A 70,324-nucleotide genomic window follows, 5' to 3' on the forward strand; every position below is an offset into this window, starting at 1 on the left:
TTGGTCTTCAGAAAAACCCCGGAGCCAATGTCAGCCCCACCTGATGCGAACTGCCACCTCAGGGGACAGGACCTCGGTCTCCACCCGCAGGAAGGAGTCGCGGGTCACGGTGGCCGTGTGCTCGTACTGCGGCCTCGCCTGGTTGTGCAGGTGGTAGCTCTTGGGCACCTCGCCCCCGTGGTTGATCTGTGGGTGAGGCCGGGTGAGCAAGCACCAGACCACGGCCGTCTCCCCTTCCTCTCCACCCCTGGGCACCCTGTACCTTGCTCGGGCACTTGGGGTTGCCATCGGGGTCAGTCATGGTCCCCCCAAACTCCACGGGCAGCTGGTCGGGGCTGATAAACTTTGTCAGCTCCTGCTTCCAGTTGCCTGTGGAAGCAAGAAGGGCTCCACGGGGGCTCAGGGAGGCTCGGCAGAGGGGCCAAGCCCAGGGCTGTCCTGTGGCCTGGGGTTCGTCCTTTCTGGGCTGCTCGTGGTGCCCCCAGGGAGGGAAGCCAAGTGGCTCTAGGTCTAGGCCTGGGACTCAGCATATGTTCCTGTGTTGACCAGTTCCTGCCCTCAGGGCTGTGCCTCCAGGCCCAGTACCCTGCCCCCGTCTGTCCAGGTGTTGGCCATCAGCCATCTTTGTAGGGACTCAGACCACCACCTCCTGGAGACCAAGGCTGAAGACAGGCTGACTCTGACCTGGGCTTCCCTTTCCCTTGGAGACCAACCTCAGCCTTCTAGTCAGCCCCTGCCCTCAGCTTCTACAGCTCCAACACCCTCAGAATTGGGGGCAAGCTTGTGTCAGTTCCCCCACAAGCTGCTCTGAGATAGCTAAGGGTGGTCCACACACAAAGGGACATTGTGGAACAAAGTAGAAGAAAGCAGAGGTGAACGTCCAACATACCTTAGGATAGGGTATGTTAAGCATAAAAGCAATGGAGAAATCAAAGGAAAAGCCCCCAAATGTGACAACATAACACTAAGTCAAAAGTCAAAGACAACAGGCAAACTACAAACTGAGGAAAATGTTTGCCACAAATATGACAGAAAAGGTCAATGTGCTTAATATGTAAAGAGCACTTATAAATCAATAAGAAAAATACTTTTCTAGAAAATGAGCAAGAGATACCAGGAGGCAGTAAATGAACAAAAAATTAAAATAGCCCATTAGCATTAAAAAATTCTAACCTCACCAGTGATAAAAGAAATCCAGTGTAAAACAATAATAAATATCATTTTCCATTAAAAAAATGGCAAGAGTCTTTTAAGTTATTAATGCCCAATGCTGGCAAGAGTGTGGGGAAAAGGGCACATTCATACACAGCTGATGAAGTTAAATTCTGATCTATGTGGAGCATTACACTGTGAAAGGTATCAGAAGTCCTAACACATGCATTCTCCTTTGGGAAAAAAGCTTCCATTTCTAGGATTTTATTCTAAGGAAAAAATTGTGGATATGTACAAGGATTTATCTATAAGGATCTTCACTACTGACTTTTTCCTAATGGTAAAAATATTACAAACAACCTAAATTTAGAACTTTACCAAAGTGAGAAAATGTTTATCACATAATAAGTGAATAAGGTAGGTTGCAAAAAGGCGTATATATATATGGTATAAACCCATTTTTATTTGTTTTTTAGTGTATTTCTCTGCAGAGACAGTAAATGTTAACAGTAGTTCTCTGGGTGACAGGATTTCCTCCTGCTTATACATGTCTATATTTTCCAAATTTCCAAACTGTATCAGTTGTACAATTTGGAAAATCTGGATCTTATTCTTCCCATTTTACAGATGAAGGAACTGAGACCCAGGGCAATTGGCTCAGCCCACATGTGGCTAATAATTGGCAAAGCCAACCCTCTTGAAAGCCATGGGGAACATCTTGGGGGCTGAAACAGGCTCAGAGCTGCTGAGGGAGCAGGGTCTCCTGGGGTCAGAGATCCCACCCTGTCACCTCCACATCCCCACGTACATATCCTGGGCTGGTTCCCTCACCTCTCACAATTAAATTCGCAAAATCTCAGAGGAATTTGCCCTGAGTGCTGTGAGAAACTATGCAGCCAAGCTCAGGTCAATGCACAAGCTACAGGTGTCTAAATACTGCCCCCTGTGCCCCCTCCTTCCTCACCCTCAAGGCCCCCAGGCGCAGAACCCTGGCCTCTGCTGCCAGCCATCCAAGACATCAATGCAGGAGGCACCCCAGACACCCAGAGCCCATCCAGGTGAAAGCAGCCGCCATCTTCCAGTTTGCTGAGTCCTGGTCACAGATCTTCCTTGAAGCAACTAGTGCAGATTCTTGGTGCAGGAGGATGACCTCACCCACTGCAGGTCAGAAAAATCCCATTCAGGACTCTGGAAGTTTCCCCTCCAAGTGGCTTAGACAATAGTTCAACTTCAAGAATGAGGCCAACTTTCTTTTAGCAAAATAAAGATTTGAAGTTGCACAGTGTGGCTTTTTTAAAAAATTGAGATATAGTTTACATAGCATAAATTTCACCTTTTCAAAGTGTAGAGTTGAGTGGTTTGAAGGATGTTCACAAAGTTGTGCAACCATCACCACTATCTAGTTCCAGAACACTTTCATCACCCCAAAAGGAAACCCTGTACCCATTAGCTGTCACTCCCCGTCCCCTCCCCCTCCAGCCCCTGGCAACCACGAATCTGCTTTCTGTCACTGCAGATTTGCTTATTCTGGACATCTCAGGTCAATGGAATCACACCATATGAGGCCTTTTGTGTCCAGTTTCTTTAATTTAGTATGATGTTTTTGTGGCCGTTCTTAAAATTTTTTAATTTTTAGGTTCTTTGCTATCTTAGGTTGAGCATAAAGAAAGGAAAAGGTAGGCTGGCTGCCCCTGGGGCCCAGGACTTGTCAGGGCCTCCCTCCCCTCCTCAGAGCCCCAGAGCTGACTTGCTCCCAGCCCCCTCCCAGAGGAAACAGGAAGGGGGGGAGGGGCTTGAGGCCAAGGGCAGGTACCGAGGGGGAGGGGAGGATCAGAGGGTAGGTTGGAGATGGGCAGTATGAGAGGGGAGGGACATCCACAGGGACCCTGCAGGCCTGGGAAAAAGGTCCTGTTGTGACCCGCTGGGCATGGGATGGTGACATCGGGGTGCCAAGTCCAACTTGGCACAGACCTGAGAGACTGTGGGTTTGAAAACATCCCTGCAAACGGGAAGTAGGCAGCTGCAAACAGGGCCTGGGGGTGAGGAGAGAGGACCCCACCCCCACCCCACATCAACAAGTGAGGGGCAGAGGCCCTGGTGTGTGGACCACCCTGCGCCTCCTGGTGGGGTTACCTCACCTCCTGGGCAAACTCCACTCTCGGCTTCCACAGGTGCCTCAGGCTCAGCCCCTCAAAGTCAAAAACGGCCGTGATTTTCTCCACCTTCTTCCCCAGCTGCAAGGGATGGAGGTGAGACCCCATGAGGGTCAGTGTCCCCCACACCCCACCCCAGGGCACTGACCTGGCTTATCCCAGCTCTGCCTGGCACGGAGGTTTCATGCCAGGAAGCCAGGTGCCAGAAGGGGCCATCCCAAGGGGCTCCCTCCCCGTGTCTGTCTTCAGGAGGGCAAGTCGCTGTGCCTCAGTTTCCTCCTCTGTGCAGTGGGGCTGAAATACCTGACTCCCCCCATGAAGTGAGGCCATAGAGGGCAGCGTGGCCCAGTGGGTTGAGCAAGGCTTCGGGTTGAGCAGGGCCAGTCAAGGGGGGAGTGTGTTGGGGTAACGGCCTCTCTGAGCCTGCGTTCACTCCACCGCGCTACAAGGAGCAAAGGAGCTCAGGGAGGCGGTTCCGGGTGTGATGCTCAGGGGAGTGCCTAGCGCCAGAGGGCAGCTTGGAGGGTGCTGGGCTGCGGCTGCCCAGGGTGGCGGGCTGGGAGGGGCCCCGGGTACCCTCACCTCCTGGCTCTGCTGCTCACACTCCCGCAGAAGCAGCTCGCAGCTCCAGAACTTGTCCCTGAGCAGCTCCTGTCTGGAGATGGAGAGAAGGAAGCCCTTGAGGGCCAGGCCTGTGATAACGTGGTACCAGACAGGGCTGCCCTCAGATGCTGTTGGTGGTTTACAGCCTGACCACCTGAATGCACAAGGGAGAGGGGCTGGGGAGCAGGGGCAGGTTTGAGGGGGGAGCCAGGGTCCCAAAGGAGGGGCCAGTGGGGACCAAGGGGCTCACCTCTGGGGGCTGCCATGCAAGGGTGTTGTCCAGGTCCTATTGCTTTCAAAACTCCACGTGCTGCAGAGACAGCAGGAGCTGAAGACCCCGCCTGAGCCAAAGGCCTCTGCAGGGACCTGAGGACACCAGGCCAGGCCCCTCTGCCCACAACCACTGAGGGCGTGCCAGAGCATCCTGGGCTCCGCTGACATAGAACTGGGGTTGGGGACAGGAGGGGGATGGAGGGAGACATGGGTCTGACATGGATGAGGAGGGAGAGACTCAGAAAGGGACAGGTAAGGGCTGCACTCAACCTAAATGTCCACCCTCATGGGCTGGTTAAATAAACACTGGCCCCTCCATGCCATGAAATGCTATGTAACCATTAAAAAAGCCAGATGGATTAAAACATCCTCAAATAGACAGATCTCCAAGACACACATATTGTCTAGTGAAAAGAGTGAGTTGCAGAATAATACTTATAATATATTATCATGTATTCTAGGTGTTTCTATTTTATTGTATTGTTTATATTATATATAATATATAATATTTTATATATATATTTCTGCATGTATACATGGAAATGCATTGAGAAAAGTCTGCATGATACACACAAACTGGTGACAATGGTTATTTTGGGGGCTCAGGCTTCAATGTTATTAGTTAAGTTTGGATTTTTTACAATGAGAATATGTTCAGATGTTCCTTGTATAATTAAACTTTTTAAAAAATAACATATCAATAGAGCTCTTCACCACTGCCAGCCACTCTTCAGTCCTCAGATCTATAATTCAACTGGTCCACGGAGCAGATGGGACCAGCTGTGTCCAACTGAGAAAGGGCTGCCAGAGGAGGGCATTTAAATCAACCACATAGAGTCACCCCTCTGGAATATTCCACAGCCTTCCAACTACACTAGAGAAGAAGAAATTTTTTAATGACGTGGAGAAATGGTCCTGAAATTATCACTGAACAAAACAGTATATAGTGTATATGCTTGATTACATTAAAAAATTATATGTAAAGTTCCCTCGTGGTGGTGGTGGGATTACGGGGGATCTGTGTAACTCTTTGTGCTTTGCTTTTTCTATACTTTCCAGATACTTTATGATAGATGTGCCCTGATATTATCATCAGAAACACCCACTGGATGTTATCAATGAACTGGACTCAGGTCCTACTGAGCTGTCCCTGCAGGCTGTTAACACAGTCCTTTGCTCCAAGGCCGGCCCTGGCTGCCCGGTCGTTCCCTGGCTCTCCCAGAGCCGGCAGTGTTCCTCTTGGCTCACCCCTGAACTACTTCAGCAGCACTTCTGCTAAGTGCCCCTGGCTAGCGAGAACTGAGCGGTTTCCTTTGATCCCCAAGACTGGTCCCCACTGACTTCATTTGGGCTCAGGACAACCCGGAAAGGTTGATGGGGGAGAGAGTCTAGTGCCCCATAAACAGATGAGAAAACTGAGGCCCAATAGTCAGGGTTCACCAGCTAGTAAGAGGCACAGGTGTGGTTAGACCCAGGTCTCTGGGACCCCGGTCGGATTCTTTTCTGATTTGATGGCAGTTTGAAGGGCATTCTGTGTGGAGGGAAGTGCCTGAACGAAGACTTTGAGCTGGGAAAGTGTTACAACGTATAAACTACACACCATGCTCAGAGGCAACTTGCCCTCACAGGTTTACAAAGGCTGTTGCTTGCATATGAAGTATTCTGGGCTTTCTGTACATTCAGGGAAGTACACTCTTGTGTACTCTGCAGTAGGTGGGGTAGGTGTATAATCAACATGGTTTTATAGTGGTTTCCTCACAGCAGCCAAAATCAATTCCAGCCTTAGCCTGTCAGGAAGGAGTCTGAGTGTGGGAATTCCAGCCACATTCTCAGGGACACGGAGAAAGGGTCTCCTGTCTGTGCACTCAAATTCTGTGATTCCAACATTTATTGTAAGAGCAACCCTCTTCCCTATCCTTGTCCCCAAACTCTGTCTGAAAAGATGTTAAACAATTGGCCTCTAAAGTCAGACTAACCGGGCTTTGCCACTTGTTCGCTGAGCAACTTCAGTCAAGTGGTTTAACCTCTCTGAGCCACAGTTTGCTCCAATACAAAATGGGGCTGATAATAGGACCTACCTCACTGGATTGTTGTTCAAAAAAAAAGAGAGACAATAATAAACAAAAATTGCTTTACTCAGTCCCAGCACAGAATAAGTGCTCAAAAGATAGTAGTAATTATTGTTACTCCTTGTGGTAGCCACCTCCAAGATGCCTCCAAGATCCTCACCTCCTGGTATTCACACCCTCACTTAGTCCCCTCAACACTGAGCAGGGCTGACCTGTGTAACCAATAGGATGTTGCGGAAATGATGGGATATGACTTACAAGGCTTGGTCATAAAGACATTGCCACTTCCTCCTTGCTCTCTTGGACCACTTGCTCTGGGGAAGCCAGCCGCCGTGTTGTAAGGATGCTCAAGCCATCCTCTAGAAAGGTCCCTGAGGAGGAACTGAGACCTCCTGCCAACAGCCAGCACTGGCTTGCCAGACACATCAGACATCTGGGGAGCAGACCCTCCAGCCCCAGTCAAGCCTTCAGATGAGTGCAGCCCTGGCTGATGTCTTGACTGTAACCTCATGAGAGACCCTGAGCCAGAACCAGCCAGCTAAGCCATGCCATAATTCCTGACCACAGAAACTGGGAGATAATAAATGTTTATGGTTGTTTTATATGGTTATGTTTTGGAATAATTTGTTACACAGCAGTAGATACCTAACACACTCCTCTTTTTTGCCCTTGCCCTTCATCTCACTCTGCCCTCTATCCTCACTTTGGGGCCAGTGTAGGAGGAAGTAGTCATCGGGGCTGGGCAGGACAGATAGGACATCTTGGATGTTCTCCCAGAACTAAGGACAGAACTAGTGCCCCTGCCATCAGGGGATTGGCCAGCCACCCTCGGGCCTGAAGATCTCGCCTGCCCTTAGGAAAGGGGGTGTCTGAGTAGAGAGGGCCCCCCGGTGCTGAGGAAGCTGGGGCCTGGGTCAAGTCGTGGCAGTTCCCTTTCTCCCTCTGGGAAATGGGACAATAATGAGCCAGCTGTCAAATCTTCAGAGAGGATGAAATGTGGAGTAAATGAGGAGAAGGTTTATGAGCCTGATTCTTCCCTCAGGCCTGTGGGGGCGTGGAGGGGCTTTCTTCAGAACCTGGATATCCATCCCCAGGGAGCCTCCAGGCCAGTTCAGGTGGGAGAGTAAGCGACATGGAGTCTGAGGCTCAGAGAGGTTAAGCAATTTGCCCAGCATCACACAGTCAGCGAGTGGCAGAGCTGGGAGGCAAATTACACATCTGGTCCAGAGCCCATCGTCCAGGCCTGAGTGAGGGGTGGCTTGGCCCAGTCTTGGGGAGCATCCTCCACAGACAGGCCCCAGGAGCTGATCGGGGCAATTCAGCTGGCTTCCGGCCCACCCTGGAGGGACTGAGGGCTGAGGGTGCCACTTCTGCGTGGATGTCACTGACTGTGGACCAAAGCCAGACTTCAATACTGATGAATCTAGTAGAGGAAAGAGCACTGGACAAGGAGTCAGCAGTCCCAGCATGGCCTTGCATGAGTCACTTCCCCTCTCTGTATGTCTCTCAGTCTCCTCAGCCTCCAAACAGGGGCTCCAAGGACTGGCTCAGGTTCCGCCCAAAACAAGCTGATAACTTTTGTCCTTAGGAACAAGAGAGAGTGTTTGACTCTGGGCTAACCATTAACTCAGTCCTGACACGATATTGCTGTTACACCCATTTCCCAGGTGAGGAAACTGAGGCTTAAACTGGTGACATGACTTGCTCAGCTGACATCTGAACCCAATTCTTGACCCCAGTTGTCTTGTAAGAGGACTTACTCCTGGCCTGGGTGAAATATGCAGAACCCTTTGATGGCAGGAATCGGGGCCTCCATTGGGGGCTTCCACGCTCATGGAAGTGGGTGAATCTCCCTGGAGCCCACGCTTGCCGTGTGCAATCACCAGGGAAAGACCCTTAGGACCCCATAAGGCACTCGCCACAGGCTGGAGAGGAAAACCCAGGCCTGCCCCTTTCTCCCCTGGATGAGGACGTGGTCTGCTACGCCACCCTCCCCCACTGGGCCAGCAGCCCTCACCCACGCTGTCCAACACGGTAGCCACTAGTGCTTGAAACGTGGCTAGTCCAAATTGAGATCTGCTGTAGGTACGAAATACACACAGGATTCCAAGGACTTAATACAAAAAAAAATCTCAGTAATAATTTTTATATTGATTACATGTTAAAATGATAATACTTTGGCTATATCAGGTTAAATAAAATATATTATTAAATTTGGTTTCCCTCGTTTCTTTTTACCTTTTTTTTTTTCTTTTTTTCGGTGAGGAAGATTAGCCCTGAGCTAACATCTGTTGCCAATCCTCCTCTTTTTTCTGAGGAAGACTGGCCCTGGGCTAACATCCGTGCCCATCTTACTCTACTTTACATGGGACGCCTGCCACAGCATGGCTTGATAAGTGGTGCGTCGGTGCCCGCCTGGGATCCAAACCTGCGAACCCCGGGCTGCTGAAGTGGAGCGAGAGAACTTACCACTACGCCACCAGGCCGGCCCCTCTTTTCACTTTTTTAAGGTGGCTACTCGAAAATTTGAAATTTTCCTACGTATGTGGCTTGCATTTGTGGTTTGTGTTATATTTCCATTGTGTAGAACTTGTGTAGCCTCGGGCCACTAAGACCCTCAGAGTCAGGAAAAGACTCAGAGCTGCAGAGCTCCGAGGGACCTCAGTGTCCTTGGGTGCTGCCTCTCTGGGGCAGAAGGAGAAACTGAGGCCAGTGTAGGGTTCTCTCCCTCGACTCACCTGGGCCAACGTCTTCTCCTGCGATGGGCTCAGGTCACCCGCTTGTCCGCTTGTGCTGCCCATGGTGGTAGGGGTGAGGTCCAACTTGCTGTTCCTGGTCCAGGTCCAGCTCTGTGGCTCCTTCCAGGCTGCCTGCCTTTAGCCCAGCTGGCAGCTGCTCCCACCCCCACCTCTGCCCAGAAGCCCTACCCCCTCCTCCTCAGGGTGAGTGGTGGGGCCCATTCCTTGCTAGGTGCCTGAGGCACTGGCCTCTGGACTGACTATCCTGGGTTCAAATCCTCATTTGTAAACTGAGGACAGTGATGCTTGCCCCACAGCGTTGAAAGTGTTGTTGAAAGTGACACCACATGTTGTCACACACACATGCACGCACACGCCTGCACGGGGCTGTTCTCCACCCTGTCTCTCAGTCCTCCACCCTCTACTCCATCAGATGCCTCCTGGAGCCAGGCAGCCCACCACTCACCCCTAACAGAGGCCTGGAACCCACTGTCATCGTGTCCCAACATGTCCAGGCTCCATCTGCCACCAGATGTGTCTGGAGCAACCGCCCATGATTCACCCCAGCCCTTAGGGCACGTGGCTTCAGGATGAGGAGAGACTTCCCAGGGCCAGACCCAGCAGGTGGATGGCACCCCTGAGGGCCACACCTGGCCCGTGGTTAGGAGTGATGGGGGACTCCTGGCTACAGTCTACCCCACCTCCCGTCCCCTGGATAAGCAGCAAGGCAGAGGCCAAGACAAGGACACGTGAGATCATGCTGTGTGCACGGGCCTGGCGCACAGCAGGCACTTGTCTTAGCCTCGTTCACCCAGAGGCAGGCTCTGGTCCCAAGACTCCAGGGCAAGGAGTTTATGCTGGAGGTGATCCCGGGAAACACAAGCAGGGGAGTGGGGATGTGAGGCAGAGGATGGGAGGCAACTGTGCAGGGAGGGTAATCAAGGAAGAAAAGAAGGGCTCCATTCCAGCGGGACTAATGGAAGACCGTGTGGAACACGCACCTCAGGGTCCCCGACTGCACGGTGAGGGAGCTGGGGTATTTATACACCAGCTCTGCACAGTCTTTGGTTGAGGGCTGCTCCAAATTCTGCTGGCTCTCTGGCCTGCTGTTCACCGCTCTGGAGGCTGGAGGAAGGCCTCAGTCAGAGCAAGGCAGGTGCTGCAGCTGGGAAGTGGTGAGGTGGAGGGCATACAGGCAGGGCACCAGTAGTTTCAGCTGGGTTCTAGGCCAAAGGCATCACGTGCTCTGTGAGCTGCAGACTGTTCCTTTCCCATCTGACAGAGCCTGGAAGAGGCGAGTGGAGTTCCCGAGGCCGTGCAGCAGTTGAGTGACTATCAGGCCTGTCTGAACCCGGCGCTGACTCAGGACACTGTAACCCATGTGCCCGGCACCAGGCAGAGCACACACCTGAGTGGCCTTACTGAGCCCCGTGATGGTCCCTCCTTGGCCTTGCACGGGGTTAACTGGAGTGGATCTGCCTCTCCTGTAGGACGGGGCCTCCCCAGCTCCCCACAGACCCACAGGCTACAGCTTTAGCCACAAGGGGCACACGCAGGCCACCCTCTCCCGCTCCTTTCCTGGCCCAAGCCCCTGACCCCTCCCCCTGGTTCCCCGCCCCCAGCACCTCTGGCCCATCTTCTTGAGGTCCACCTCTGAGTACCTCCTGCCCTGCTCCAAAGCCTCCCATGGCTCCTTGCTGCCCTCGGAGAAACTGCAGACCCCTTAGCCTGGAGTGCAAGGCCCTGGGGTCCTTCCTGAGCTGATTTCCCCTGCTCTCCTCCTTATTCCAGGCCCCTTGCCTCTCCACCGTTTCCTGTCCTGCTTTTCCTTTTGCTGTTCCCTCTCTCTCGAATGCCCTTCCCTGCAACACCCTGCATCCAATCCCTGTCTTCCTCAGGCCTACTTCAAATGCCTCCTCTTCTGCAAGGTCCTTCCTGATTTGTCTTATTTGCTGGCAAGTGAGTCTCCCCTTCCTGAAATCCTACACCCCACTGTCAGCTTCTATCTGCCCAGCTATTTTAGCGGGGACCCCCTTGGGCTTCTTGAGGGCCTGGTTCATCTTTGTACATTGCCACCCCAGCACCCACTGTTGCGCATAGCACACAGCAGGTGCTCAATAAGAGTTTACCAAAGACGTGATGGCAAGGGGAGCTGGGAAAGGCCACCTCTCCTTTTTCAGTTTCTCTGCCGCTCTCTGGTGCCCCTGGGTTGTTCTCAGCCTGCCGGGGCCTGTCCACTCTCTAGAATGGCCTCTACCCAGCCCTGTCAAAAATCCCTGAGCTGTGTCCCCCCAGCGTCGCACGAGCTCTCACCTAATGCACTCATTCATGCACTCGTGTGCGTCGGCTAATGTATTACCCCTCCCGGGGGTACGGGGCCCTGGCCACATAGGCAAGTGTGCTCTGAAGGCCTTCAGTGGGGGACTGTCTCTCTCTCTCCTGCCCTGTTTTCACTCTCCCTTTTCTGCTGCCTCCCTTCCTTCTTTCTTCTCTTCCTTCCTTCTTTTCTCTCTCCCTGTTTCATTTCTTTCTTTCCACTGTCTTTCAACATTTATTAAGAACCGACTGTGTGCCAGGCACTATCCTGGGCACTAGAGGCCGATTGTGTCAATAAGACTCACTCTCCATCCTGGAGGAGCCCACCATCAGGGCCTCGCAGACAAGCAAATCCACAGTTTGGGCCCTGGGTGAGCACCGCTGAGATGGGGGAGCCCAGAGGCCCTAAACTAGCCTGGGCTGTCGGGGAAGGATGCCCAGAGGATGCGGCAGAGCTTGCCTTGAAAACATGTGGCAATGTTAGGCCTGCAAAGGGAACAGCATGGACAGTAGAGGGAACAGCATGGACGAAGCCACAGAGGTGTACAGCGTCCCCCCAAGAGCGATGGAGACCATGGAGGGCTCGGAACAGAGGACAGCCTCCAGCTGCAGGTGGAGGGCGGCTGGTAGGGGCGAGCCTGGGAGAGGAAGGTGAGGAGGGGGTCCAGGTGAAAGGCAGAGGCCTGACCAAGGGCAGGGACAGGGCGTGGAGAGTAAGTGTCTTGGGGCTGCTGTAACAAAGCACCACAAACCGGGTGGCTTAAAACAACAGAAATTTATTCTTTCACAGTCTGTAGGCTAGAAGTCTGAGATCAAGACGTCAGCAGGGCCATGTTCCCTCCGAGACTCTGGGTAGACTCCGTCATCGCCTCTTCCCAGCTTCTGGAGGTGGCCGTCGGCTCCTGGCGGTCCTTGGCGTGCAGCTGCGTCACACGGTTCTCTGCCTGGCTCCACACGGCATTCCACGTCTTATAAGGACACTAGCCATGTTGGATTAGGGCCCACCCTGATGACCACATCTTAACTGGATTACATGTACAAAGACCCTATTTCCAAATAAGGTCAGTCATCGGGAACTGAGGGTTAGGATTTCACATATTTTTTAGGGGATACAAGTCAACCCGTAACAGAGAGGAACAGTGCCTCCACTGACTTTCCCCCCGGGGCAGCCATGACCCACCCTGGCTTTCACATGCCAGGTTTACAGGCGCCTGGGGTCGTGGGTGCCCCCAGCCCCCACCGGCCGGGAATATCAGGAGTGGCCAAGACCAACTTGGCACCATGGCGCCCTCTGCTGCTCAGATGTAGCAAGAGCAATCTGGCTCCCGCAGGCTACAAGCTTGGAGACCACATACATTTTCAGCCGTGGAAGAGACCTCAGCCCTGAGGCTGAGGTGGCCAACTGGAATGGCGCTGAAGGTCTGGAGGCCACGAGCATCATCCTGGGCATCTGACTGACCTGGGTTTGCATCCTGTCTCTATGGCTGCCTGGCTGGGTGACCCTGGGCTGGTTGCTCAGCCTCTCTGTGTCTGGGTCGCCTCCTCAAGGGAGCAAAGGGAATTGTGCACGTCCCACATGGCACAGAGCTGAGCAACAGAGTGGTTGTTCAGTACCTAGCAACTACTTATTAGTAAAATATTAATTATGTTAATAAATGAGTCAATACAACACTCTTAAAACAAACCAGGCCAATCGTAAATGCTAATAAGATAATTTATATTCTTGGCATCTACTATCTGCCAGATTTGTTCTCCTTGGATCCCTAAGGGCCTAGAAGTACCAATATTAATAATAATAAATAATGTAATAATATATAATATTACTATTGGCATTTCTAGGCCCTTAAGTGTCCAAGGAAATATACTTACGGGGTTCCACAAACCCCGGACATTATCATATTGCACTAAGTCACGTGTATCTTTGATTAATAAAAGGAGAGCGGATTATCTTATGAATTTGAGGTCAGTAACATCTTTTCCTGTGAATAGTCAGCTATTGTCAGTTTTATTTACTTATTTATTTTTGCCTAGTTCTCTCCACATGAATTAAATAAAGGCTTCAAGGGTGTGCCTATTTCTTGCTTCAAAGAACATTATGAGGGTGCAGGCAGTGGCTCCAGCCGGCTGGCGGGGTCAAACCTCTCCCAGGCTGATCAACCTTCCTGGTTGCCAGGGACGGAGGAGTTTCCTGGGATGTGGGAACCTTCAGAGCTAAAACCAGGACAGTCCCAGGAAGCTGAGACAGTTGGTCACCCTAACCCCTTTCCACTGTGCTTGGACAAGAAGCTCATTCCCAGGAGGAAGATTGACTCAAGTCCAGTAAGGGTTAAATGCTGACTGATCAGGCTTTGAATTCTGGCTCCGGTACTAATTAGCTGTGTGACCTTGGGTAGGTCACTTAACCTCTCTGAACTTTAGTTTATAAAGCTGAGATGATGTAGATATTCAGATAAGGTGTGCAAGCACTTGGCTTGGAGCCTGGCACAAACAGGTCTCCAATAAACAATCACTTGGCTGTGGTTTCTGCCTTTCGCGTCTGGCTCCTGGTTACAGACCAGAGTCCTGTGCCCCAGAAAGGTCCCCCATCCCCTGGGGAGGCTGAGGGAGGCAGGTGGTTAGAGCTGCTGCATTCCCATCCTGGTTGGTCATACCCAACCTGCCTTGGTTGCTTGGCCGCCATCTTCCTCCCTGGACATGAGCTCCAGCAGGGCCTCGGCTGACTTGCTGGCTGCTGGCTGCTCGGGGCCAGCTCAGGGCTGGAGGGCACAACAGATACCTGATGAATACCAAATATTTTTTGGATTAATTAAACTGAATCGCGGGGTGGAAGGGGGAAACCCAGGGCCTGGGTAGGGCTGGACCACAAGCAGTGAGGCAGCCTGGAGTGGTCAGTGGGGAAAGGGGGCAGGCAGGGAGGGGGTGAACAGGCACTGGAGATGGAAGGGGTTTGGGGTCCCAGGGAGATGGTTTAGTTCTGGGTCTGATACGTCCCGCAATGTGACCTCGGACAAGTCCCTTCCACTCTCAGAATGTCAATTCGCACATCTGTAACGTGGGACGGTAATTGTGCCTACCTCAGAGAGTTATCGCGAGGATTAATGAGATTGCACAAGGAACTCTTAGCCTGGGCCGAGGCTGCTCAACGCTCCACTGAGAGCTCTCCATCTCCCTGTCACACACACACACACACACACACACACACACACACACTTGGACTCTATCTGGATCCGGCCATACACTCCACCCTCCCCAGCCCTTGCTCCAGTCCTACCACTTATTTCCTGTGTGACTTTGGCTAAGTGACTTTCCCTCTCTGAGCTCCCTTCCTCATCTCTAGCACGAGATTATAACAGTCCCCACATTGCTGAGTTTTGATGAAGATGAACTGAGATAACACCCACAAAGTACTTAGTCTAGTGCCAGGCACATAACCAGAGTTCAACTGGAATAAGCGACTAGTATAGCCCCCGGATGACCACACAAACATACACACACAGGCTCTTCCGGGTCTTGGTAGCTCATGGGGTCCTTCAACCACACTGGGCTTCAGCATGTGACAGGTGCACACCAAACCCTGCCACACCCCTGGGCTCTGTCCCACAGACACACTCACACAGGTGCCCACGGTGCTCTCCTGGGGTCCCCCAGTCTGCACCAGTCACCACCCACCCGGGCCCGGCCAGTCAGCACCACTGAGGCTGATTAACAAAAACACAACATCAAATTCCTTTACTTCCGAAGTCTCCCCTTTAAGGGGAGGCAGGAAATAGAACATTCTTTTTTGGAGGGAAGGGGATTTAATAAAAACTATAATTAATCAAATACTGATCTCAGGCCCGGTGTGCTGTGGGCCCAGTCCTGGCCTGCCGCGTCCCTGCAGGAGCCCCACCTCACCCCGGGGCGGGGGTGGCACCAGGAGGGGCTTGGGGAGGCCAGCGGGCCCTGCCTGGCCCCTCCTCAGCGAGAGAGCAGGCAGGGGGGCCTCCGGGCAGGCGGGATGTCACCACTGCAGAAAGTCCCGAACGAACTTCCAGAGCTTGGTGACCCACAGGTTGACGCCGAGGTCCATCAGGTACTGGATCTCGGGCGTGAGCATGCGGCGACAGAGCTGCTCGTGCCGCTGCCCGATGCTCTTCTTGAGGTTGTAGCCCAGGATGGACTTGGCGCCCAGCGGCTGCCAGGGCTGCATGGCCGCGTCCTGGATGGCGGCGGCGTCCACGGCGCGGCCCCCGTCGATGCAGATGCGCCGCATGCGCTCGTTGGCGCGCCGCAGGGCGGCCACCTCGCGGGCCATGCGCTCGCGCCCGAACGCCTCCACCTTGCGCCAGAAGCTGGCGTTGAAGTGGCGGTAGAGGCGCGCGTCCAGCACGTTCCAGGCGGTGGCGCGCCGGTACAGCTCGCCCGAGAGGCGCGGCACGGCGGGGTCGCGGCGCGCATTGAGCTTGAAGTAGAGCACGTCCTCCAGCTCCCAGCACAGCAGGTCCTTGAGCAGCACCAGCGACTCGTCGAAGTACTCCTGCAGGAGCACCAGGTGGAAGCGGCGCTCCACCTCCAGGATGTGCTCCTGCACCTGCGGGCTGCCCGGGTCCAGGCCGCTGTCGTAGCCCAGGTCGAAGAAGAGCAGGTTGCGGAGGTAGTGGGCGTTGTAGCCGTTGGGGTCATAGTAGCGATCCGGGTCCTGCAGGAACTCGGCCAGCTTGTCCTGGCTCGAGAGCTTCCACGTGAAGGGCACCACCGAGCCGAAGTAGTGGAAGGAGGACTCGAAGAGGCGGGCGGGGTCGCGGAGCACGGTGATGAAGGTGGCGTTGGGCGGCACGAGGCCCCGCACCTCGTCGTAGTGGAAGCGCATGTGGTTGCAGATGATGTTGAAGCAGGCGCCGGGCCGGTAGTCCTGCACCAGGCTGCGCGCGAAGAAGGCCGGGTAGTCGAAGTCGTTGCGCCCGTTGGGGAAGGCGAACTTGAGCCCGTGCTTCTGGCCGAAGCGGAAGAGGATGTTGAGCAGCGTGCTGCTGGCCGTCTTGTGCGTCTTCATGAACACGATGTCCCGCCGCGGCTGGCACCCTCCCGCCGAGCCATTGGCCGGGGTCCCCGTCTCTGGGTCACTTGGGGCGGGGGAGCAGGGTGCTGTGCCCTCCGGGGTCCTGCTGGGGATGGAGAGGTGGGGAGAGCTGCAAGGGGCTGCCCGGGCCCTGGGGACTAGACAGCAGGGTTGTTGGGGACAGTGGTGGCAGGGGAGCCGGGACGGGGGACCAGCCTGGCGTGGTTTGGCCTCTCTGGCCTCACTTTCCTCCTCTGTGAAATGGGGAAAACAACAGGCCCTATCGGTGGTGGTGGTGTGAGGTCAAAGGGACGAGCATGCATGTTCTTGTCTCCTTCATGGCCACCGCATCTACATTTATCAGGAATTAGCTTCAGGTTGCACCACAGGAAATTTTTTAAACCCCAAATGGTCAATTATCAGCAATTTCTTCTAGTTCAATTTATTACCACCAACTAAGGGCCCAGGCTGTGCCAGGCCTGGGCTGAGCAGCCCAGTGGGGAGGTGGGATGGCCTCAGGGTTAGGAGCCAGGCTTAGAGGCAGACCCCAGTTTAAATCCAAACCTTGTGCCCGCTGAGTGCTCGTGGACAAGTCACTCCCACCTTCCAGCCCAGTTGGAGCCTCAGTGATGATGATCCGAGCCTTGTACACAAACGTTATTATTTGATTCTCATGCTCCATGAGGCAGGCTCTGTTATTATGCCCATTTCACAGATGAGGACGCTGAGGCCCAGGGTTACACAGTGACTTCTGCCTGGCACAGCATGGTGCAGGGTGCCCCTCACCCCCACCCCTCAGCCGCCCAGGAGGGCCACTCACGTGGAGGCCAGGCCAGCATGCAGTGGGGGGACAGCGTAGGAGTAGAGCAGCAGCAGGAAGCTGGTGAAGAGTGCTCCCAGCACCAGCCCCTTGGCCATGGACTCCCAGCGCTTCTTCTGCGGCAGCGGCATCTCAGACACCTGTGGCGGGCACAGAGCAGGGCAAGCATCAGGAGGCCGGCCCCAGGGAGCCTCCACTGCTGCCCCAGGCCTGGATGGGCTGAGGGGCAGCCTTCGACATTGGGACTTGCCTTCGCCAGCTCTGTGGCCCCCCAGCAAGATCCAGACAGGGACAGAGAGACAAACACATGGGGAGACACAGCCGTGGGGCTGCAGACAGAGCCGGTGGGTGAAGCCAACACAGAGAGAGGTTGGGGACTGGGTCAGGAGAAGGTTCTACTGCCTGGTTCAGTTTTAATTTTTAAGCTGAGTGGCGGGGCGGATACACGGGCATTCATTAGTTTATATTTTATACCTCATAATGAAACCATTTCCTAGGAATGAAAAGAAGACCCTCTCCCAGTGCCCTGTCTCCCCAGGCCTGGGGTCAGGGCAGTCTACAGGGAGGGCCCAGGGGCTCCCCAGAGCCTGAATCCCTCACCTTTCAGAAGGCCCAGCCAGTCCCACCCGTCCCCTGTGCCACCCTTCCCAGCTGCCCAGGGAGGGGCCAGGGCTCCTCATCTCTCTTCACTGGCCCTGTGCCCCTGGGTCTGTAGGGAAGTCAGGTGGAGAAACTGGGGCTCCGAGTGAGGAAGGAGAAGGCTCAGGTCACACAGCTAGCCAGGCCTCTGCCCACACACCCACCTCCTCTCCATTGCTAGCAGGCGGAGCTGCCCAGGTAAATCTGAATTTCAGATAAACAACAAATAAATTGGGTTTTTTAAGTATAAGTAAATCCCAAATACTGTATGGGACATACTTATACTAAAAATTATTCAATGTTTACCTGGAAATCAAATTTAACGGGGTATCCTGGTTTTTTGGTTGTTTTTGGTTTAGGGGGAGTTTTTTGGTCTAACTGTGACACCCTATCAGCAGGGACTGAGGATGAGCTGAAATGGGGGCAGTTCATGCTGAGGGACGGGGTCCAGGGGAGGGCTGGGGCTCAGGGGGCCTTCCCAGCTCCCCTTAGCTACAAGGCCAAGGCACAAAACTTTCCACTCCTGTTCCGGTGCATGCTGCACAGGGCCCTGAGGCCACGAGAGGTCACGCGTGCTGCCCCGTGACCACATGCACAGCACATCACCACACGCACGGCACCTCACCACTATCCCTGGGGGCAGAGGCCAAACAGCCCGCCTGGAGGAGGACCCCACACACTTCCCCCTGGAAAAGTTATTCAAGGCACCCACAAACCCTTCCCAGAGAAGGGTTCCTCCAGGCCCATGCCACCAGCCAGCGCCAGTCCCTGAGTCCTCTGCTCATCATCCAGAAATTTCCCCTCACAGGACGGGACATGAAGAAGCAATTTGCTGAGGAAGAAACTATACAAGAGGGAACTTGGCCTCCCTCGTGAAATGACATATCCCCGTTCACTCTTAGGTGGGCAAGGTGAACAGGATCAAGGGTGGATGAGAATGTGGAAGTTTCCAGAGGGCAGTTCTATCAAAGGAGGAAGGTACAAGCTCTCTGAATTCCAACTAGTCTACGGAAACTCTTGGACAAAGTCACACATGCAAGGGTGTCATGGCAGCTTGGTCAGAAATAGAAAAAAATGAGAAACAATCTCAGCGACCATCAGCGGGAGATCGTCACACAAACCAAGGCCCGTTCCCAGATGGAGTCACCTGTACTTGTTCAAAAAAACAAGGTGGAGCCAAGTGGACCGGCTCAAAAACACACCATAATCTATTAATATGAAAAAAGAAAGTTCCAGAACACTATGCCTCCCAAATCCCCATATATGTATATAGGTAAATACACATGTAGGCCCCAAAAAACCAACTGGAGAACAGTATTCTGGATTTTAACAGTGGTCTCCTCCCATAGCTGGGGGAGGGGTATATAGGGAATATTTTCCATATTATGCATTTCTGTAATGGTTGCATTTTTTTAAAGGAGTATGAATTACTTTTTTAATCAGAAAAAGGCAATAAAATGAATTTGATATATTTAAATAATTGATCATAAAGCTTGGAATGTGGGGTAGGCCTGCCAGGCGAGGTCTGGCCATGGAGGGGCCCCAGGTGGGGGAGGTGCCCAGCTCAGGCTCTGGAAGCCCCAGGCCTTGTATCAAACACAAGAACCCCTTGGGGCCTCAGTTTCTCATCTGTAAAACGGGGAAGCTGGTACCCCCCCCTCGCTGGCTCTTCCTGAGACGGCTGACAAAACGACTAGCACATAATTTTCGCTCAAAGAGTGTTAGCGGCTCCCCTCCTGAGCCTCCAGGGACCTGCTCCGGGCCTCTGTCTTTGTCACCCTCAGGGTGGGCCCCCCTGAACAAGGAGTGGCTGCAGGGCCCCCCACCAAGCACAAACGGCCCCATCAGCCTCCTGCTCCCCAGGGACCCGGCGGAAAACAGGGCAGAGCCCTGGGCCAGGCGAGAGCCTCAGACTCGGGGCCAAACCCTGAGGGGGGCCCTGGGCCTCAGTTTCTCTGACTTTAAAATGGGGGGGGTTAGGATTCCTGCCCTCCCCAAATCCCCAGGGCCCACCCCCACCCCAGCAGCCCCACTCACCAGGGAACTTTCTGGAACTCTGAGGGCTGAGGGCACAGGCTCTGAGGAGGAGGCCAAGCAGCAGGGGGCAGATCGGCCTCCCAGAACCACCAATCAGGCACCACCTGGCCCCGCCCAGGACGCCCCCTCCCCCGCATCACTGCTTCATTCATTCATTCATTCATTCATTCTCTCACTCAGGCTTCCTCAGACCGTGCCAGGCCCTGCCAGCTGCCAGGCCCTGGGCTGTCTCACCCCTCTGGCTTCTCTTTTGAGCCCCTGCTATGAGCCAGGCCCTAGAGGAGGGCTTCTCCAGAACATCTCATTGACTCCGCTCAGCTATCCCAGGAGGCAGACCCCACTGTCACCCCCATTTTGCAGAGGGGGAACCTGAGGCTCTGAGAGGTAACGTGACTTGCCCAAGGTCACTCAGCAAGGCAGGGGCAGAGCTGGGATTTGAGCCCAGGTCTGTCGGCCTCCAAACAGCAGCTTTCAGCTTTGTCCATGGCAGCCCTGCCTGGCGTGTTCAGGCCCAGCCCTGAGCCCGAGAGAAGGAGGGCGTGTGCACCGGGGGGTTCCATCACAGAAGGCCGAGGCACGGCTGGGGGCTCTGTCCCAGGAGCACAACAGGGTCTGGCCTCTGTGGGCTGGGCAGCCAGGATGAGGGCAGGGAAGCAGAGGGGATCTGCTGGCTGGTGCCTCCTGTGCTGGCAGCCTGGGGCATCCAAGGCTGGCAGTTCCCTTCCTGCCTGGTCTCTGTGAACTTGGGCATGTCGCTCACCCTCTCTGAGCCTCCGTCTCCACACGTGCACGATGGATACGCAACAGTAAGATGGGGGCAGACAGGGCCCTTCGTGGTCATAGGCAGAGCCCCTGGATAGATGGAGGCCGAGAGAGGGGCTGGCTGGCAGCCAGGAGGCTGGCTAGAGGGAAAGTAGCCATGAGGCTGTGAGATTTGAATGAGAGAACACATGTACACCGGCAGAGATCAATATATATTAATTATTATTATCACTATTGACCAGGGCCCAGTCCTAGTTCATGGGACTGGGCATGTGGGAGGAGGGATCCCTTCCGTGCCCAGCTGCAGGCCAGCCTTGTCGTGACTCATCCCTGAGCGCTCCAAGCCTGGCACCTGGTGAATGTTTGATGAATGACCCCCGTGACCCTCAGGGCAGAACGTGGGCAGGGCTGATAATGTGCGAGAGCTACATGTGTGAGTCACACATGTGAGAGCCACATGGGGCCAGCACCTTGGGACCAGAGTCCTGGGTTTGAATCCCAGTTCTGCTGCTTCCTTGCTGTGTGCCCTAGGCAAAGCTGTGCCCTCTCTGGGCCTCAATTTCTCCTCCAAAATGATGATACCAACTTTCCTTCCATCACAGGGTACTGTGTGAATCCTCTGCATCCCACAAGGAAAGTGCCCAGCAAGAGGCTGGCACAGAGCAGACACTCACTGAGAATGGGCTGCCACTACTGTTACTATTATCATTACCATTACCGTCCCAGGGTCCCAGTCGTGGCCTCTTTGAGATGTGTGCCCACTGGCCCATGATGGAGGCTTCCAGGCAGCTGACAGCCCCAGGTCCAAGGCCATGGGATACCAAGGATAATCTCAGCGTGGCCTGAGCCTCGCAGTCTCCAGTCTGGAAGATGGCACAGCAGGGAGGCTCAGAGAGCGCAGGGCCACGCTCAAGGTCACACAGCACAGCAGCATCAGAGACAGGACTAGAACCTGGGTCTCCTTCCTCTGCCTACAGTGCTGACAGTCCCAGGCACTCAGGGCAGATGGTCTCCCCTCCATAGCCCACCCCATCTATTCTTGCCCTTCTGGGTTACCCCAGCCACATCACCTCCATCTGTGCCGATGGCTGGCTCCATGGCAGGCCCAGCAATCCTCCTGCTTGGCTAGACCAGCACCCTCCAGGCAACGAAGGAGAAACAGGACTCATCCCCCACAGTGTGCACACAGGGAAACCAAGACCAGGATGGTAAACCTTCTGGCCTAGAGCATCATCACCAGGCAGATCTCAGTCCCAAGATGTCCTGCTCCCCCAGCGACCCCTGTGCAGGGATGGAGGAAGCACACTCACCTCGGGTCCTGGCTGGCTGCCCTTTCCTTCTCCCCACCTGAGCCACCTCTGACTGCCAGGTTGCCTCTGCGGTCACTGGGAAACAGGAACGCTCCAATGACACCCAGCAGTGTGCTGGCTCCCTCAGCTCCCGCGGGTGTGAATATTCATGAGTTCTTTCTCTGGGGACAGCAGGTGGCATGTCTCTGTACCCTGCAGGTGCTGTCCTGGCCCTCTGCCCCCTGAGTGGCCCCCGACCCTCTCTGGACCCCAGCAGTGGGGCAGCTCCTTCATCCAGGGGCTCAGCAAGGTCCCGGGTGTCCTTGGGCCAAGGACACAAGCAGCCGCAGAGCCCTGCAGAGAGCCAGAGACAGGCTCAAAGGCCACGGGAGGGGCGGGGAGGCTAACTGGCTCCAAGTCCACGGAGTGGGGGATGGGGACGGGGAGGCAGGTGCGTCTGGGTGGCTAATTGCTCCTTAAGTCACATCTCATTTAAGTCTCAGGCTGCCCTGTGCATCAAGCAACACCATTAGCCTACTCCCCAAGTGAAGAAACCAAGGCTCGGAGAGGTGAACTCACCTGTCCAAGGTCACACAGTTAGCAGAGGGCAGACAGAGCCAGACAGAGTCCAAACTCGGACTTGCCAAACTCCAGGACTTAAAGATGCTGAGACACAACCAGAGACCAAGGTTTGTCTAAAATCTGTGGGAGCCCAGAGAGCGAGCAAGGCAGCCTGGAAGGCCTCCTGGAGGTGCAGCATCTGACCAGGGCTGGAGAATGAGTCTGATGAGATTTCACCTCTCCGAGCTCCAAGTCTTTCATCAAGGAGATAGAGTACGAGATTTTCCTGTCCAGCCTCCACCCCCGTGACGCTGCTCCTTCCCAAGGTCTCGGCAGGAAGAGGCAGTTCTAGGGGCTCTGGCCCCAACCCCCTGGGGCCTTCCAGCTCAGCCCAGGCACTGGGGTCTCTGGCACCCCGCTCTTAACTGGGTTCAGGTCTGTCCTCTCTCAGCCTTGCCCGTGAACGGAGGGCGCCTAGAAAAGCAGCCCCTCATCCTTCCTTCAGCACTGATGCCCAGGGCCCCCACTGTGGCTGAGGCACAGGGCTCTAGGGATCCCGGTGTCACCATCAATTAATAATAGTCATTATTGTGGCCGTCGTTTATCCAACACTGAGCACTTTCATAGGTTGAACAGCTGCCAACCCCTCCCAGGGAGCAGCAAGCATCCGACACTTTGCTCTGAGCGCCCTTTCCCCCAAAGCCCTGCTCAGCCTGGGAGCAGCCCCACGCATCGATGAGATACCAGAGCTTAAACAGCTCCAGGGGGGCCGGAGTTCGGATCTGTCTGAGTGCCAGATCGGCTTCAGGGCATGGGAGAGAGTTATTTTATCTTTTCTGGGCTGAGATAGCTTGAGGACAGATGTATGGGCGTGAGTCAGGGCAGAGCTGGCATCAAAGAGCAGGGATGGTGGTTTATGAGCGTGGACTCTGGACCAGAGTTCGGCCTCATGCTCAGGACTTCCCATGCATCACGTACCCTCAAAATCCTCTCGGGGAGCCCCTGTTATCACCCCTACATTACAGAGGAGCGAGCTGAGGCTCAAGGGAAGAAATGACAAGCCCAATATCACAGCGGGGTAAGAACCTTGTCCAGGTGGGAATGGAGGTCAGGCTCTTGAGCACGAGGTGAGATCATGGGTGGGGTGGGAAGGCGAGTAAAGAGCCACATGAAGCAAAGCTTTCCAGAGTAGAGTGTGGATGGCGGAACCTGCTCCTCCAGCCCTGCGAGAGGAGTCTCTTCCCAGAGTATCAGTGACATCAACTCTGGCTTGTTCTCCCCCCACCGAAAAACAAATTTTTTCAAATTATAAAAGCAGTACATGCTCACTGAAAAAAAATTCAGACAATTACAAAAAAATGCAAAGAAGACGATGAAAAGAGCCTCATCCCCAGAGGTTACCACCCTTAAAGCTTTAGCACAAGCCTCCTCACATGTTTTCCTGTCTATATATCCTTATAGATGGTGGAAGGGGTCTCTTTTGGGGAGCACATTTTGTTTTTAACTTTTTCTTTTCACATATCAATAGATGGTGGACGGACATCTTTGTGTGACCACAGTGAGTTTTAGATTGATCTGTTCCACAGGTGTTTACTGAGCGCCTGCACTGTGGCCAGCGCCGGGGTTCCTGACGCCAGGTGCTCCGAGCTCGGGGCTCGCAGTCCTGGGGATGAGAGAAAGGAGCAGATAGCTGCAGGTGCTGTGATGGAGGACACATTGGCCAGGCTTGCTGGAGCATAGAGAAAACATCTGATCCAGCCCGGGAGGCGGGAGGGGCGTGGTCAGGGAAGCTTCCTGGGGTAGGGGGCTCCAGTGGCAGAAGCTGCTGTGTATTTCCCGATTTCCAAAGGCACTTTGTTCCCTTTTCTCCCTGGACACACAGCTAAACTACATTTCCCATCCTCCCTTGCAGCTCAGTGTCCTCATGTGACTGAATTCTGGCCAATGGGATGTGAGCAGAATGGCAGCTGAGGAGGTTAAGTGGGCGGACCTTCTCTGGGGTCTCCTTTTCCCATCTGCTGGATGAATGGAGCGGTCTCTAAGGATCTGGAGGTGGGCATGGCCATGAGATGGGAGGAGCCTGGGTCTCTGCATAACAGCTCACTGAACACCCAATTGGATTTCATGAAATGCCAACTAAACTGTCATTGTGTTACGACATTCAGAATTTGGGGCTTATCTGTTACAGCAGCTAGCATTGACTAATGCACCTGTTACCCTAGAATGAGCCAGGCAGAGAGAAAAGCATGTGCAAAGGCCCAGGGCAATTGAGAAACTAATAAATGTTCAGCCTGGCTGGAGTGTCCAGTATTTGTGCATGTCAGAGGTTGGGTGGGCAGGGAAGACAAGAAACACAGCCAGAAAGGGGGCAGGGGCAGGTGGGACATGCAGGGCTTAGGGAAACATGCTAAGGAATCTGTCCTGGATCCTGCGGGCAATGGGGAGCCCTGGGAGGGTCTACTGAAGAGGAATGAAGAGGTAGGATTCCATCTGACTGCAGGATGAACTGTAGGGGTGAAGAAGGAGTGGGAGAAGCAGGCAGACCTCTATGGTGGTTGTTACAGCTGCCCAGGTGTGAGATGACCCGGACCAGGAGAAGGCCGGGGGATGGACTGGAGCTACCTGTAGGCCATGGCATGGACAGCATCTGGTGGGTGACTGGGTGTGGAGGAGGGGCAGAAAGAAGCCCTGTAGGAGTGACTGGGTGGCTGGGTGTGGAGCTAGTCCTTGAGTGCGGAAGGCTAAGAGAGGGGCGAGTTTAGTGTTGGGGTCGGGTGGGTGATGTCAGGTTCAGTTTAGGACACGTTGAGTTTGGGAGAGGTGTGAGATGCTCATAGAATGTCCAAAGGGCAGTAGGATCCCCTGCCTGGAGCACAAGAGGGAGATCTTGGGGGAGAGAGGTTGGGTCCCATGGGCACAGAGATGGGAGTTGAGGCCAGAGGTGTAAATGGAGTCACCAGGGAAAGAGTGAGGAAGGAGAAGAACCCTGCACTTATGGGAGCAGGGAGGGGAAGAGCCCTCCACAGAGATAAAGATAAAGGGCCTCCAAAGCCATTGGCTGCAGAACATTCTGTGGAACCACCGATCCCCATGAACCATTCCCTGTCTGATGGGCATCTGTGCTGTTTGCTCAGTGTGCACACATAGGAACAGGGCTCTGGGAGAGAAGGTGGTGGGTGAGGGTGTCCTAGGCTGTTTCTTGTAGCTGGAAAAGAATCTCATGGGGACACTGGAGGAGACTTTTAAGAGTGGAGCAAAAGGACTCTCCCTACAGTGCTCAGAGTGTGTATTTGACAGCAACTATTACAGTTTTAAAAGAGCCCATCCTCAGATCTAGCAATTCCATCTGTGGGAATTTGTTCAAGGAAGATAATTTAACAAGAGATCTGAGATGGGGCACAAAGATGTTCATCGCAGTATTATTTATCAAAGGGAAAATAGAAACAACCTAAATGTCCAACAATAGGGGATGGTTAAAAATATTATGTGACATTCACGGTCTATTATGTACTCAAAATGATGTCCACAATACACAATGAAGTGAAAAATATACACACACACACACACACATATATACGTACAGACATATAATTTTGTTTTACAGAGAGTCTGTATTACTTTGGAAAAAAAAATAAAAAATGAAGATCTTTCCATTTTGAAAAATTGCAGTCTGGCTGGAGAAGGAGAGAAAAGCAGCTAGTCTGAACCAGGCCCCACCTCGCTGTGTGACCATGGCAGGCACGTTGCCCTCTCTGAACCTCAGTGTCTTGAGTGGGGAAAAGGCAGCAGGGGCCTGGGACAGAGAAGAAGCTGGGAAGTGTGGGCTGCACAGTTGAAGGTGCAGATGGGAGAGCTTGGCTCTTGGTCCAGGAGTGCTGGGGCAATGACTTGCATGGATCCAGAAGCTTCCTCACTTTGAGTCCCTCTGAAGCAGGGTGCTAGAGTAAAGATGGGGAGGATCACCTCGAGGGGCATTGCAGCTGGACCCTAACCTGCTGGCTTGCAGGACCACCTCCAAACTGTCAGCCCTGACATCTTGCTCCTGCTGCCCCCTTGACTGGGGAGTGGCTGCCTACTGGGTACCAGGCCTGGCAGCTGACTGAGAATAGGGCAATGTTCTTTGCTGATTCAGAAAGCACTTTTCAATCCTGCAGGGTTATCTATCTCTACTGTTTCAAAGGGCAACCACACCTTCGACCTCAACAGAACCTCCCAGTGTCACCTCCTAACCCAGGTGACAGGTGGGGAAACTGAGGCTCAGAAACTTGTGGAGGGGCTAAAGGCAAAGTCAGAACTAGGAGCAGGCCCATAGCTCTTGCTGCTACACTGCCTTGTCTGGGCAAAACCACCACCCCTCCTGATGGCAGATCTGAGTCGCCTCAGAGCAGCTCTAACTGGGGAGTGGCGAAACACAGGATAACCAAGAAGTCAGTCACTTCTTCACGAGCTCCAAAATTACTGAGAACCCCGGGGGTGAGTATGTGGGAGTTGGCAATATCATTCTCTGTATCTTCTGGCATGACTGAAATGTTTTTTAAAGGAATGTCACCTACTTATTTGTATAAAAATATTAACCATTTACAGTCATGTGCCACAAAACAATGTTTTGGTCAATGATGGACCGTATATACGACGATGGTCCCGTAAGATTAGTACCATATAGCCTCAGTGTGTAGTAGGCTATACCATCTAGGTATGTGTAAGTACCGTAGGGGAGGAAGCAATTTTCCTCTACCCTTTTAGGTTCTTCTGGCTGGTCTAAGAATTAAATCAAATGAGACAAATTAACAGGAGAAAAACAAACAAAAGTTTAATAACATGTATACATGGGAGAAACCCAGGAAAACCAAGTAACTCACCAAGATGGCCAAAGCCCTCACCTTAAATACCACCCTCAGCTAAAGACAAAAGATGTTGGGGGTGGGGAGAGTCAGGGACTTCAAAGGGAAGGAAATTCACAGGTGAAAAGGAGCAAAATTGGAAAACAAGTGTTTGGCCACACAGAAACAGAAGAACAGAGGGGAGCCCAACAAACAGGCTTTTCTAGGCTCCTCCCTGTCTGCCACCTAGTTCACGTGATGCTAAGGTGAGAGCCCTTCCTGAGACAGATTTTTTTATCTGAATGCTTTTAGGCAGTTAAAGGAGAAGTAACAAGACAAATTTTCTGAGTCTTTTGTTTCTTAAAAATCATCAGCCTAAAATAATCCTCATGTTAAAGAGACACATTTTGGGGTGGCAAATTTTGTTCCCTCTCAGTACACTCTTATGATGTCCACACAACAACGAAATCACCTAATGATGCATTTCTTAGAATCTATCCCCATTGTTAAGCGACCCACGACTGTAAAGGTTTTAAAAAGGTGCAGAGCACTCGCTATGCACAATGCCCTGGATCTGCTCACCCGCCTCTCCACTCCTGGAGAGGCTGAGATGCTCTGGCTACGAATTCTGGCTCCACCACTCCCCAGCTGGGCAGCCTTGGGCAAGTGACTTCCCCTCTCTGAGCCTCAGTTTCCAAAAAATGGGGAAAATTGACCATCTCAGGGGTTTGCTGTAAGGACCAAACGAGATGAGGCAAGCAGAGCCCTCTGCACACACCTCCAATTACTATCATAACCTTTCTAGACCCACCTGGCAAGAGAAGCAGGGCCCACCAGTGCAGACTCCTGAAAGGCCACCCTCCCCATCCAAGCACCCATATGCCCCATGCTCCAGACCCAATTCCCTAACCCCCAGATTTCACACCTGAGGAAACTGAGGGACAAATAGGGAAGGACTTACCTAAGGTCCCATGACAAGTTAGGGCACTGCTGAGACCAGGTCTGGGGGTGCCCAAGCCACACCTCATCTCTCCCCCGGAACTGGCAGGTGGAATAGAAGGTACCCCACTTCCTCCCAACCATCACTCCTGACCTGGCAATTCCCCCAGCCCTCCGGCCCACCAACCCCATGGGCACCTCAGCTCCATCCTGCCCTCCCTGTCTGGAGCAGGCCAGGCCTCCTAAAAGGGGCTGTCCATATTCCTCACCCAGTCAAAGCGAAGCAAGGAGCCCTTCACAAGCCCGCTGCCATGCCTGGAATTCCACCATCTGGGCATTAGTCTCCTAGGTTAATCACTGCCTCTTTCACTGGGCTGGCACTCAGTCCCTTCAAGCCCAGAGGAAGGGACCTGAGGGAACACACTCCTCCCTTAGTGGGTTACAGAGCATCAGACCCATGCCCATCGGATAAGGGGATGCGCGGGAAGCAGGTGGGCTCCTTTGTCCACAGGGAGCTTCCTTCAGGCGGGGCTCTGCCTGAGTGAGAAGCCGGGGATGAAGCAGCCCGAGGTGGCAGCTGGGAACAGGGCTCCGTTGTCTCCGCTCCCAGGGTAGCAGCCTGCCCACCCCCCGAGTGTCAGGCAGAGCTGGGATCCAGGGAGGCAAGGGGGAGGGGTCCTGAGCTAGGGGTTTGGGGCAGCTCAGGCAGATCTAAGGGGCTAGGACCTCAGAGGATCAGACAGGTCTTGGGCAGGGGTGGGGTCCTGAGACACGGGCCGGGGCAAGACTCCTATGATTTGAAGTCAACTCAGCCACCTTTGAACTATATGACCTTGGACAAGTCACGGAATCTCCCTGAGCCTCAGTTTCCCCCTCCGGATAGTGGGGATAGAAGCAATGCCTCCTTCAAAGGACAGGTACAGGACAGCAGCATTGGGGCTGTTCTGGCTCAGGTCTGCCCACAGCCTTACCCTGTCCAGACCTCAGTAAAAGAAGAGGTCAGATTCTCCCAACAGGACGGTCCTCCCGAGGATTTCCATGGCACCTGTCACCCTGGCAACCCAGATGATCAGATGTCAGGGCTGCCGCTCTCTCCCCCCGACTCGCTCCCACTGGTGTGGGTTACAGCAACCAGATGTGCGCCCATCACCTCTCCTGCTGTAGGCAGGTGCGGAAGGGGCCCCACGGGGAAGGGACCACAGTCTTGCCCTGTGCTGTTTGGCACCAAGGGGGCAGATCAAGCTGGACTCCCTTCCTGTGCACTGGTCCAGGAAACAGGGGAACTCTTGGATTTCCTGTGGGACCCCTCCTGGATACCAGGGTTTGTCCTACTCCCACAAGCCTCTCCTTGGTGGCCTTGCCCTCTCTATGGTACAGTGCAGGGCCTTCCTCAAGCAGAGGGGATTGTCCCTTACCCTGGCCCCCAGCCCCTGCTCAGACCACAGGTTCTGGGGAAGGCTGGTGGGAAGAGGGGAGATCCCTGCCCCTCCTCCCCCAAGGCTCAGGCCTTGTGTCCAAGATTAATCATTAATGGGCTCCCAGCTCCAGCCCCACCCACTGCATGGCCAGGGACTGGGAAAACCCTGAAAATGGGGGCCATGGGGAAAAAACCAAGGGCAGGGAGAGCACCAACCTGCGCCCTCCCTGGCCTGAGCCTGCCCACCCTCCGGCAGCCGCCAGGGGCACCCGGACCCCTGGAGCAGTAGTGTAGCACTCCCTACCACTCAGCTCTGAGGGTCTGACGCCCGCAGTCCCAGTTTGGAGCTTGCAGCAGCGAAAGCCGGGACCCCAGGGGGTAGACTGAGGCAGGGAGCAAGCTGGTGGTGGGTGCTGGGCCCCCAGGACGTACCTTGTCCCCGTCCTTCTCGTGCTTAGCGTGCTGGCTCGGCCCCGGGCCGCGCCGCCCGGGCGCTTACTAAGCGGCGGGCCGTCCCCGCCGGGCCTGGACCATGCCCCCGCCCCCACCGCCGCCGGCGCCGCACCCGCTCCGGCCAGGTGCGGCCGCCAGCCTGGCCCGGCCCCCGGCGCCGCGGCCAATGGGCGCCCCGGGTCCCGGGCCCCTCCTGGCCCCTCCGTGCCCGCCCAGGACGCACAGAAGCCGCATTCAGCGCGCCGGGGCGCAGCGCCGCGCCCCCCGCCGCCGGCCCAACAAGGCGCGTTTGTCTCCGACGCGCCAACAGGGCCATTGTCCCGCTGCCGGACTCGGAGGCTCGGCCGAGCTTCCAGCCTGGGAGGGATTCGAGGGTGCCTGGGAAACGAGGTGGCGTGGTAATGGTGATGGGGGTGGTAGTGAGGGCAGTCCAGCTCTGGGGAAAAGGAGGCGGCTAGACTAGTTGCTGAATTTTTATTGGGGCTTCTGGAGCCCTGGGGATCCAACGGAAGGTATGGCCTCTTGCTTGAGAGTCCTTGCAAGCTGGAGACACACATTCTTGGTATTCGAAATGTGGATGAGAGGGGTGGGGCATGGTGCCAGAATCCTGAGGGAAGCTCAGGCAAGGGACGGATCTCCAACTGGTCACGCCCCTTGAAGGGCACCCGTCAGGGCTGAGCACAGCACCATCAGCAGGTGCCCCATCAGGACGCACCTTTTCTACTCTGGGGTTTCCCTCCAGAGGAAACTGGTCCTTCCCAGAGAAGCAGGGCCAATGACAGGGACTAATGCCCACCTGGAGCCGGGAATGCTCAGCTCCAGCTGTGGGCAGTGCAAAACCAGTTGGCCACCCAGTGCAGCATGGGCCACATCAGAGCCCCACTGCCCCCGCCATTGCAGGGTGACTCCGGAATGGGGAAAATTCCACATCAGCATGGCTGCCAGGGACTTTTCCATTATCTCATGGGCTTCCTCTCCAGCCTTGCCCTGGCAACCCTGCCAAGGCCCTGGGATGCACATGCACTCAGGCAGGCCCAAGTCGTCCCCTAGGGCAGCAGGCTTTGACTTCAGAGGCCCTGACCCTGTCCCTTGCTTCTGGAAGCACCTCTGCAACGCCACCAGCATGCCAGAGCGGAACAAGGCCCTCTCCTATACCCACAGTGAGGCCCAGCCCTGGGTTCTCTGCTCCCTCAGCCAGAGCCCGCCCAAGCTCTTGCCTTCCCCCTACACAGGTTGGGCCTGTAGCCACTGCCCAAAAACCTCTACAGAGCCTGGGCAGTGAGGGCCAGAGGGCCAAGCCCCTCAGGTGCCTAGATCTGAGGAAGGTAGAGCCCAGTTCCAAATCCACACTTCCCCACCCTGGGCTCTGCTGACAGCACTCAGCCACCGGGGCACCCTGGGGAGGCTACCGAGAAACTCCTTGCCTGACCTGGGAAGGGCTGGGTGACCATCCCAAGCCCCCGATTCTGGCCCTGGCTCTCCCATGAGGCACTAGCAGTCCTGGGCAAGGGCATGTCCCCCTAGGCCTCAGCAAAGGCACTGCGAGGGTCGGGTGGGAAGCTGTAGGGATGGCCCAGCAAGGGTCACAAGTCGGGCTGCTGGCATACTCGGTGGTTCTGCTCATGAGCCCACAAGGTAAAGCTAGGTCCCCTCAACTCAGAGAGATCCCCACAGATCCTTCAAGCACTGGCTTCTACCTTCTGGGCTGACTCCAGCAGGAGGTGATGACAATCATGGCTGGTGTTTACTTTCTTACCAGACACCTGACACCAGAGTCTGCATAACATCATCACTGAACCCTCCGCATGCCCCTGGGAGGGAGGCTCCAGAATGTCTACCCCTAATCGACACATGAGGAAGCAGGTTCAAAGGACAGGTACCTGGGCTGGAGTGTGAACCAAGGCAGACTGACTTCAGAGCTCAAGCCCACAACCTCTGCACCTACCTTCTGGCATCTCTGGACCCAAAGGCGTGCCTGGACATCCAGAGAGCTCTGAGCAGTGATGGGACCCCTCTCCGTAAATACCCAGGGCTGGCCCAGCCTGGAGCACAGGGCACCAGGTGGCCCGTCTCAACCCCAGGAAGGCTCATGAACACGGAATTCAATTGGCTGCAAAACTCCAGCTGTTTAATAACAAAACTTCCCCATCCTCACCCCATCACCGCACTGGGAGAGTCATGGCTCCGACCATGTGTGAATGTGTGTGTGTGGGGGGCTGCGGAAAGCCAAGGTGAATGGGAGCAGTCAGTGAGGGGCTGGTTGGGCCCTCGCCCCCCATGTCGTTGACTACTGGGAGCATCGAGTCAGGCTGGGCACAGAGGCCTCTCCTCCGCCCAGCCAGGAGCAGGGAGCTCTATCTGAGAGAGGCTGGGGCTGCCCACAGGCCCAGCCAGGGAGTATGACAGGAGGCCAGGGCCAGCAGGGGGAGGAGGGGGATGAAAACAGAAGAGACTCTGGTCTGTCACCGAGCCTAGGTCCCCTGGCCTGCCCGTGCCAAGTCCAACACCGGGAGCTGGCCTCACCCATGGAGAGGCTGCCACCACTCACAACGGCCTTGCCTTCTTGGCCTTCTTCTCAGACCTCACAGCCTCATCGTGGGCTTTCCGCTTCTCCGCCAGTTTGTTGGCCTGTAAGGAGGAAAAAGAGGGATGAAGCTGTGATTCAGGAGGGTGGGGGGTGGCGGGGAGGGGAACTTCCCCTTCTGCTACTCGTCTTAAAAGCACAGCTTCCAGAAAAGCTAACAGGCAAATTACCATGAGTCAAACCTATTTGAATAAACTCAGGTGAAGAAACACACCTTCCCCTTTGCCTTTATGACTATTATTTTATGCACCCTCAGCAAGTTAGGAGGATCCCAGAGCTGGAAGCAAGTGCCCCATTTACTGCCCCTACTTGGGAGAGCTGGGTGCCATTCAAACCTGCACCAGGAGCTGCTGGGGAGGGGCCAACCTGGAACAGTCTTTCCCCTGGGGCCACTGGGCAATATCTATTACAAAACAGGCCTCTCAACCTGGCAATTATACTCCTTCAATTTTACCCTCCAGAGACATTCGAAGCTGGCATGGACATGCTCAAGAGTGTTCTCTAAGAATGACTAAAAATGGAAAACAATCTTACCCTACCAGCAAGGAACAGGCCATGTATTGTGTGATGTCGTGGAAAGAAATTCATGCTATGGTTAAATAATAAACACCGCAATACAACCTAGATGTAGCACGATGCCCCCAAACCACATCTGTGTTATTACACACACAAAAGAACCTGGGGGCTATTACTAGAGATGACCCCAAGGGCAGGACTGCGAGCTGCTTCCACGCCATCCACTACCAAGTTCATGTGCACACAAAACTTTAATTTTTTTTTTTACTATGAGCATATGTGGAACATATATTGTAAACAAGAGGAAACAAAATAGAGAAAAGCTTAACAAAACCTCGCACGGTCCCTCTCACTTCATGCACTCCTGTTGAGCGGTCCTTCCTAATGCAGGCCCTGAGCCTGGCGGGACAGCTCTGTTCCCAGACCCCGGCAGACTCAGCAACAGTGGGGGCAGGAAGGAGACTGAAGCCCTGAAGAAAGCCACGCGAGAGCTGCTGACACCAAGATGCCCACACAGGCCTGGGTGGGGGTCCCAGAGGCCGCGCTGGGCCAGGCCAGCAACCTCTGAAAAAGGCCAGGAGAGGGCCTGGAGTCAGCCCAGGCGAGAGCCAGCCAGCCTCGAAGCTCACCTGTGCGGCCACATCTGGTGGCCACACCTAGAGCCTCAGGCAGGCAGCAGGGACTCACCTCGCGGATTTTGCGCCTCTTGCCAAACATGATCTTGTTGTAAAGGTACTTCTCGCGCTTCTTCATCATCATGATGGCCAGGCGCTTGGCCTCGCTCTCCTCCTCCTGGGCCAGCCGCTGCTTATCCTCCAGCTTCACGGTGCCTGCCGTCACCCTGGGCTTCTAGGGACACAGGGTGGACGCTTGTGGATACAGGTTCCTCCCCCACCAGTCCCCTGGCTCCTGCCCTTCTGGGCCAGGGCTGGCGCCGAGACGGCCAGTGGGGCTGCTTCCCTGGTACCTTCCCCTCCATCCTCTGCTCCTCCAGGGATGTCAGTTGGGCCTCTTCCTCCTTTTCCGAACCAGCCTCCACATCTTCCTCCTCCTCCTCTTCATTTTCTCCCCCTTCATCAGCATCACCCTCATTGTCTTCCTCATCCTCCTCATCCTCTTCTTCAGATTCATTCAAATTTCCTATAAACAGCCAATGACTTCTGAATGCTGTGGGAGCCTGCTCTTACCCTCGCAGGGGAGAACTGGCACCAGGCACCACCCTCTTCGGCCACGGGGACGTTCCACAAGCAGGGCAGGACTGTCCCAAACATGGCCCCCTCTGGCACCTCTCCCCACAGCCCCAGCTGCCTTCAGAGGAAACTCCAGGCCCTCCACCCCTGAGCTCTGCCGCCTCCTGTATAAACATCAATGACAACTTCCAGACCATTCTTCCGCCCAGTTTCTCTGAACATCAAGTAACACCTGATCGTGGGACACAATGTGTTCCCTTTTCCTAAGCCTTACTCCAAAGGGGGGTTTAAAGGGCCTTGTGTCCCTGATGCCCTGTTCTCTGGAGCCGCCACCTTTGCAGCCAAGAAGGGAAACAGCCAGCCAGAGTGCCCTCCCACTCACCTGGGTGCTCTCCCCGCTGCAAGGCCAGCAGCTTCAGTTTCTCAGGAGGAATGTAATCTCCTTCCTTCTCCGACACGAAAGGCGAGAGGTGAGGGGGCAGCTGCACCCCAGGGAAGTAGTCTGCCACAGGGAGGAGGACCCGGGCATTCACAGAGTCAAACACCCACTGGGGCTGCACGTAGTACCTGGTGCAGAGCAGTAGGAGAGACAGGTCACAGGGGCCACTCGAGGCCCAACTGCATCCGCGGGGGCCTTGAGACAGACCTCCGCACCCAGAACCCCAAACAGGTGGAGGAAGATGAGGGCTTAGGGGCCTACCTGCCAATGATGGAGGTCTGCTGCCCAGGCCGGTCGACAATCTGGTGGGTGATGCAGGAGTCTGTGACATCATAGGTGGCCCCGATGCACAGAGACTTGTCCCATGACACGTCCCCCCCAAAACTCCTACAGGAACAGGAAGAGCCCACAAGAGACCTCAGGCATGAGGTGCCTGCCCTGGGACCCACTGGCCCACAAGCTTGCCCTCCTAGGACTCACCTGTCCCGTCCCCACCCCAGGATGCCCTCGTCTGTCCGACACCTCCGGTGCCGGCCCCCGACCTTCTGTTCTAAGCTGGTGAGAAAGTGAGGCCAGCTGCCCTCTGATGAGAGCGTCCCGTGTGCTCAGGGCACGCTGAGCGCTCTCCACAAACTGCTCTGTTGAATCCTCACAACAGCCCTGAGAAGTGGATACTGACACCATCCTGATGTCACTAATGGGCATCCAGCGCAGGACCCGGCCCAGAGCCAGTGCTGCAGGCCTCCTCACCTGACGACGAAAGCCAAGGCCTCGCGGGGGACCTCGCGGTTCAGGAAGAACTTCAGGCCCTCGAAGAGCTTCTTGTGCTTCTCCTGTGCCTCCAGCTCCTTCCTGCGGTCCTCTTCCTGCGCCGCCATCTCCTGCCGCGAAAGGGGCCAGGCCTCACTCCGTCAGGCCCACCCAAACCCCCACTGGAGGGCAGGGGTTGGAGATGATCAGCTCTCCAGCTTCCTTTTAGATCCTTCGGTCCCAACCACCTCACCCCCCATCCCCCCAACCCTTCTTGAAGGCAGCACAGTCCTCACCCCATCAGCAGGAAATTCATCCACCTCGGCCTCCTCCTCCACAGGCACCACCACGCGGGCCAGACTGGCACTGAGAGCTGCCAGTTTCTGCAGGAAAGAAACAGGGCTGCAAGGCTGAGGCTTGCCGGTGGGCGGCCTCGTCTGGGGCCGTGGCCGGGGTGGGGAGGGGTAGCAGCAACAGTTCTGGGACATCAGTGAGTTTGGGTTCCAAGGGCAAGCCCCAAGACCACCCATTTAGCCATGAACACCCCCAACCCTAGGCCAGGGACCACCCTTCTGGGAGATGCCGGGCCAGTGCTCTGGAAGCCTCTCTCACCTCCAAAGAGCTCTCGGAGTCCAATGCATAGGTGTCCTCCCTGGCCTTCAATTCTGTGTGGGCCTGACCCTCGAGCTAGGAGGCAGGGGAAAGGTCAGAGGAAGAAGACACCCACAGCCCCCGCCTCCACGTGGGGAGAGAAGGCCGTGTCCCCTGTGGGGTGAGGAGGAGGTGCTGGGGTGGGCTGGGGCCCTACCTTGGGAGGGTAGTGCAGGTTGAGAGACTGGTAGAGGCGGAAGTTGACGAAGCCCAACAGGGTGGTGTAGAACTCGGTGAAGGTGGCCATGACCCTGTAGTCCACGTCTGTCGGGTGCTGGGGGGCACAGGAGGCGCATCAGCAGTGTGGGTGCAAAGACGGCACTGATGACCCACACAGGCCGGGGGGGTCTGGCCTGCCCAAGGACCACAAACTCCTCCAGGGCAGCCCTGCCTTCAGAGCTCTGCCCCACAAGAAGGGGCTCTGTGGTGTGTTCCCACCCAGGAGCATTCTGGCACCAGCGAGGCTCTAGACAGAGGTCCCAAGGGTTAGGGATGTCCTGGAGGCCCATGCCAGTTCCCCAAGCCATAAAGAGGGAGCTAGGAGTAAGAAAAGGGAAGACTTTGTCACAAGAGGGGCCCTCCCTCTCCCCCACCCCAGCATTCCCCCTCATCCTCCAAGTCTCGGCTCAGACTTTCATCCTCGCAGAGGTCGCCTTCCCCAACCAGTCTGGTCAGAGCTCATGCCTTCTCTGTGCCCATCCCACAACCTTCGTTCAATGCCTTCTCCGAGCACCCGGGGCAGTGTTCCCGGAGCCCAGCCCCATGGCTGGCCCAGCTCGGAGAGGCAGCCCTGGAGTAATCTGTCTGCCCAGGTGGGACAATGGGTAGACAGCCCTCGGTGCCTACAAGCCCTGGCAGGAGCCCTGGGACGGACACTCAGAATTCGGTGACCCCACCTCAGGCCCAAGCCAGAGACAAAAGCACAACCCGGGAGGACCTGGGATAGGCTGGGGCAGCTGGCCGGCTCAGCCCCAGGGAGCTCTTGAGAAATGGCGGGCAGAAAGCTGCCTGCTTGGCGCAGACGCACAGAGCCACCATCTCGAGCTGCCGACCCAGCGAGCAGGGGACAGGGAAGAGCTCATCTTGGCCCCCGAGGAGCTGATAAAGCAAAACAGGGCACGGATCTGAGCCACATCAAAGCACCTCGACTCTGGAGCAGCACTGTCCCCCCCCAACCAGGGAGGCTAGTCCAGCCCTGCCGACCCCTGGGACCTGGATGGGAGGATTGCCGAGCGATGCCAAAATCAATAGTGATCACAACGTCCCTTTTGTGCTGGGCAGGCCCGTGACTCTGAGCTGTTTCTCCACTCTGCCATCAGGCAGTGACCTGGGCTGTGGGGGTACAGCGGCCAAGAGGTACCCACCTGGCCCCCCACTCACACTTTCATCTTCCCAAGAGCATCTGCCAGGGCCCTTGATGGGCCTGGCGAGTAACTGAGCACCAACTCCACTTTCCCCAGCACAGCGCTGAGGAGGGGCCCCCACCCTGCCAACTGGCCCCACTACCTGCCTGGGTCCCACTGTGGGGAGCCCAGCACTGGCTGCTCAGGGGAAGTGGGCACATCAAGGCTCAAGGCTCAGGGCCCCGTCCCCCATCCTCCTGCTGAGAGGAAGTAGCGCAGGACCCAGGACCCCGTCCCCCATCCTCCTGCTGAGAGGAAGTAGCGGCAGTGAGCTGGTGGGGAGGAAGGAGGAATGGGCGGACGTTCCCTTCCCCCAGAGCCAGCTGTGTGGAGGCTGGCCTCCACAGGGGCCTATTCACCACTCGGGAGGACACACAAAGACTAGTCTGAGCAGCAAGGGGGTGGGACATCAAAGAGAAGGAAGGAGACGGGGACCAGAGAGGAAGGAGGGAAGGCCAGTCAGAGAAGGCAGGAAGGGAGGAGGAGGAGAGGATGGACGGAGCGGGGAACAGGGAAGGCCGAGGCTCTGGCACACACGCCTGCCCCAGGGAGTGGCAACAGGGACTGCTGAGGGCCACGCCCGCCACTCACCCACAGGCAGACTGCAGCCTGCCACCAAACATCACCACTGCTCCATAGCAGAGCAGGTTCCGGCCCTCGAACTCCCGCCAGCCCAAGGTAAAGGAGAAGGGCCTGGACCCCCGGCTCACCCTGGAGCACTGGACAACCTGGTCAGCAAACCCCCTGCCCAGCCAGGCTGGCGCATTTGCTCTCCACTGAAGGCGCCAGCTCCCGCACAATGCACAAGCAGGAAGCTGGGCTGCATGCAGGCCCACACAACGGTAAGTCAGGCGGAGGGCCTGGTCGAGACCCTTTGGGGGCCTAGAAGCTAATGATGCCCCCTAAGGAGGCAAACCTAGGATTTCTCTCCATGGGTCCCTGCCAAAATCCGCCAGTCTGAAAAAAATAAATAAGTAGCAGGACCACCTGGTGCTTGTGCTCACCCTCCCCAATCTCACCCAGTCCCCAGCCCTGCGAGGGAAGCTGAGGCGTTCAGGAAAGCAGCTTGGCCAAGGTCTGACAGAGGGTAGGCCTGGGCCGGGCCACTGTGCAGGCCTCAGCAGCCGCTCACTGTTCATTCAGCAACCCCAAAGGGCCAAGCACCAGGCACTCTGAAGGATTTTCTTTCTTAAATCTTCACAACAAGGTTCAGAAAGTGGAAGCCCACCATTAACTGAGGCACATAGGTGAAGGAACGTGTCCAAAGTCACCAGCTAGGGGGTACCAGAGCCAGGCTGGCTCCAGCTCTGACCACGATGTTGTGCAGCACATCCCCCACCCCACTCTCCGCCCCAGCCCCGGCCAACACTCAGGAACCCAGCGCTGGATGCTGCAGGGCAGCAGAACCAACCCTTCACCCAGACCCTTGTCTCTGTCTAGGAGCCCGAGAGGGAGCAACAACTGAGCACGAGCCCCTCCCCGTAGGCACACTCACGTCGTGGGAGAAGGCATAGGGCGTGATCCACACGATGGGCTGTCCCAGCACCTCGGCCTGGTAGTAAATGCCTTTAATGGACAGGAAGACCTGTGGGTGGAGAGGGGACAGCACAGTGAAAACCACGGGGCGGGAAGGGAGGGAGCGAGGGGGGCGCCCTGCCAGGCGGCCCTGGGCTCACCTTGCGCAGGGCACGTGCGGCGATGATGTAGTGCAGGAACTCCACAGCAAGCCGGCGGCACAGCTGAATGGTCTGCACGTGGCACTTGCCAGTCCGTGGGAAGGTGGAAAAGAGGAAGCACATGGAGAGGGCATCATCCAGGTCCCGCAGAGCGTCTATGAACGTGGGGTACCTGTTGGCCAAGAGGGCAGTGCTCACAGGCTACGTCAGCTGGGGCCTCCTGACCTCCCTACCCCAACCCCATCGGCCACCCCAAACTTGCCCTTCCCCAAGCCAAGCCTTGCCACTGCCACCTCCTGACCAGAAAGTCAGGCAATGCCCAGAGGCCTGGCAGCACCAGCTCCCCCACAGCCTTGGAACCACGTAACCAGGACATGCCCACTTAGCTCTGAGGATCAGAGAAATCCTGACAGGGGTGCTCAGGACACCCAATGCTCACCAGGGACTCAGCCTTGACCCACTTCCATGTGTTGTGGGTAGACCGAACCAGTGGCTCTCTAACTCTTTTCCAAGGTGGAAACTTCAGTTCAAAAGGAAATCTATCTGGAGATCCAAGACAGAAATCAGAAACACGTGCTGCTGACCTAGTGTGCCAGGGTGGAGGGTGGCAGCCTGCCTGTCCTCAGCAGCACTTGTGTCTTGGCCTGGCCACAGGTCACCAGAGTGGGTTATGTCTTGTCTCTCATCATCCAGACCTCTGTCTAGTTTATAGAACCAGTTAGAACCAGGCAGTAAAAATGCTGGAACTGGGTCCTGGGCCAGAAAGAGCCAGAGCAACAAAGCCACAGCCAGGAATCCTGTGGCAAATTGGGAAGCCGACGAGAATGAGCCACCTTTGGCAGGATCCACTACTGTGCGGCTGCCCCACTGAGGGACGGAGGCGTGGGTCATGGAAAGGACACTGCAGTATGAGTAATGATACCTGGAATCCAGCCCCAGCTGTGACCCAGAGTGGATCACTTTGCCTTGTATGACCCCAGTGGTTTCATTTGGAAAATGACATTGTTGGACCAGACTGTTGGTTTAAAACTGGGATCTGGCAGCTCCCTGGCAACGCCTGGAGACAAAACAGGGCTTCAAGTTTCCCTCCCCTGGCCAGAGCAGCTGTCAGAGCCTCTGGCATCCAAACTCCTTCCAGGAAGCTTCCTTTTGCAGAAAGTGTCCTGCTACTTCAGAAAAGAGCTCGGTGAAAGCCCCGGGACCAGAGCGAGCCAGGGACCTTCCAGCCCGAGGTGGCATCACTCACTGCAACGAGTCAGGAGGGGCCTGCCAGGTCTTCAGACCCAGACCAAGACGGAAGAAAGGCTGCAGGGATCTCCCACAAGACAACAGGAGGAGAGGCATCCGGTCTCCTGGTGCAGAGGCGGGAGCCTCCATCGGCCCCCTCTAGTGCCTCCAAGCTTCCTTACTCTCCACAGACAAAACCAGCACCCCGAGCCCTGTGTAGAAACAGCACCAGCCATTTCTGAGCCACCTGCTTCTCCCTCTTAAGCAATGGCTAAGGAGATGGGGTGATGAGGAATGGGAACACCACAACCACACCGCCACTTGGAGCATGCGTGAATCCACATACTCGCTTTTTTCTTGTGCCTTTTTTTCATTTGTTCCACACAACAGCTGTGTGGCACAGGCAGAACAGGACTATCACCATCTCTCTGTTAGAGGAAGACCTGCTCGGAGCAGGAACGGTTCTCAGGCCGCCTATCTCGCGGGCTGTGGGGCAGGGGTGAGAACACCAGCTGTCGAGCTCCTAGGCCTGGGCTCTTCCTGTGCTAGCCCACTGCTGCCTGACTCAATGAAGCCAAGTCCATGCAGCCTGGAGCTATGTGTTCCCAGGCCATCAGCCCCAAAGAGAAGTTGGACATTCACTTAGCCCCGGGCTTCTGACCCTTACTACTAACGACATTTCGGACCAGGTTGTTCTGTGCACTTGTAGGGTGTTTAGCAGCATCCCTGGCCTCTACCCCTTAAATACCAGTAGATACCCCCCATCCAAGTCACGAGAACCAAGTGTCTCCAGACATTCCCAAATGTCCCCCAGGGGGCAAAATTGCCCCTGTTTAAGGCCACTAACTTAGCCAAGAGACTGCTGAGAAGGCTAGGTAAGGAAGTTAACATCAGAGGGGTCCAGTCATGTCTTCCGGGTCTGCCCATGCATCTGGTCTGTACTCCCAGAACTCTGGCGCTCCTTCTCACCACAGGGCCTTTGCACTTGCTGTTTCCTCTGCTCAGACCATGCTTCCCCTGGCTGGCTCAAATGTCTTCCCTCAGAGAGACCTCTGACAAGCCTGTAGCTAATGTATGTCCCCCAGTTCCCTTCAGGCGGTTAGCATCCCTCACGGCACTGACTGTGACTTGCAATCATTATAGAAATCTGTCAGTTTGTTTTTCGGTCTGCCTCCTCCAAAACGATGCCCGCAACTTGAGCAGGGTCTTGGTCTTGTTCCTCACTGTATCCTCACTGCTAGGACTGAGCCCAAACTCACCGCTCCTTGACAATGTGGTCAAGCTTGTAGTTGGGCTTGTTGTCCTTCAGACGCTCCACGGTGTTCCATTCACTCTTCCCATAGGCCTTCCGGAGCTTCCGGACGAACACCTGGAAGAGAGGAGACCACTGATGCTGGGGCCAAGGGCTCCCGGAGACCCCTCTTCCATGGAGGGACACGAGGGGCGGGAGGACTCTCAAGGTCTCCTGAAGCTGACGACAGCTGCCTGACTGTGCCATCCACCCCCTCAGCCCAGGATCTGCAAAACAACCAACTCCAAGGAACATCAAAACTGACCCACACTGACAAGCAGCCAGCCCGCTGTGGCCCTGTGATGGATGAACAAGGACAAGCACTCACAGATGTGCTGACTCCACAAGTTTAGGTGAAAACGTACCACTTTCAGCCCTACTGTCCAACTGAGGAGAGGCCAAGTGACCTGCTAGTGAGGCAGATCAGGGCCGGGAGGGCCAGCCTTCGTTCTCAATGTCAGTGTGGAAATGAAACAAGCCACAGGTCCATGTGTGGGGCTGGGTCATGCAGGAAAATGCAAGTGAAGCCAGCAGTGGGCCCAGAAGGTCCTCCAAACCAACCAACTTCCCTCCAAGTACTTCTAGTCAGGGCTACCCCCACTCCTCTTCAGAGGCTCAAAGGCCGCCTCTGTTGAGGTCATGAACGGCACCTCCAAGACAGCCATTTCCCACAACAGGCTCGCTTCCCATGGAGTGATGTTAAGTAGTTGCAAAACCCAGTAGCAAAACAGGGCCAGCCACCTACCCTGATGGACTGGGGCAGGAGGGCCAGCAGCAGCTGCCGGCCAGTCTCTAGTGGCCACCAGGTGGCGCCTACCCCTCCCAGCCAAGGGCCTCTGCCCCGCCCTGCCATCCAGCAACGGCTTTAGCAACAGCAGTCTACTTCCAACTATTTGCATTTGGTATAAACAGGCTTCTACTTTCCCTGTGGTATTTAAGCATTTAATGGTTTCTATTTGTGGAATGAAAAGCTTGGTCTCCTGGGAGCAATTCCAGAAAGGATCTGAATAGGAGCAGTTTCTTTGGGCAAAGAACATACCACAGAGCCCCTTAAATAGCACCATCTTTGCCTCAGAGGCAATAAATTTACTCTATTTCCATAAGAACCAGGGTAAAGATATGACAGGTGAAGCATTAATCATATGCTGGGTTCTGTGCAAACGATTTCCACGTGTGCCCTTAGTCAATCACCACGACACTCTTCCAAGGTGGAAGTACCTCACCCTTTGTACAGTCTTGCTCGGTGAGGCTGAACAATCTGTCCAAGGTAACAGTTAGCAGGTCAGAGAGCTGCGCTGGGCCCCATCCAGACCCCAGAGCCCGGGCCTCACCTTGTACTCCCGGAATTTGTTGACGATGGGTTCATGGAGGAGGAACCTGATGTCTTTGATAAGGTAGAAAGTTCGGGCTGCCGTGGAGCCCTTGTTCACCTTCTTCTTGTGTTTCGGTTCATGGGGATAAATGCCCTTTAGGATGCATAGCCGCCTGGAAGACAAAGGCCATTCCTTCTGTCAGTAAATGTGCAGAGCACCGCCCACGCCAGGCCTGGGAAACAGCAGTGAATGGGGAACACAGGGGCTCTGCCCTTGGAGAACTCATATCCTAGTATAGGAGTCCGAGAACCACAAGTTCCCCGAAAATCACATCATGCAGACTGTCACAGGCACCAGAAAGGAAACAATGAGGATGTTAACAGGGGCCAGCTGGCAGCCAACCCTTTTACCAAGGGGAGCCAGGAAAGATCATGCTGAGAAATTGACAAGGTAGCCATATAAAAGGTAGAAGGAAGAGCGTCCTAAGAAGAAGGATGAGGGCTGGAAGGGTGGAAAGCGCTGAGCACACTTGAAGGACTAAAAGTGGGCCAGGTGGCAGGGCCCACAGGCCATGGAGAGTTTGGATTTGACTCTACAAGGAGTTGAGAACTCCGAGCTACAGGATCAGGGGTCTCTCCTACCAGAAGAGAGGGAACGGGTGACAAGACTCAGGCAGAGACCAGCAGTGCACTGTACCAGTGGGCCCATTCTGATGACTCAGGGCGCATGACCCAGGTCTCCTCCAGCTTCCCCACAGACCACACCCAGCAAAGCACAGCTCACTAAAGCAAGGCCACGCAAGAAAGACGAGGAATATTAGAATTTCAGACAGAGTTTGCAGCAATGCAAGTCAGACGGACGCAGCCGAGTTTTCACTGTGTGATCCACTGCCCGGGCACCCTGAGGGCACCCTATTCCACTCCTCCCACCTCACCTGAAGTCGGCCAGGCTCAGCTGCAGCTTCTTCCGGGCTTTGTTTCGCGTGATGTAGTTGGTGGCGGAGCCTCGTTCATACTTGGGGAGGAAAAAAACAATTCTCCATTAGCGATGACTACAGTGACCGACATCAGCCTCCGGCCGCTCCTCGTGCCAGAAGCACTAACACTCTGGATGAGTGGCCTAGACGCTTCTGGGACAGGAAACTCTGTAGGGAGGGAGCCCACCCTCTGAACGAGCTCTTGCAGCGTTTCTTTGCAATAGACAGCATAAATAACACATACAGCTGCACGATGCTGGGGACCCTGTGGCTGCTATGGATCACGTGCTTGCCAAGCACTTAGCAGCAGCTCTGAGTATTGGCCATTATGATGAGTGATTTCCACACATTTCATTTAATCCCCACAACACTGTGAGGTGGATGCCACTAAAACCCCCACTTCACATGGGAGGAAACAGGCTCAGTGACATAACCTGCTCAGGTCACACAGCTTTTTAAAAGCTGGGGCTGGGATTCAAACCTAGGTCTGAGCCCAGAGCTGAGTGTCTAACCCACTGAGCCAGGGTTCTCAACTTTTTTTTTCATTCTAATCACCCCACCACCCCCAGAAGCCCTTTTAGACCTTTTCCCTGCACTTACTCACCCCCTCTCATGGCCCCATGAAATGTCAATACTCCAGATACCAGAGATCTGTTTGTGTAACGGGTTCCTTTGGAGGGCCACAAACCACTGTAATATCTAAGATCCCCCAACCCATTTTTGTTCCCTTGGGGGTGATATCATCTGGTTGAGAATGCATGCTGCAAGCCACAAAGCCTCTCCCTTTCCCCATTCATTCATTCACCAGACCTCTACTATGTTCCAAGCATTAAACTAGATACCATGAGGGCAATAGAGACAACAGGCCTGGTCTCTACCTGTCCCCACGGAGCACGTTGGCTTGCGCAACCATGTGGATGTCTGTGGTGCCAAGACGCTGCCTCACGCTCACATCTCTGTATCCCTGATAAAGAGCAGCAGTGCACTGTACAAAGCACACTGCGATGCTAACCAAGCACGTCTTTTCCAAACAAGCCCTTCCTCTGGAGTAAGACAATAGGGGCCTCAACGGCCAGGTCCAGCTCTAAAGCTGTAGCCTCCTGAGGGGTATGTTTGTGAATAACTTCACAGTCATGAAACACATCATACACACATACAGAGTGACGAAGATTAGCCCTGAACTAACTAACATGCGTTGCCAATCCTCCTCTTTTTTGCTGAGGAAGACTGGCCCTGGGCTAAAATTCGTTGCCAATCCTCCCCTTTTTTCTGAGGAAGACTGGCCCTGGGCTAACATCCATGCCTGTCTTCCTCTATTTTATATGGGACGTTGCCATAGCATGGCTTGATAAGTGGTGCACAGGTCTGCACCCGGGATCCGAACCTGCGAACCCCGGGCCAACGAAGCAGAGCATGCGAACTTAACCACTACGCTACCGGGCCAGCCTCCAAACATTTATTATTTGTCTATTGGGTATCAGGCCCATGCCAAGTCTTGGGGATACTAAGATGAGTTTAACACTGTCTCAAAAAGCAGAGTCTCCATTAAGTGTTTCCCACTGCCTTATGCCACACGTACCTCTACCACTATACTAATCCTTTTAGGATAAGTAGTTCTCAACTGAGGTGATTTTACTCCCTGTGTGTGTTGGGGGCGGGGGGGATTAGGCATTTTGGATTGTTGGGTGCTACTGGCATCTAGTGGGTAAGAGCTCCGGGATGCTGCTCAACGTCCTATAATGCACACACAACAGCCCTTCCCGCAACAAAGCGTTATCTGATTCAAAATGGCTGTGAAACCCACCTTTAAAAACTGTCATGATTTGTTTACATATCTACATCGACGCCGCAAGGAAAAATTTTCCATCTTATATCTTTGTAGCTCCCATCACTAGCAATTACTGGGTGCTCAACAGGGTGTTGCATTAAACACAAATTGACAAGAGAAACTGCCAAGCTAAAGGAAATACTTGAAGCAACAACATCTTCCTCACTCTCATCCCTTCCCCAATCTTCTCATGCCACCAAAGTGATCCTCCAGACAGCAACAAGAACTCCTCGAAAACCGATCATGGTACTCCCCCTTGAGTTGAGTCCTACCGCATTTAGAATAAAATCTAAGCTCCTCACGGTGGCTGACACGCCTGGTACAATCTAGTCCCTGTCCAACCCCAACCTCACCAGTTACCATTCTTCCCTTGGTTTACTATACTCCAGCCATCCTGATGTCCTTCCAATTCCCCCCACACAGCAAGCCTGTCCCACCTAAGGGTCTTGGCACTTCGTTTCCCCTGCCGGGCTTGCTGCTAAGCACTCCCATGCCCCAGAAGGCATCTGAGATCTTTCAGATTTCAGCTTAAATGTTATGACCCAGAGAGACCTTCCAAGACAACACTAACTGATTTCAGTATCCTTTTGTATTCTTCACCCTCATCCTTCGTTTGCTTCCTTCAGAGCACATTTAACATCTGTGATCGTTTTATTTGGTTGTTTACTTTAGCGTCCATCTTCCCCACTAGGAAGTGGGCTCGGGGAAGGCAGGGACCACATGTTTATGTTTCCACGCCAGTGTCCAGGACAGGGCCTGGTTCAACAGGAAAGGGAATAACAAGTTCCAGAGATGATGAACTTGACGTAATGGTGAACGTTACGTAATATTTATCACTCTTTCACTAAACAGTTGCCCTCCAGCTCGCCCTGCTTTTAGAGTGAAGCTGTGTTTGATAACCTTAACTCTCTTTTACAGCCCTACTCGGGTTCTTTTCCGGATTTCACCGAACAAGAGCTGCCGTCCTCGCCCATCCTCGGACCCCTTCTCACAGCTGTCTCCGGCTGCGCTGATACCAGCCATTCCTAATACCCATGAGGGACCAAGGTCAGGGAAAGCCCGCAGTCCCCAGGCTCCGTCGCTCCGGTCTCCCACCTCCCGGGGGCCCCCGCCACCCCGGCATCTCCCCCATTCACCTTTTTCTTCTCCAGGCCTCCCATGGCTCCACGCTGAAAGGTCCACAAGCGCTGCGCTAACACCCAGCGCCACTTCCTCGCGCACGTGCCCTCCCTAGGGCCCCGAGGCCCCCACGCCGCCGTCTGCGCGGGCTGCCCAATGAGGTGCCTGAGCAAGTCTACGGAAAGATGGGGCTTTCCTCCTCGAGATTTACAACGAAACCCTCTGAAATAAATCAGTAAGACCGGCCTTTCGAGCTCTTTCCCATCTAAGAGCCCATTACAGTTTTAACGTTTAAACAATATATTCAGGCATTGCTATAATCATCCTGATTACGAACACGTCGTTTAAACCCCGTTGCATGTTGGGATGAAGGGGGGCGGAAAACTTGAGACAGCGCAGTGTCTTCTGGGATGCAGAGGGGAGCCGCAGTCTGAGGTGCGTGAGCGCGAGTTGTGGTGGTCACGGTTACGGTTGCTAGGCGTAGTGGGAACTTGGCTCCCGGGCTGAGAAGCGGCGGCCGCCAGGGGCGCCAAGAGATGGTGCCCTGGGTTCGACCCCGGTATCGGCTTCTTCTTTATTTGTGGACATTAAAAATAAAACAGCCAGTTATCTTACTAGCAGAACGAGTTTATTCGGAAAAAATCAAAGAATTGCAATTTGGGACTCGCATGTTATGGTAGAAGCCATAGGCAAGTCCAACGATCAAAGGAGAGGAATGTTATTTTATAGGAAAAAGGAGGAAACGGGGAGGCGGGGGTTGTTTTGAACAAAAGTCTATTAGAGAGGAGCAAGAGTTCACAGTGGGGATGTTTTCTCATTGGCTGAGTTGCTGGGATAGTCGATTTTTTGTTTGGAATGCAATCTACATTTCTTTCTGTAATTGAGGACTCTTGCCTGTTGAGGACTTCTTTCTGTTGGGGTCGATAATTGACTCTCTTTCTTGAAATTGACCTCTGATGGTAGTAAGGGTGCGCTCCCCTTTCTGGCCTCCTAACTCCATTTTAAATGAGGTTTCCCTTTATTAATTTTTAGAGGTTTGCTCGCTTTTATGGGGATAAAATAGATCAAAAGCAGATTTTTTTACCCACAGAGGTAGAGAGACCTGAGAGGCCACTTACATTTTCTGAGCCTCAACGGTGCCTTGGAAAATGACGCCAAGCAAAGTTATAGAACTCGTGATATATATTAAATGTGCCTTTAACACATTTGAGCTTTTAGTATGTACACATAAATTCCATATTGTGTTCCTCAAATGATAATTACAAGATTTATACAAATATTCACACCAAAGTGGTGTGGTCTGCGAGGTATATAAAATTTTAAAGTTGTTTGATATTTTCCTCCATCAGGCGTCCAAATTCTGTTTGGAGATTGCCTAAAAATCTTAAATTTGAGGCCCTTGTGAATTTGACCTGACCCAAGGTCATGGTCATAAAATTCACCCTTTAGAGGTGGGTACAGACGTTAAGCACTGGCCAATGCTTGTTTTGAACAATGTGAGTTTTATTATCTATTTTAAATGAAAGCTAAAGTAAAATAAAAACCCAGCGATTCCACAGTGAAAAATGAAGTGAAATGGAAACCGGGTGTGGGCAGATGAGCTGGCAAAGACTTTGAAAGAACTTGCCAGAGAGGTGTGAGGAAGACCAGGGGCATATGGGGTTCTCAACAGAAGACTGAGAAATATTTCAAAAAGGATCTGAGGACGAAAAGATTTCAAAAAAGAAAGAAATATTTCAAAAAAGATCTGAGAGCTGGCAAAGAGGAAGGAAAAAGAGACCACCCAGGCCAGAGGCAAAGGTTTGGGGGATTCGGAGAATGACAGAAGTCCATTATGACTGGAGCATGGAGGGTGTGACTAGACAAGAGGAGAGGGATGGACCTGAGAGGGTAGTAACAGCTAATTCATGAGAGGAACACGGGAGCAAGGCGAGTGTCATGAGCATATGACCTGAGCAGTCACCCACAGCCCTGCACTAGATCGAATGCTCCATCACTGTCTTAAAATTGTTAACAGTTTTATAAGAAGGCAGCCTGCATTTTCATTTCTCACTGTCCCTCACAAATCATGTAGCTGGTCCTGAACAGGAGGGACCCTGTTTTGCTCACATTGATTTTGAGGAGTCAGTGGAAGACACAGGTGGAGGTGTCATCAGGCAGCCTCACTGCAGAGCCTGCTGCTGAAACTTTGCTCCACTGCCTAATGAGCTGAACACTTCCCCTTTCTGAGCCTGTTCCAGAAGATTCCTTCGCAGCTTTGTGACCTTGGGCAAGTCTCAGCACTCTTCTGAACCTCTGTATCCTCATCTGTAAAGTGGGGATGATAGATAATGCCCACCTTCAAAGGATCTCCAGTGGATCTCTGGGAAAGGAGCCCATCTCATGATGTGGCATGGACAAGAGCCACCATTGAGTGAGAGCCTCCTAAGTGCAGACCCCTGGCCATGTAGCTTCCACAACGTCATCTTATTAAGTTGTCAAAACAACTCTAGGAGGCAGCTAGTTCCATCTTCATTTTTCAGATGAGAGAACTGGGGCCCAGAGAAGTTAAGATGCTCACCTGGATTAGCACAGCTAGAAATTAGCAGAGCTGGTATTTGAACCCTGGACTTTCTGACTCCAAACCCAGTATTTGTAAAGCTTGGGACTCAAGGAGAGGCTCGAAAGTGGCCATTAAGAGACTATTCTTCATTGGCACTAGCAACAAGAATTCACAGCTGCATTTCTTTTATTAGAGCACATTGTTTTCCCAATTATAAAATTAATTCTTGTCTAATGTAGATAATTCAGAAAATACTGAAAAGTATGAAGGAAAACAAATCAACCCTATTCCCACCAGCCCGAGATAATGATTATTAACATGTTGACATAGTTCCTTCCAGTCTTTTTTCTATAGCTCCATGTAAAAGCAATGGGCACAAAGAGAATCATCCCATGGACACCATTCTGTATCTGGAGATGGGGAGGCCTGGCAAATACATCTCATCAATCCTTTGCTAAGGATGGAACTCCAGTTCCCCCATCCCAGCAATCCCAAATGGAGTTATCCCACCGGCCCAAGAGGAAGCCTGCCAGATTGGGGATTTGTGCATCTCACCCAGTTACTGTTGGGCAAACCCTGCTCTGATGCTTTCCCTCCTCCCACCCCATCTTGTGCTTCCCTCTTGGAAGATCACGTCATTCCTTTCCCTGGAGAACAGGGACTACTGATGTCACACACACCTTCCAACCTGTCCCTGCCCATCACCTACTCCCTACTGTGAGCAAAGCATTCCCAGAGTGCCAGCCCCAGAGGGACAGAGGCAGTAGAGAGTGGGCCTTGAAGGCCCAGGCACCTGGGCTCAAATCCTGGCTCTGTTCTGGGCAGCTGCAACCTCTCAGAGCCTCTGGTCTACATCTACAACGTGGGAGTATAAATAACACCAACCTCCTGGAGTCATTGTGAGGATTAGATGAGACAAAGACAAGTAAATGCTCAATTAACAGCAGCTGTTGCTTTTTATTAGCGAGGAGAAGTGATCTGAATAATATTGATTGCCAGCAATTGTTGAGTCCTTATTAAGTGACAGGCATAATCCCCATTAATTCTTTACAACCATCTTAGAGAAATATTGGAATTAGTTCATTTAAAGATGAGGAAACTGAGGCCCAGAGAGATGAAGTCATTTGTCCAAGGGCACACAGCAAGTTCATGGCAGAGCACAGATTAGACCCCAGCTCTTCTGCCACTCGCCAAGTCCCCAGCATTATTCCAAACGGCAGACTTGCTGTGCCTTTCCCATGCCCTCCTCTTCCCGCCACAACTCATAACCCTCTTTCTCCGTCTTGGGAACAAACCTCCTTCAGGGAGAGGTCTAGGCACTGACACCTGGCCAAGGAGCCCACCACTGGTTGGTGGGGGTCTAAGGAGGGTGCTATTGACCTCCAGCTAGTCCCAGTCCGCATCAACCATAGTCCACTTCTCCTTGCCCCTCACTAATCCCCCTTGGGAATGGGGATTGGGCTCCTCACAAAGTGGAAAGAGCCCCAGCCTTGGAATGAAGTAGATGAGGCTCGAATTCTAGGCAAGTACCCTTGGGTTGGTCACTCACCCTTTCGAGTCTCTGCTTCATTGTCCATGAAGAGACCAATAATGTCTTCCTCGCCTGCTTCTTAGGGTTGTTGGGAAAATGGTAGATCGTAAAGCACCTTGAGTGGCAAAATCTGTAAAATATAACGGTGTTGTGACAATCATTACTGCCATCATCATACAAGCACGTAAGAACGGAGTATCATGGCCTCGTGTAGTGGTTCACAGTGGGGTCTCTGAAGACATTTGTTTTTCCCCATATGGATGTCCAATTGACCCATCATAATTTATTGAAAGAAATGTCTTTCCCCTACTAGTCTGTGGGGTCACCTTTGTCACAAAGCATACTCCATTTGGTTCCATTGGTCAGTTGGTTATCTTTGTGCCAATATCACGTGGTCCCAATTATGATAGCTTTATAAAAGTCTTGATATCAGCAAAAGACGTTCTTTCAGTTTTTTGTCTTGCAAGATCTTGGCTATTCTTGGCCTTTTGCATTTGCCTAAAAATTTTAGAATCGGTTTATCAAGTCCCTCATACAACAACAAAAGACCTGTTGGGTTTGGATTGGAATGGCACTGAGTCCACGTATCGATTTGGGGAGACTTGCTATCTTTACAATATTTGGTTTCCCATCCCCCTACCTCACACTGTACACAAAAGTCAATCCTGGTTAGCTGTGGATCTAAATGTGATGGACAAAACAACAAAGCTTCTAGAAGCCTATGGTGGAGACAATCTTTATAACCTTGGGGTAGAAAAAGGTTTCTTAAACAAGGCAAAAAGCACTCTCCATAAAGGAATACACTGATATATTTCATTACATTGAAATCATAAGAGCTTCTCTTCATTAAATGCACCATTAAGTGAGTGAAAAGTCAAGCCATAGAGTGGGAACAGATGTTTTCAACACACACAACTAACTATGGGCTCCTATCCAGAATCAAAGAACTTGTACAAATCAACAAGTAAAAACAGACAACCCAACCAAATGGGCAAGAACCGGGACAGACATTCACAACAGAGGAAGTTCAGAGAACCAGTAAACTCATTAAGAGGTGCTCAGTCTAATTAGAAATCCAGGGCATGCCTATGAACACTACAAGGAAATACTACTGCACTAAAATTATGAAGACTGACCATCCCAAGTGCTAGTGAGAATGTGGAGCAACTAGAAATCAGATATGCCACTAGTAGGAGTGTAAACTGGTACAAACGCTTGGAAAAACTGTGTGGCATTATCTACTATAGCTGAATATACACTCTCCCTCTGAGCAGCATTCCCACTCCTAGGTATCCATCCAACAGAAATGAAAGCTTATGTCCACCAACAGTCATGTCCAAGAATGTTCACAGCAACAATTTTTGTGGCTTTTAATAGCAAATTTTTAAATAACCCCAAACATCTGAAATGTTCACCAACGATATACAACATGTATATTCATACGATGGAATACACATATAGCAATGAAAACAACTAGATTCCAGCTATTCACAACCCCAGGGATGAATCTGACAAGCATAATGTTGAGTGATAGAAACTAGACACCAAAGAGCACATGCTGCATGTTTTCACTTACATAACATTTGAAGGCAGCCCAAACTCAAATATAACGTTAGAAGCCAGAATGGTGCGTCTCTGATGAGGACAAGAGTTATAATTGGGAGGGAGCCTGTGGGGTTTCCAGAGTGCTGGACAGCTCTTCTTTCTTGATCCGGTTGGTAGCTACACACGTGTTTGCAATAAGTCACTGAACCATACATTTACATATCAAGCACTTTTCTGCACCTGTGTTAAATCCTAACTTTTGAAAAGCTATTTTTTAAGGGACAATTCTTGAGCAGACAGAACTGGGTTCACACCTGAGCTCTGCTACTTTCTGGCTATGTGACCACGGTCAAGTTATTTCATCTCACTGAGCCTCGGTTTCCTCATCCATAAAATGGGAACAATAATCGTACCTACTTGCTGGGGTGGTATGAGGATGGAAGGGCTTCAGGTGAAATAATGGTGCAAAGCCTAGGGCCTCACTCAACCAATACTGGCTAGTGATGACCATGAACCATATTCTACAGCATTATGTATGTCCTCTAGTCAAGGGTGTCTGAGAAAGAACTGGAAAAACGAAGTTCAAACCTCAGCAAGGGTTGCCAGGTAAAATACAGTATGCTCAGTTAAATTTTCAGTGTAAGTCTATAATTTTACAGGGAACATACTTATACTAAATTTTTTTTCATTGTTTATCTGGAATTCAAATTTTATTAGGTGTCCTGTATTTTTATTTGCTAAATCTTGCAATCCTAACCTCATAGTTACCAGCTGTGTGTCCTGGGCTAAGTTGCTTGACCTCTCTGGCCTTGGTTGCCTAATCTGTAGAATGGGAATAAATCTCCCTGCCAGTGTGGACATAGAATGAAACTGATTCAAATAGATAGGTGTTCCCAGCACACACCAAGCTTTCTGTGTTTGTTCCTTTCCCTTCATCTCCCTCCCTCCTCTTCTGTTCTTCCCTTTTCTTTCCTTGCCTAATTCCTAGGGTGGCTGGGGCTCCCCACAAGCATCATTAAGCCCTGTTGCTAGGCTTTGAAACTAAGAGATTGTGATTAGCTGTAAAGAGTAAGTAGTAAAGTTGTAGGATTTTTGTCTAAAACACACACACAGGGGCCGGCCCAGTGGCATAGTGGTTAAGTTCACACGCTCCGCTTCGGCAGCCTGGGGTTCGCCAGTTCAGATCCTGGGTGCAGACCTATGCACCGCTCATCAAGCCGTGCTGAGGTGGCATCCCACACAGAGCAACTAGAAGGATATACACCTATGACGTACAACTATCTACTGAGGCTTTGGGGAGAAAAAACAGAAAAAGAGGAAGATTGGCAACAGATATTAGCTCAGGGCCAATCTTCCTCAAAAAAAGAAAAAAAAAACCACACACACACGGTCAATTTTAGCAGGAAGGGACAAAGTCTGCTTCTTCTGGACTCAACCATTGGACAAACTCTAATTTTTGCTGAGGACATGCTCTGCTCTCTGCTTGTCCCTACCATAATTCGTGTGTCAGGTCTCTGACAGGAGCCGCATCCTCTCTCTGCACCTTCTACTGCAGCTCAGAATTTTATCATTTCTGGCCAAAGTCTGTTGCAGGACTCACAGAGGAGAGAGAAGACACAAAGCCATCTTTGAAATAAATTATAAAGATCAAAACAGGGTGACATAAGAGAGTTTCCGAGCATAAGATCAGATAACGCTTCTGAGCTACGTTAATAAAACAACTCACTAACCCACACATCACGGTCATTTGAACCACACTGTCCCAAAATAGGATTTTCTCTAATTTCCTGAGCAGCTGATGCAAATGGAGAGAATGTGAGAGTAGTGAGTGGGCTGTGTCAGGCGGTAAGTAACTCCACTTCGATGGAGTATTAAAAAAGTGGGAAGGCGGGGCCTTGTCTCCAGAAATGTCAGGCAAACCCTGACAGAGCTCAGAGGGTTAAGATGAAGGAAGCTGGAGTCAGCCAGACCTGGGACAGAGCCCTGGCCCTGCCACCCCCTAGCTGGGTGACCTGGGTAAATTAATTAGCCTCTCGATAAAAGAGGTAAAGGTACATAAACAGAAGAATGTAGGCTGCATTTGGGGTGCAGGGAGCAGACCCTCAGCCCCCGTGGTAGGTGATGTCCTGCCCGTATTCCTGTGCACTCACCATTCCTGGGCAGGACAGCAGCTTCTCAGTGCAGCCTGGGTCCTCTGCCTGAGGGTTTCCAGGAGCCAGGTCGGCCAGATGTGCTAGGGAACCCATCCCCAGGAACGTTCTTCAAGTGATGACAAATGAGAATTGGTGGATATATACCCCAGGTGCTTGTCTCTGGGGTGGGACGACTCTGGGCACAGTCTACACCATCTCCAGGGGTTCCCTGGTAGGGCTGGGTCCTAGCTGCCCACAGCACTCACCTGCTCATGAAGACATCCTGTGTCAGTTTCCTTTCCCTTCCCTGTCTCATTTCCCCTCCCCTACTGCTGCTTCCAAGGATCTGCCCCTTGTCTCAGTGTCTGCTTTTGGGGACTTGATCTAGAACACCCTCTGAGGCTCCTGAAGGGACGGATGAGGGGGCCTGGCTCTAGTTGTCTGGGCTCACGAAGGTGGCAGGGTAGAGTGGGCAAGCAGACCTGTGGTCAGCCCCCAAATCTTCAGCCCATGGCCTTGGAACCTATTGTGTGGGTTTATTTTGGCTGCAGCTGCTTCTCCTTCTTCAGGAGACTTTACAAATCATTTGCAGTCCAGGAGCCCGTGCTGAGCAGAAGTTCATTCACCCTGAAATCTACACTGAGTGTTGTTGACTGTGTGTCAGGCACCATGCAGGGCTCTGGGGCCCCGGAGGTGAGGGTGTGGGAACATTTAGCAGAGGGAGTCTGGGAAGCCTTCCTGGAGGAGGAGATTCTGCTGCCTGGCCCCCTCCCCTAGAGATCTTGATTTGATAGGTCTGGGTGTGGCCTGGGCATTGGCGTGTTTAAATCTCCCCAAGTGGTTCTAATTTGCTGTCAGGGTAGCAATCCACTGGTTGAAGGCCTTCTAGAAGCCCCGTCTGCTGGTTCAGCTGGTGGGCTGATGGGGGAAGGAGAGAAGGTCGACGGGGACTTCCAGGCAGCAGTGTCCCTGGCCTCTGTTGTCTTACCACCCTGGGGCCAAGGGGGTGGAGGAGGGAGCGGCCGATGGGATACCTGGGGAGTCAGGTTTCCTGGTGGTCCCCAAGTGTGTACCCCGGATAACCAGTCAGTCCACACCAGCCACGCTCTGAGGGGAGCCCAGCTCTGAACCAGAATGTGTATGTATATATATATATATATATGCACACATTCACTTACAGCATGGCACCCTGCACGTGATTAGTCTTTGGAGGCAGAAAGACATGCGTCTAATCCCAGCTTCGCCACACTAGCTGTGTGACATTGTGCAGGAGACTTCACCTCCCTGTGCCTCAGTTTCCTCATCTGCAACATGGCAATAATACTACCACCTCACAGAGAAGTGAGGCTTCAAAGGAATAACATATCAGTGCTTCTCAGTTGGGGCCAATTTGGCCCCCAGGGGCATTGGCAATGTCTAGGGGAGTTTTTGGTTGTCAGAACTGGGGGATGGTACTGGCATCAGATGGATGCTGTTCAATATCCCACAAAGCACAGGGACCCCTCCCCTCCACCGACTCAGCACCCCCAGCAACAGAGAATTATCTAGTACAAAGTGTCAATAGTGCGGCTGTTGAGAAACCCTGATCTAAGTCAGTCGTACTTAGGACTGAGCTGGACAGAGTCAGTGCTCCCAGAACATCAGTTCCTTTCTATTTTGTTTATTTACTGCCAAAATGTCAACCTGGCATGGTGATCCTGGGCGGTGCCTTGTGAGAAGAGAATATTAATTAATACATCTGGGGGGTTAATGAGAAGGAGGCGCTAGGCCAGCGCTCTCCAGCAGAAATATGATGCGAGCCAAGATGCAGGCACACGTCATTCTGAACTTTCTCTAGTAGCCACATGAAGAAAGGAAAAGGAGACAGGTGAGATATTATAATATTTTTAATAATATTTTTTTAACCCAACCTATCAAAGATATCATTTTAACAAGAAATCAATAGAAAATATTATTAGATTATTATACTTTGTTTTTGTTTTTTTGCACTAAGTCTGCAAAATCCAGCATATATGTTACCCTTACAGAGCATCTCAGTGAGGACTTGCCACATTTCCAGTGCTCCGTAGACACATGTGGCTCATGGCTCCCATACTGGACAACACTAATGTAAGACTAAGACCTTTCCACTCCCAGACGCTTGGTGATGAACGAGTCAGGCTGGGAGAGAAAGAAGATGAGGAGAAACAGGCTCCACTTCTGCTCTGGGTTCTTGGTTGGAGATTTTCTCCTATGTACGTTAAAGCTGGGGTGAGTGCCCATTATCAGTTACTCTATTCTTTACAGTATTTTTCTTACAAATGCTGCATGTGTACATAAAAACATCCCGGAGGACAAGTTAACCTTCTCAGTCTTTTGATCCTTGTACCGACTTCCCTAAATACTGTGAAATGCCTGAAATAACATCATCCTGCCAGTAACTGCCTGCTGTTTCACGGTCTGCTTATGGGGCCTGGGTTCACAGGTTTGGATCCCAGGCGCAGACCTACACCACTCATCCAGCCATGCTGTGGCAGCAACCTATGTACAAAATAGAGTAAGATGGGCACAGTTGTTAGCTCAGGGCCACTCTTCCTCAGCAAAAAGGGGAAGAATGGCAACAGCTGTTAGCTCAGGGCTGATCTTCCTCACCAAAAAAAAAAAAAAAAAAGAAAGACAAAATGTTCTGGGAAATTTCAAAATGGAAATCTCCCCATCCCCTCCAGGAGCACATGGGGATTTTCTCCAATATTCACTGTGAGGACCTGGTAGGGCACCTGGTGGCAAAACTCAAAAAAGTGTGGGGTCCGCTGATGACTGGATCACTCTGGAGTTTTTACTCTCAGACTTGTCTACACTGCATCTCCAGCAATTCCTACAGTTCAAGTTGACTCACTCAGACACTGATTGCCACAGAGGTTTCAGCTTGTCCTTCCGATTGTGGAGGCCGTGGTTTGCTCTATAACCTCACTTTTCTGATGGATCTAAAAAGAGTTGTTCATTTTCAGTTTGTTTGGCTTTTTACTTGTTAGGATGGAGTGGTGATATTAAGCTGTTTAATGCTAGAAATAAAAATTTAAATAGATAATTTCATACTTTTGCATGTAAAACTGTAGCTTTAAAAAAAGTCTCCCTTAGCTTTTTTTGATGTAATGCACAACTTGTTTCTCCTAACCCTTCATCCCTAACTTTTTTCAGAGGCTAACTTATAGTAATTTCCATAACCTAGCAACATTGTCAGTTTAAGGCACTTATATTTTGGAGGACTAAATCACACAAGATGATATTTTCTCACAGGTCTTAGAACACCAAGACCTTCTAGTAGATAATGACCCTCCCAAGGTAAACTTGTGTTCACTCGTTCGGCCAGGTATCTTTTGATCATTGCTCAGGTAACTGGTGTATCTTTAAGGCCCCATAAATACATGTTTTTTGGAATTGGCTACTGTGTGGACTCAATCACCAAAAGCATTTTTGACACCCTGGTCTGATTCCTTTAAAACTGGCTCTGGGTTAAGATGAAGTGGTTGCTTTTTGAACAAAGCAGCTTTGTGTCATGGAAACAGCCTTGACTTGGGAGCTTGTCTCCTGGGTTTGAATGCAGCTCTGTAACTTGTTAAGCTGTGAGATTTCAGACAAGTTAATTCACCTCTAATTTACCTTCCTGAATACTTACACTGCACACTTTACGTCCATTAATTCAACCCTCACCACAGACCTATATTGTTTACTCTCCCCACTCCTTAGATGGAGAAACTGAGGTGCAGAGGTAACTGTGCCCAAGTTTACAAGCTTCTAAGTGAAGAAGACAGAAGTGAACTCAGGCGTGGTGCCCCAGCACTGATGCTCTGAATTACTGAAATGCATTTATCACACTGAGAAGGGTTTCTCTCAACCATGGGATCAGTCTTAACCATGAGAGGTGCTTCCAGCATCTGTGTATATTATGGAATTACCTGAGTCTACAGAGATCCTAAACACTGTCCATCATTATTAGGTGGCCTCAGTGGTCACATAGGACAGGTATTAGTGAATTTAATTGAAAACTTTGTTATTGGTGTGAAAAGTGCATAGAAGTCCCAGATACTCTGGTCAGCTCACAGATTCCAAGAGTTGGGAGGCAGCACTTAGTAATACCGATAAACCTCTTTCAGTGCTCAAGTCATTCTTAGCAGCTGGTGCAAAACAGATTGGGACCAAGAAATCTTTTAGTGATATTTGATAGCATTATCACCATGAGACTTAGAAATGCTTAGATCTTGCAGGCTACACACACTAGGAACAGTGACAAATAAGAAATCAAAGCATCAATTGGTTGTTAGTTCAATACCTGTGTTGCAACTCTATTGTACTGCTGAGCTCTTAAGAGCATCAACCCACGCCTGCTTTCTCTAATAAACGAACCTACTAGTGACAAGTTAGCAGAGAGAGCCTCCATACTCAATGAATATACTCATAAAGAGAAAAGAACGTTTGATTGGAAAATATCCTGTGATTAATAATGATTAGTCTAAACAATATAATTTCAATATTCCCAAATATCCCATAATTTACTATAACAAAGGATTAGTGAATAAATACAATAGAATGTTTTGCCTAAAAATAAATTTGAATCCACCAATTAAAGTTTGGTGTTAATTAAGAGAAAAATCCTAAAAAACAGCCAAAAAATGCAGTTGCAGTATGTGCGGCTTGGTTGAGGTAGAAATGGTATTGGACAGTGTCAAAAAGACTTGGCAACAGTCTCAGATTGAGGCATTTATATTTAGAAGGAATTAATCATACAAGCTAACATAGTTTCACAGGTTTAAGAAAACAGTTTAGTTGGACTTCAAAACAAGCAGCACGTGTGATGGGACTCTATCATTGACTCATTGCATGTAGTTTAGGACCATTTACAGAACGACTATTTCATGTTGCTTTAGGTTCCCAGTAGCCAATATCAAGGACTTAGTTTCTCTTTTCTTTCCTGTTCCTCTTCTTTGCTTCTCCTTCCCAGAAAAAGGGTATCCCAGTAGCAACCCAATCCACGCTTTTTAACCAACCACACTCATAAACTCTCCTATTATCTAAGTTAAGCAGAGATCACTGAGTCAACAATGAGCAACGCCACCAATGACCAACAATTACTGTGTCCTCCTAGCCTCTCAAGAGGACCGACTGGAGGACTGTTCTAATAGGACAGAAGAGGAGGACCCATCAAATACAAAGGCAATGTCCCTTTTCTTTGCCTGAGATAGAAATTTTGCTTTCTTATTTTCTCTCTTTTTCAATTGAGTTCATATGTTAAAATATTGCAATGTACGTTATAGATGTTACTGGTTTATAGGCTGGTGGCAGAGCAGAGCTTTACCAGCCAACTGACTCAAAAGGACATTTACAAATGGCAGTACCAGGTTAGAAACTGTATGATAAGGAACATTTTCTTTGGAAGCAACGTCTCCTCCTTGGATTCAGTATTTTCTAACCGCCGACCTAAATGGACTTGATACATTCTCCAGAAAAAACTCATGCCTTTTCCACAGATGCACTCTATGCTTGCACTGGGGGCCTTTGACTTGACTACTGTTTCTCATCTGCTTTTCAGTCGTCACTAAGAGAACCAAAGATGTGTGATAACTGGCCTACACATGATATAATCCCCACGGTTTTGTTTCTGTAATTGCAGGTGACCTTAAGAACATGCATAAATAATATGTATTCTGGAACAATGCACTTCCTGAGAAAAAAATAGATGCTAAGAGAGGTGGGGTATTTTTTCTGGCTTTAGTCTGGAGAGAAAGACATTGACATTCCACATACAAATGTTTGCTTTACAGTCCATGGAAACAGCTTTGTTCCCTTTAGGTGGTGTGGGGTTGTGTGCATGAGTTTTCAAGGGTATGTATGTGTGAATTTAAGTGCGGTAATTATGCTTATTGCAAAAACTCCAATGTCCTGCCATAGGAGGGGAGAAGCATAATATTGAGCACATTTCTAGCCTCCACTCTTCACCACAATGTATATTTAGACCTAAAATTCTAGACTGGATTATTCTCAGATCACCAAGAAATATGCAGAAAACTACACGTGCTATGTGTTGATAGGCACATAAATTAGTCAATGTTACGTATGACACTTTTATCTCTGAAGTACTCTCTATTTGGCAAGTTTCTCATATATAATGGTGTCCAGTCTCTAAAATTTCAAGTTAATAGAATTGGAGTCAAGAGTTATAATGATCCAGCGAAATGAGGAAGTGAGAGGTTGAAAGGGATGTCCTTCACCTTCTCTCTCTCATTTCAAGTTTTACAAACTGTTTGCAATGCCTTGTTAAAGGCCTCTGACTCCACAGAGCCCAGGGGAAAGAGCAGGGTAATCTTGTAAGAGCCACCATGGCTACAACTGGAGTAGGGAGGAATGGGTTATCTACTCTAATAACTGTCTTGCTGAGGTTTGTGTTTCTGAAGGGTGGCTTGTGGGAGCATTAGTGATAGCAGCATGGCAGCAGTGATGAAGAAGAGACCCTAGGTAGGTAACAACACTCAAGGTAGGATCCAATGTGAGACTGCTCACAGGATCGGGGGTAGGCTGAAACTGTGCCTAGTCCTCATGAGAAGGAGGGCTGCTTGGCTAGGGAACTTTATCTGTGTGAGCAGATTAGGGAGGAGAATATGCAGTTAGGCCATGTGAAGCCCTGCCCCTTTTCCCCCTTTTACATGTAATATTGGGCCTTAATTTTAGGCCTTATACCACACAATGTCATGTGCAGAAGTCCATGAGACAGTGATTGCCTTCCTGTAGGAACCAGATGACACAGGCATTCCTGCCTGGTCACAGGTAGATTTTAAGAGCTGGAAAAGGTATCCTGATGATCCTAGACCCACTCCCACATTTCAGAGGTAAAGCAGTAGAGACCCTGGGAGACGAGTGTAAACATGATGACAGAAGTAAGGCTTGAGATCACGCTCCATCCTGCCATGGGGAGGAGGTGAAGTTCTCACCCCAACCCTAACTCTACCCTTTCTAGTCTCAAGGCGACCCCATAGCTGTAACGACCCTAACCATTCCGATGCCTACTCTACACAGTCTGAAGATTTGGAGATGGAAAATAGCAATATGTATGCAGTTTATGTCCTCTTTCTGTTTCTTTGTCATTCTATCTCCTTCTTATTCATAAGCTTCTCTTTGTAGAATTCCCCCATTATTTCTTTTCCTCTATTTTTGAACCTCATACTGAAGGACCTTATCTTATCCAGGCAGGTGAGGTCACTAGAACTTCAATGTCCATGAAACCTCTTCCCAGATCTCAACACCTATTTTCTTAGCATTGCCCTGGTTTCTGAACCTACGTCTGCACCATTGAATCATGTTGAGCAACGCTAAATGGCCCAGCCAGGGAGCTGGGCTGGGAGTCAGAAGAGCTGGGCCTGCCCTGCTGGAGGGAGCAGCAGTACAGTCGGCTCCCGGCCCGGGCACTCTCCACACAGGTGTCTGCACTCCTTGGCTGTGGAAATGCACAACTTGTCTCTTCCTTCCAGCGTTCAAAATCATTCCAGCAGGAGTCCGGTTCCAGAAATTCTTTTGTTTTGGTTTAAGATAAGGAATCTTGGAAGTAATAAGAGCTAAAAAAGAAAAAGAAATATGAATTTGCAGAGTGTGGAATGAATGGGGAGGGAAATAAATACACATGTTCTCCATTGTTTCCCTAGTCTTGTTTTTGGCAATTCAGGAAAACCAACAAAACTGAGGAAAGCACTGGTTTGTCTGCTATTGAATGTGACCACGCAGGGGAGACACATGGATGTAGAAATCAGTGCAGACACTGAAGGATACTCTGAGAAAAACTTCCCAGGGAACTGATACCCATTCCATACCAGTACCTGTGGCTGTTTGGCCTTGACCTCTAATAGCTCCTTAATTTGGAGAAGAGGGCTGTAAGTTCCTGTAGGGCCACCATATGGGTGATTCCAAGGTTTCTATTCATATTGTATTGTTTGTGATAAGTATCACTGTACATTTTCTTTCTTTTTTTTTTTGTGAGCAAGATCAGCCCTGAGCTGACATCCGACGCCAATCCTCTTTTTTTGCTGAGGAAGATTGGCCCTGGGCTAACATCCATGCCCATCTTCCTCTACTTTATATGGGACGCTGCCACAGCATGGCTTGACAAGCGGTGCGTCGGTGCGCACCTGGAATCCAAACCTGCAAACCCCGGGCCGCTGAAGCGGAGCGCGCGCGCTTAACCGCTGCGCCACTGGGCCGGCCACTCACTGTACGTTTTCCACTCTACTATCCAAACCCCTTATGGTCAAGTGAGCATCTTCAGTTCATCACAAGTCTGGTGAGACAGTGTGTGGGGGCCGTGACCTCCCCCACTTTCGACCTCCTGGGAAAGGAGTGAAGAGGACAGAGTCACCCCAGGATATGCAAGCAGGATATCCCACCTGTCCCAGCTTTGTATTCCTGTGTGCACGTGGTATGCCTGGAATCAAGAAGTGGAAAGTGCAAGATTCAAGGGTGGATGCGAGTTGCCCAAGCCCTGAGGATCCTCTGCATCTATGGAGCCGTGGAGAGTCTGAGGTCAAGTTATGGCATCATTTCTCATTCGCAATTTGTGTAGAATTTTTTTGTATGTCACATTCAAACAAAACACAAAACCTGAAAGAAATTCAATACAACACAATTCAATACAATGGTTTCTTAGGATGAGTAAGGGAGAGGATCTTATGCTAATTATTCTCTGCTTACTAATTTCCAAATTTTGATAAATATAAAAATAAATATAACTTAATTATATTAAAAAATTATCTCTTGTAACATTTTCATATCGAAATATTGTAAAGCAATAAAATTTATGTTGTGTTCTTCTTTTTTTTTTGGTAAGATTGGCCCTGAGCTAACATCTGTGCCAATCTTCCTCCACTTTATATGTGGGACGCTGCCACAGCATGGCTTGACAAGTGGTGCATAGGTCCTCACCCAGGATTCGAACCCACGAACCCTGGGCCACTGAAGCAGAGTGCGTGAACCTAACTACTACGTCACCGGGCCCACCCCAAATTTATGTTTTTATAACAGAAGCGCAATTACTTTTTTTTAAATTGAAAGTCATTGGCAGGGTGTGGTGGAGTTGTTAGAAAGATAAAGTATTAATAAGGGGAAAATGGCAGAGCTCTAGTTATCTGTCCATCTTTAACGTCAAGATCTCATCACTGGATCATATTGAGCATAGTGGTGGAGGGGGCAGTGTCATCATTTCCACCCCTGTGTCATCAGACCTCCTGGCTCCCCACATGGCTCAAGTGTGTGGGACTCTGCCTCTTCATCCTTCAGTCCTAGAGAACTCTTCTTCCCTGTACATCGGTTTCATTGTCCTGGGACCAGTCACTTGAAAGCTGCCTAGCTGAATGCTCAGTTTAAATCACTTCTGTGGGACATTTATAGACACTCTCTCCCAACAGACAACACATACAACTTGAAGAGCAAACAGGTCTCAGTGTGTTGTTAATCTGACACCTGGGGATGACATGGCCTATGGAGCTTTCTGGGCCCTGAAGATCCACCCCAGTAGTCCCCTCCTCCATCCATGTCTGTGATCTCCCCAGGATTCCAGCATCTGTATTGGTGTAGCACATTCTAGTATAGATATCTCTGAGGCTGTGAACTTGAGGCCTCAGTTTGAGCCTCAGAAGAGCTTAACTGAGCTTCCAAAGTGTTGGGAGACCTCAATCAGACATGAGGACAAGGACGAGAAGCAGCCTCACTGCTCCTCCCAGAATCCCCCTCTCCCAAGCCGGCTAATGTATGCAGTAATTTAGTTTCTGGATTGCATATTTATAGGATTAGTTTTAGAGATGTGTTTTATATTTCATGTTATTTTTATATTAAACTTATCTCCTTCTAGCTCCATTATATATACATATATAGTTAAATAATTTTAATCTAGCCCTATTATCTCTCTAGCTATATATATATAATCACCTTAAACAATGTTAGAACTTAATGAATTAGTGTAAGGCTGTAAGCCTGGTGACTACCACCCAGGTCATCCTTTTTTTCATAAAATCTTTGTTCAGTATTACTTGAACAAACATCTGCAAATTTAGTACATATCTTTGGTCCCTATGTAACTGTCATTCTAGGTGTTTCATTTTCTGAAGTTTGTTCATTCCTCTGGAAGGGACCACGAGAGCCATATTACCCAACTCATGCATGATGATTTGGATGTCAGTGCTTTTTATCCTGCAAGTCAGGTTTTCTAGGTAAAAAAGTCATGACTTATCATTTTGTTCCATAAATACTTTATTTCATTTCTTCTAGCCCTAAGTATTGCTCTCAAAAGGTTGATGAGATTCTAATTATATTTTCCTTATGTCACATGTTCCTTTTTCTAGATGAATAAAGTTTTATTTTTAAAGTACATTAAATTTACCATTATTCATTCTGAGTCAATGCTTGTTGTATTCTTTTAATGTGTAATTTCAAATCATCTTTATTAACTTACTAAAAAAAGTTTGTAATATAATTTTTCATATTTGCTGTGTGTCTTTGGTTTTATCTTACAGGTATTCTAATTATTCATATATGAGATCTTCTATGCTTATAATAAACTTTTGTCATTTTTTCTCAAAACTTATAATCTCTTGCTCGAATTATTTTTAAATATTTATTTCTGTTTTTTACATTATGTTTTTTGTAATGCATAGCCTTCCATTGTACTTCTTCTAGTGTATATTTCATTTCTGAAGGGACTTTTCATTTTTGTCTTATTCTCTTCTGAGTTCTGTCCCTTAATAGTAATTTTTCTAATACTTATTTACAATTTATTTTCATGTCTTGCATCATTTCCTTATGTCTAAATTTCATTTTTGAAAAAGTACGTTACAGTACATAAAATACATAAAGACGAAGTGAGTTTATTTCTTGTAGTGGTATTACTTTATACTTACTCAGTTTTTTCCCTGATTGTATCTTTCAATGGAAATTGGCATCGATATTTTTCTGTTGGTCATTTATATGAAATCTGTTTTCTTGAATGTGTACATAGAAGTATGATATGGACGAGATTTTCCAACCTCACAGAACTCTCTCTCTTGATGTTTCTGTGAAATGCTCAAAAATATGGTAGTTTGCTTCCTTACATTTACTGCCTCTGCATTTCTCCATTTTTTAAAATATGGACCTTCCCTCTCATTATCTTTATTGCACCTGTGCTACTTTATTTGGCGTCTGCACTTGATTATTGTTCTTCAATGTAAGGCCTGTCTTGGAAGGGGAAAACTGCTATCATTTTACAAAAATCTAGAGTTATTTCCTTCAAATGGTTGTATATTATCAGACTCATTTAGCTTTAAAGTTATTTTCAATAATGTATTTTGAAAATTTTATTTTTTGATAAGAAGTTTATTCTTATAATTATTGATTTTTAGTTTTTAATATTTATTTAATCCTGAATTTCTGGGGGTGTTTTGGAATTTATAATTTTAATATTTTTTAGAGCTGTTAATTTTCATTTTATTTATTTTTGATTTATCTATTTTCATAGGGATTTGGTTTTAGCCATGCCATTTTTAGTCTTTTTTAAAAATTTTTTATTTCAAATTCTTGAGATTTCCAGCAATGTAGAGCAATGTTTAACTTTACTACTACTACAACTTTATCAGCAAATAGCTTTGTTATTATCAGTAACAAACAGCAGGCCACCCCATGGTGCCTTGTGTATGTTACAGTTTCCAAGGGTCATCCTTAAATACTTATCCATGCTACATTTAAAAGGACTGTCTTGGGGCCGGCCCCATGGCGCAAGCGGTTAAGTGCACGCACTCCGCTGCAGCGGCCTGGGGTTCACCGGTTCGGATCCTGGGCGTGCACCGACGCACCGCTTGTGAAGCCATGCTATGGCAGCGTCCCATATAAAGTGGAGGAAGATGGGCATGGATGTTAGCCCAGGGCCAGTCTTCCTCAGCAAAAAGAGGAGGATTGGCAGATGTTAGCTCAGGGCTGATCTTCCTCACACACAAAAAAAACCCAACACACAAAAAAATAAAAGGACTGTCTTGGAAATAACATCCTAAAATAAGAACTTTTAATTTTCTTTACTGATTTTTTAAAAAATGCAACGCCGTTACCTTAAACTTATACAATGTTATAAGTCAATTATATCACAAGAAAACTGGAAAAAATTTAAGATCACATATAAAAAAAGTTAGCTTCATTTTGTCATGAATCCTATTACTGTCCATCTTAAAAACATATACATAAATTATGGATTATGGCCTGAAATCATAAAAATGGTAGTCTCTTACAAATGGGCTCACATTCCAGGATTTTAGACATGCATTCTCAGTCTTCCTGTTGTGCTGGATATTCTGCTGCTTCCTTGCCATGGACTGTTATTGGTGAAAGTTTTGAGCAGATTCACAGCTACATCTGAAACAACCTTCTTTGGCATCTCTCTTTAACAAAAGACAAAAGCTACATTATGAAAGGGCCCTTGAGTCTCTGAATGCTGCTGCTTGTACAGGTGATGTATTCAGGAATCTTTCGGGAAACACAGGTTGAATTGATGAATGATAGAGAATATGGCATGGAAAATGAGAGTAGGCAATTAAATTAATCCATTTATGGACCTTTGATGATTAATAGAAGTAAGCTCCTGCACTTGTTTTCAACACGATGGCCAGAAGAAGACATTGCATGCTCCAGCAAAGGCATAACCTGAGACAAAGAGACCAAAGGCTTGCATTTTCTTTGGAAGAAGAGAAAATATGAGAGGTAAGATGTGAGTAGGGTAGTTAGAGCCAAGGAATTACACGCTGAATGTTGAGGAGATGGTGGCAGTGATGGACTGTGATCCTGCCTGTTTTCACCCACTTAGGTGGAGTCCTGAGAGGTGTCAGGAAAAGGGATGTAGCACAGGCTCCTTTGAAATGTGTACCCAGGGAATATGGGATCAGAATCTTTCTCCCTCTGGCTGTGAAAGACAGCAGAGGAGAAAGAGGAATGGCCTTTGACCTTTATATTTTGATGTCACAGTAAATGAATTTTGGGGAAAATGAGCCAGAAAAATCCTATGATCAGTTCAATTATCACAACAAGAAATTAATATTAGTAAAACAGAACACCAAATATACTTTTGTAATGTGTAAATTTACATTGTTACTCCTGTATCCTTATCACCTCTATTATGTTTTATATGTGATCAAATATTTTAAAGAAAAGTTTTATATTTTAGTACCTTTTACTGAACTTCTCCCCCCACCACCTGCTTTTTGCACTAGACATCTTATATTTTCATTTTGTGCTGGGTCCTGCATATTTTGTAGCTGGCATTTTCATGGGGATAAAAAGCTTCCAGCCCTCCTGCATGACAGCATTTGTGACTGAACCTAGAAGTGGAGACTGCAGATTCATCCAACAACAAAGAACGCCACACAGTTTCACCTCAGCAGCTAAGAGTGGCTTTAAATGAATACATTAAAAAAGAGAAAAATCTCAATTTGACAGCCTAACTATATACCTCAGAAACCTAGAAAACAAAGAACAAACTAAACTCAGAGCTAGTATAGGTAAATGAATAAGAAAGATTAGAGCAAATATAAGTTAAATAAAGAATAGAAAAAAATCAATAAAATTAAGTTGTTTTTAAATGATAAAAAAAATTGACACTTAGGTAGATTAAGAAAACAGAAAGAAGATTCAAATAACTGTAATCAGAAATGAAAAAAGGGACATTACAACTAATGCCACAGAAATAAAAAGGGATTATAAGAAGATACTATGATCAAATGTACCAACAACATGGATACTCTAGAAGAAATGGAGAATTCCTAGAAACACACAACTTGCCAAGACAGAATCATAAAGAAACAGTAAGTCTGAACAAACCAATAATGAGTAAGGATACTGGATCAGTAATCAAAAACCTCCAAACAAATAAATCTAAGACCACATGGCTTTGCTAAAAAATTCTGTAAAATATTTAAAGAAGAATTAACACACATCCCCCTGAAACTCTTCCAAAAACTTGAAGAAGAGGAATTTTATATTTATGTTTTATATTTATATTTATGGAATTTTATATTTCCAAACTCATTTTATAAGGCCAGCATTACCTTGATACCAAATGCAGACAATGACAATACAAACAAACAAGCAAAACTACAGACCAATATCCCTGATAAATATTGATGCAAAAATCCCCCCCCAAAAAAAAAACAATATACTGGCAAACCAAATTCAGCAGCATATTAAGAGTTTTATACATTATGACCAAGTAGGATTTTCTCCCCCTGGAATGCAAGGATGGTTCAACATATGAAAATCAATCAATGTAATACAGTACATTAACAGAATGAAGGACAAAACCACATGATCATCTCAATTGATCATCTCAATTCAACAAGATTTGACACCTTTCATGATTTTGAAAAAACAAAACAAAGCAAAACAAAAAAACTCAACCAACTAAAAACAGAAGGACTCGACCTCAACATAATAAAGGTTATATATGGCAAACTCACAGCTAACATTGTACTAAATGATGAAAAGCTGAAAGTTTTTCTTCTAAGATCAGAAACAACTCACCACTCCTATTGACTATAATACTGAAAGTCCTAGCTAGAGCAATTAAGCAAGAACAAGAAATAAAAGATATCCAAATCAGACAGGAAGAAGTAAATTTGTCTCTGTTTGCAGATGATATGATATTATATACAGAAAATTCTAAAGACTCCACCAAAAACTGTTAGAAATAATAAAAAAATTCGGTACATTGTCAGGATACAAAATCAAAATACAAAAATCAATTCTGTTTCTATAAACTAAAAGCAAACTATCTGAAAAAGAAATTTAGAAAACAATTCCACTTACAATAGCATCAAAAAGAATGAAATGCCTAGAAACAAATTTAACCAAGGAAGTGAAAGATCTGTACACTGAAAACGATAAAACATGGATGAAATAAGTTGAAAAAGACACAAATAAAGGGAAAGATATCCCATGTTCATGGACTGGAAGAATTAGTATTGTTAAAATGTCTATACTACCCAAAGCAATATATAGATTTAATACACTCACTTTCAAAGTCCAAATGTCATGTTTTATAAAAATAGAAATAATCAATCCTAAAATTTATATGGAACCAGAAAGGACATCAAACAGCAATATCAATGTTGAGAAAGAACAAAGCTAGAGGCCTCATACTTCCTGATTTCAAAATATATTCCATAGCTACAGTAGTCAACACAGTATGATATTGGCATATGTATCAAAGGAACAGAATAGAGTCCAGGAATAAACCAATGTGTTTATAGTCAACTGATTTTCAACAAGGTTGCCAAGAATACACAATGGGGAAAGGATAGTCTCTAAAACAAAAGATATTTGGAAAACTGAATATCCACATGCAAAAGAATAAAACTGGACCCTTATCTAACATTATACACAGAAATCATTTCAAAATGGACTAGAATTAAACATAATACTGGAAACTGTAAAACTGCTAGAAGAAAACATAGAGTAAAAGCAAAATGACATTGGTTTTGACAGTGATTTGTTGGTTATGACACCA

At 50.5% G+C, this 70,324-nt stretch overlaps 2 protein-coding genes and 1 pseudogene across 6 annotated transcripts; all 3 read right to left on the reverse strand.

Annotated features, from left to right (window-relative positions):
* Positions 1 to 9,051, reverse strand: part of LOC131398572 (putative SEC14-like protein 6) — an 11,549-nt pseudogene extending 2,498 nt beyond the window's left edge.
* Positions 9,052 to 15,002: 5,951 nt separating this feature from the next.
* GAL3ST1 (galactose-3-O-sulfotransferase 1) lies at positions 15,003 to 30,136 on the reverse strand. 4 transcript variants are annotated; one of them, XM_058531777.1, is made up of 3 exons: positions 30,059 to 30,136; positions 17,163 to 17,302; positions 15,003 to 16,445 (listed from the first exon to the last, which is right to left on the reverse strand). In XM_058531777.1, the coding sequence occupies exons 2-3, from the start codon at positions 17,291 to 17,293 to the stop codon at positions 15,305 to 15,307; spliced, it is 1,272 nt and encodes a 423-aa protein (XP_058387760.1). In that variant the 5' UTR covers positions 17,294 to 17,302; positions 30,059 to 30,136; the 3' UTR covers positions 15,003 to 15,304. The 4 variants fall into 4 exon arrangements, with proteins under 4 accessions (XP_058387760.1, XP_058387757.1, XP_058387759.1 ...); XM_058531774.1 differs by having other exon boundaries at positions 15,003 to 16,448; XM_058531776.1 differs by lacking the exon at positions 30,059 to 30,136 and adding an exon at positions 29,181 to 30,031 and having other exon boundaries at positions 15,003 to 16,448.
* A 2,044-nt stretch (positions 30,137 to 32,180) lies between these two features.
* Positions 32,181 to 47,161, reverse strand: PES1 (pescadillo ribosomal biogenesis factor 1). Of its 2 annotated transcripts, none has more exons than XM_058531780.1 (15): positions 47,060 to 47,161; positions 44,054 to 44,133; positions 43,138 to 43,291; positions 41,775 to 41,884; positions 39,289 to 39,460; positions 39,108 to 39,197; positions 36,367 to 36,483; positions 36,171 to 36,245; positions 35,855 to 35,941; positions 35,559 to 35,689; positions 35,070 to 35,195; positions 34,752 to 34,936; positions 34,147 to 34,319; positions 33,867 to 34,025; positions 32,181 to 32,707 (listed from the first exon to the last, which is right to left on the reverse strand). In XM_058531780.1, exons 1-15 carry the CDS (start codon positions 47,081 to 47,083, stop codon positions 32,624 to 32,626), a joined length of 1,767 nt encoding a protein of 588 aa, XP_058387763.1. In that variant the 5' UTR covers positions 47,084 to 47,161; the 3' UTR covers positions 32,181 to 32,623. The 2 variants fall into 2 exon arrangements, with proteins under 2 accessions (XP_058387763.1, XP_058387762.1); XM_058531779.1 differs by having other exon boundaries at positions 33,867 to 34,028; positions 47,060 to 47,160.
* Between the last annotated feature and the right edge of the window lie 23,163 nt (positions 47,162 to 70,324).

The sequence above is a fragment of the Diceros bicornis genome, chromosome 35 (assembly GCF_020826845.1).
Source record: "Diceros bicornis minor isolate mBicDic1 chromosome 35, mDicBic1.mat.cur, whole genome shotgun sequence".
Classification (NCBI taxonomy): domain Eukaryota; kingdom Metazoa; phylum Chordata; class Mammalia; order Perissodactyla; family Rhinocerotidae; genus Diceros; species Diceros bicornis.

Excerpts from the sequence above, each read along its gene's own strand:
- PES1 (XM_058531779.1), bottom strand. The coding sequence starts at position 47,083 with ATGGGAGGCCTGGAGAAGAAAAAG. Across the intron at positions 39,198-39,288 it reads CCGCACGTGCCCTGCGCAAG|GTCTTCCTGTCCATTAAAGG; the intron begins GTGAGCCCAGGG and ends CTCCACCCACAG. Across the intron at positions 36,246-36,366 it reads ACCTGCACTACCCTCCCAAG|CTCGAGGGTCAGGCCCACAC; the intron begins GTAGGGCCCCAG and ends CCTGCCTCCTAG.
- GAL3ST1 (XM_058531774.1), bottom strand. The coding sequence starts at position 17,293 with ATGCCGCTGCCGCAGAAGAAGCGCTGGGAGTCCATGGCCAAGGGGCTG. Across the intron at positions 16,449-17,162 it reads CATGCTGGCCTGGCCTCCAC|CAGGACCCCGGAGGGCACAG; the intron begins GTGAGTGGCCCT and ends CTCCATCCCCAG.